Source organism: Neoarius graeffei, chromosome 19 (genome assembly GCF_027579695.1).
Source record: "Neoarius graeffei isolate fNeoGra1 chromosome 19, fNeoGra1.pri, whole genome shotgun sequence".
Classification (NCBI taxonomy): domain Eukaryota; kingdom Metazoa; phylum Chordata; class Actinopteri; order Siluriformes; family Ariidae; genus Neoarius; species Neoarius graeffei.
In genome coordinates, this window is record NC_083587.1 from 4761306 (window position 1) to 4833394 (window position 72089).

Sequence of the window (72089 nt, forward strand, 5' to 3'; positions counted from 1 at the left end):
GGTTTCCCTATCATATTTTTAACATCCACTCACCCTACACTGCAAACTTAAAAATAGCTTATTACTTCTGATCACCATTAGTGCCTTAGTTATCATCATATACATTACTGATTCTTATTTGCACATATTGTATCACAAGTTATATTGAACGATTCCTTGGCTGCTATCGTTGCTATATCCGATCAGTATTAGTTTGCTAATTCATGTCAGCTATTTCAACAAATGGTATCTTTGGAATAAACTCTCTCTCTCTCTCTTAATATATATATATATATATATATATATATATATATATATATATATATATATATATATATATATATTTGTCCTGGGTATGACGTTAAACTGCAACCGGTGATAGGGCCATGGTCCGGCTGTGGGGAGAGTGGAGTGACCCCTTAGCTGTCACTACTCCCAGGCTCGCTCTGGCCTGGAGTGACAGCACCTGTCAAGGGCCCCAACAATGTGTAAATAGTCTCACTGCCTTGTGAGTGCTAGGGATAGTGGAAGGCTCAGGAAGTAAACCCTGACAGAAAACTCGGAGCAGAGCCCCGTTAGGCGGTTTGACCTGGCTACCAGTCGACTCTTCCGGCAGCTCCTGCAGCCAAGTTTGTGGCAGATGTACTGCACTGCATTCCTCTGGAACACATCAGTGAGGCCGAGAGGGGGGTCCTGACGCTTGGGCAACTCAGGATCTCCATAACCCTCCCCAGGCGTTTTGCGTCATGGCGAGGTCACTCCATCTTTGTGGTTACAAGCAAGGGCACAACATGGGAGTCAGCAGTTATGGGTAATAAGTCCTATTTCAATTGGCATAGAAAAAAGACGCCACGGGCTGACTCTGATGGTGGGAGGAGCCGCCACGCTCCACTGATCAGCTAACGCCCACCTGAAGCTGGGCAGCCCCCAGTCAATAGGCAAGACAAGGCAAGGCAAGGCAAGTTTATTTATATAGCACATTTCATACACAATGGCAGTTCAATGTGCTTTACAGAAGTAAAAACAAAAACATTAAACAATAGAGAAATAAAATTACATAAAATAATTTTATCTTTATTCTAAAATAATTAATTAAAAGAATTAAAAGAATTAAAAGAAAATAATAAGAGTAGAAATAAAATATTAAAATGCCAAAAAGAAAAAGGAGAAAAAGAAAGAGAAAAAAAACTAGCAGAATAAAATAGAATAAAGTTAAAGTAAATTTAAAACATGCAGAGAAAGTAAAGATTATAAAAAATGTAAAAATATTAATTATTTAACAGAAAGCATCTGAAAACAGCTTGGTCTTTAACCTAGATTTGAAGCTGCCAAGAGCAGGAGCATTTTTAATGTCCTCTGGCAGTTGGTTCCATAGCTGTACTGCATAGTAGCTAAAAGCTGCTTCACCACACTTTGTTTTAACAACTGGTTTTAAGAGTAAATTTTTCTGTTGCGATCTGGTAGATCTGATTGGGTTAGGCCACTGCAACATATCAGAGAGGTAATTGGGCCCTGTACCATTTAGAGATTTGTACACCAGCAGCAATGCTTTAAAGTCAATTCTGTAGCTTACTGGAAGCCAGTGAATAGGGTGCTGATCCGTCACGGTCTGCTGCTCCTTTGGGTGTAAGGGGCTTAGGGCACTCGCGCTTGACAAGTAGGCCGATACTCAGCACACCTGCTCGAACAAAGCAAAGGAAGTCTCCAGCACTTCGTATTGCAAGCTGGAACATTAGGAAAATGTTAACAGGATTGTCAAATGACACAACTTATTGATGACAACCGAAAAACAGCTGTCATTGATGCTGAACTTGCCAGACTAAACGTGGACATTGCTGCACTTAAAGAAACTAGACTTGCAAATGATGGCTCATTACAAGAAAGCCAATATGCCTTCTTCTAGAAGGGGAAACAACAGGATGACAGACGTGAACACGGAGTTGGGTTCGCAGTAAGAACATCTCTCCTAACCATGATAGAAGCACCTTCTGGCGGTACCGAACGGCTACTGTGCCTTCGTCTAAATTCCACAAACGGTCCAGCAAACCTTGTGTCTGTCTATGCACCCATGCTTAAGTCCCCTACTGAGACAAAGGACAAGTTCTACAATGAGCTCGATGAGCTTATTAGTCAAATGTCTCCAACAGAGGACATCTACCTGCTTGGTGATTTCAATGCCAGAGTTGGCGCTGAGCACGATGTCTGGCCGGCATGCATCGGCCACTTTGGAGTGGGCGAAATAAATGAAAATTGACAGAGACTTTTGGAACTATGTTGCGCCAGGAACTTATCGATAACAAATACTTATTTCCCAAACAAGGAAAAGCACAGAGTCTCCTGGATGCACCCCAGATCACATCGATGGCACCAGCTTGACCTTGTCATTACCAGAAGGAAAACCCTCCAAACGGTGCACAGCACACAGAGCTATCGCAGCGCTGACTGTGATTCCGATCATTCCCTTGTTATCAGCAAAATAGCTCTACAAGGAAGAAAACTGCTGTACCATGCGAGGCCTAGGAGTCTCCCAAGGATAAACACTGCCCGTACTAAAGATATTGACAGCAAAAACAAATGCCATTCCCTTATCAATGGCCTGAGACTGGCCAGGGATGTTGTGTCAGCAGAAACACGATGGCAGCACCTCAGCGCTGCTATATACAAGTCTGCTATTGCCGCATTTGGGAGGAAAGAAAAGAGAAATATTGACTGGTACAAAGCCAACCTTATGCTTATGGAGCCAGCAACCCGGGCCAAAAAAGAAGCATTAGTTAAATGGAAGAGGGACCCCACTTTGCAGAACTTACTCTTGCTAAAGAACGCTAAGGCTAGTAGTCAAAAACTAGCAAGGAAATGCAAATGACTATTGGCTACAGCTTTGCTCCTCCATAGAACATGCATCCTTGACTGGCAATGTTAGGGCCATGTACGATGGCATTAAGCAGGCCACCGGTCCGACCATAAAGAAAACAGCCCCCTTAAAAGCACAAACTGGCGACACCATCACTGACCAACAGGGACAGATGGATCGGTGGGTTGAACATTACTCGGAGCTGTACTCCATGGAGAACACAGTATCCGAGGAGGCCATAAACAGCATTCCATCAATGACAGTCCTCAAAGAACTAGATACACAGCCTACTATGGCAGAGTTAGAGAAGGCAATTGATGCCCTCTCTAGTGGAAAAGCACCAGGGAAGAATGCAATCTCACCAGAGGTAGTTAAGGAAGGAAAACCAGCGCTTCTCCCACACCTTTATGAACTTCTTTGCTTATGCTGGAATGAAGGTGACATGCCACAGAGCATGCGGGATGTCAATATTGTGACTTTGTATAAAAACAAAGGGGATAGAACCGATTGCAACAACTATCATGGGATTTTGCTTCTCAACATAGTTGGGAAGGTCTTCGCTCATGTGGTTCTTGTCAGACTACAGGTACTAGCCGACCATGTGTACCTTGAGGCACAGTGTGGGTTCAGAGCGGGGTGCTCCACTATCCACATTGTATTCTCAGTGAGACAGTTACAGGAAAAGTGTCGGGAGTTGCGGAAACCCCTCTACCTTGCTTTTGTCGACCTCTCAAAGGCTTTCGATCTCGTAAGCCGTAGCGGACTGTTCAGGCTACTTGAGAAGATAGGTTGCCCACCAAAGCTGCTCAGCATAATCAAGTCCTTCCACAGCAACATGAAAAGCACTGCCAGCTTTGAGGGTAGTACCTCCAAGCCTTTCCCGATTCTCAGTGGAGTTAAACAGGGCTGTGTACTTGCCCCAACACTGTTCGGGATCTTTTTCTCACTGCTCTTGATGTATGCCTTCCAGTCCTCCGATGATGGGGTCTACATCCACACCCGCCATGATGGCAAACTTTACAACCTGGCCCACTAACGCGCCAAAACAAAGGTAACACGCGTGCTCCTTAGGGAGCTACTATTTGCCGATGACACAGCCCTTGCGAGTCATACACCTGATGGACTCCAACGCCTGATGGACAGGTTCTCAAATGCCTGTAAAGAGTTTGCCTTAAGAATCAGCATAAAGAAGACTGAGGTGATGGCCCAAGATGCTCCAAGCCCTCCGGTAATATCGATCAACGGCTCTTTGCTTGCTGTGACTGATCGATTCACATACCTGGGATCCACTGTCACAAACAACTCATCTCTGGATGCTGAAATAAACACAAGAATTGGCAAAGCAGCCTCTGTTATGAGCAAACTCAACAAAAGAGCTTGGGGAAACAAAAACCTGACAATAAATACCAAGCTAAAGGTGTACCAGGCCTGTGTGCGAAGTACTCTCCTCTATGGCAGTGAAACATGGACGACATATGCCAAACAAGAGGCAAAGCTCAATGCCTTTCACATACGGTGTCTTCGCAGGATCCTAGGAATTAAATGGCAGGACAAGGTAACAAAAACTAATGTTCTCGAGAGGTCCAGTTCCAGGACCTTATTTGCAACGATCAGTGAACGCTGCCAGAGATGGCTTGGACATGTTCGCCGTATGGGGAAAGGACATGTTCCGAAAGATCTCCTATATGGTCAGCTTGAATGCGGTTCACATCCAACTGGTCGCCTGCACCTGAGGTACAGAGATGTGTGCAAGAGAGATCTTAAGTCAGCTAACATCGACGTAAACTGATGGGAGGAAACAGCGATTGACTGGTCAGCATGGAGACAAATTGTCAAAGCAGGGGTTAAGGAAGCTGAAGCTACCAGATCCCAACTCAGAGATCAGCGGCAACAGAAGGCACCTTCTGCCAACACCACCACATTCAGTTGTGAAGGATGTGGCAGAGACTGCCACTCTAGAATTGGCTTGGTCAGCCACCAAAGAAGATGCCGTCCATGACCGAAACCCATCATCTCTTTAAGACGGATGGAGGACAATGATATAGATATCAAGCTATGTTAGTTCAGAGTGCCACAGGGTCATTTTCTCACACACCAATCTGCATATTCCTAAAGGAACGTGCTGTCTTGTACAGTGCCTTGCAAAAGTATTCATACCCCTTGAACTTTTTCACATTTTTCCACCTTACAACCACAAACTTAAAAGTTTTTTATTGAGATTTTAAGTGAGAGACCAACACAGAGTAGCACATAATTGTGAAGTGAAATGAAAATGATAAATGGTCTTCAAAATTTTAAACAAATAAAAATCTGAAAAATGTGATGTGCATTAGTATTCAGCCCCCCTGCATCAATACTTCGTAGAGCCACCTTTTGCTGCAATTACAGCTGCAAGTCTTTTGTGGTATGTCTCTACCAGCTTTGCAAATCTAGACACTGAAATTTTTGACCATTCTTCTTTGCAAAATAGCTCAAGCTCAGCCAGATTGGATGGAGAGTGTCTGTGAACAGCAATTTTCAAGTCTTGCCACAGATGCTCAATGGGATTTAGGTCTGGACTTTGACTGGGCCATTCTAACACATGAATATTCTTTGATCTATACCATTCCATTGTAGCTCTGGCTGTATGTTTAGGGTTATTGTCTTGCTGGAAGGTGAATTTCCTTCCCAGTCTCAAGTCTTTTGCAGCCTCCAACAGGTTTTCTTCCAGGATTGCCCTGTATTTAGCTCCATCCATCTTCCCATCAACTCTGACCAGCTTCCCTGTCCCTGCTGAAGAAAAGCATCCCTATAGCATGATGCTGCCACCATCATGTTTCACAATGGGGATGGTGGGTGCAGGGTGATGAGCAGTGTTAGTTTTCCACCACACACACAGCGCTTTGCATTTAGGCCAAAAAGTTCAACTTTGGTCTCATCTGACCAAAACACCTTCTTCCACATGTTTGCTGTGTCCCCTACATGGCTTCTTATGCCTGTCTTTCAACAATGGCTTTCTTCTTGCCACTCTTCCAAAAAGGCCAGATTTGTGGCATGTATGACTTATAGTTGTCCTGTGCACAGATTCTCCCACCTGAGCAGTGGATTTCTGCAGCTCCTCCAGAGTGATCATGGGCCTCTTGGCTGCTTCTCTGACCCTTGCTCACTCTGTCAGTTTAGGTGGATGGCCATGTCTTGGTAGGTTTGCAGTTGTGCCATACTTTTTTCATTTTTGAATGATGGATTGAACAGTGCTTCTTGAGATGTTCAGAGCTTGGGATATTTTTTTATAACCTAACCCTGCTTTAAACTTCTCCAGAACTTTATCCCTGACCTGTCTGGTGAGTTCTTTGGTCGTCATGATGCTGTTTGTTCTTCAGTGTTCTCTAACAAACCACTGAGGCCTTCACAGAACAAGTGTATTTATGCTGAGAGTAAATTACACACAAAGTCAAAAAGTCTCATATACATTTTTCATACATATGTTGGGGAGTGCTTGTTAGAGAGCACACTCTGTCTAGGCCATCAGCATGGTGGCCAGTTCCTTTCCTCATCGCCTTTAGCTTCCCCAGTGTTTCCACCAGGTCCCGATTCACTGCCAGGTGGGTAGGAGGCAAGCCCCAGATCACCGTCTGAGGCAAGGCTCAAACCAGGGACTCTTCGCTTGGTAGTCAAGCACTCTCACCACTTGGCCACCTCACCTCATAAATTACACACAGTAGGACTCTATTAACTAATTAGATGACTTCTGAAGGCAATTGATTGCACTGGATTGTATTTAGAGGTATCAGAGTATAGGGGGCTGAATACTAATGCACACCAGATTTTTTGGATTTTTATTTGTTTAAAATTTTGAAGACCATTTATCATTTTTGTTTCACTTCACAATTATGTGCTACTCTGTGTTCGTCTATCACATAAAATCTCAATAAAAAATTTTTAAGTTTGTGGTTGTAAGGTGGAAAAATGTGAAAAAGTTCAAGGGGTATGAATACTTTTGCAAGGCACTGTAAATGCTCAAATGTCAAACAAATGCTCAAAATGAGCAAAATGTTCAGCAAATCACATCGCAAATGAAAGACAGGACGCGTATGACAATTACCTTAACAGAATCTGAACGTGGTCATTGGTTGGACTCTTGAATTGTTGGTGTTGCATTTATGTCAATTCATCGCTCAAAGAACTATATCAATACAATCAAACAAAAGTGAATTTTTGAAAGAGTTGTTCACTTGTTGCCCAATCTGGGTTTTCCTTGTCGAATAAGGAAGCTGGTTCACCTTTAAGAAATTCGAACACTTTCATGAAGAAGCTAACCTGAATGCGAACAGAAATAAAATGAGATTCTTATGCAAACTCTTCCATACTGATTTACAACTTTCTATTTTTATTTTATTTTTTTTAATCCAAGTTCTTACCTGAAATAAAATGCTCGCTAAAAATGTGGGTATTCACAAACTTTTCTGGAGTTTTCAGGCTTAGATCCTCTTGTCGCATTCTTTCTAACCACTCATTTCTTCATTGTTCTTGAAGCATTTGCTTCTCTTTCATATTTTTCTTGATAGCAGGCATATGATAAACCTTTTTATCTATTTCTCGATTTGAATGATTTGAACAACCAAAAAAAAAAATGCAAAAATGAACCATATTGAAGACAGACCAGGCCTTGCTTGCACAAATGACTGTGTTTGTTTGTCACCCAGGTGAAATTATCACATGATGCATCAGGTTGTGCGCAAAGGGTCTATCGGAAATCACAATGAGACATGCTTTGTTTGGATAATAATAAAAAGGAGAGGGAAAAAAAATTCTGGTACAATGAAAGTAATGTCTTGCACAATTTGGTCAGATCATGAGAGTATTTGGCACAGGCCAGTATAGCTGTATATCCAATATAGCTGTAAACACTTACAGATTGAACACCTTTAATTTAATATTGACCAACGATAATTTATCATTAAAGATTAGCCATGATTAACAATGAATAAACAATGGTTAGGCTAATGACTAATTAAGGACAAAAAGGAGCCAATAAAAAAACAAGTCATTGATTTGGTAAGTTTAACCCAGCATTGCACTCAATATAACCAAAATATTGGGTTGAAATAAGAATCCAACCATTACGTAAATTTAAATTAATGGCCTTGTTAAAGTAACCCAACCTGCCAGGTGAAATGCATAACTCTTTTCACTGAGTTAAAATGACCCAGCGTTGTTAAAATGCCACTTACTTCTTTAAGTTACCAGCAGCAGCACAGAAAGGAATGCAATAACAAATATCAGACCTTACTTTATCAGCTCTCTCAAATGCAAAATTTAATACAGAATCTATAAAGTTCTAAATTAGCTGCATTTTCACCAACACTAACCTCATTCTTACACTCCAAGTTTCATTTACAGGGAAATCTTATTCATTTCACCAGTTGGGCAAAATAAACCAACATGCAAAACATCAAACCCATCTGTCAAAATAAAGCCAGCGCTCTAATGAACACACTCAGCACTGTCTACTCCCAGGCCTTTTCTCTTCTATAAACATAATGCTCACAATAAATGGTGTGTTAAAACCTATCGTTTTTCAAATCTGTGTTACAGTAAATGTATATACATGTACACTCTGTTTTGACCAAAATACCATAGGTAAACCAAAACTGTACCTCTACACTTACAGCTGAGCATTGCAAAAGATGTTTAGCATTTGCTTTTCTCACCAAACCTAGGAGAAATTAAATAGTGCTGATGTTCAGAATTATTGAGGTAATATGTACAAATGAAGGAGTAAGATTATGTATATGATAAAGTGCATGAGTATTGCACATAGAGGAATATTGTACTAGTATGTTATTGCACTAGTGTTGATATAATAATACACAGCACAGAATATACAGAGGGGCGGCACGGTGGTGTAGTGGTTAGCGCTGTCACCTCACAGCAAGAAGGTCCTGGGTTTGAGCCCTGGGGCCGGCGAGGGCCTTTCTGTGTGGAGTTTGCATGTTCTCCCCGTGTCCACGTGGGTTTCCTCCGGGTGCTCCGGTTTCCCCCACAGTCCAAAGACATGCAGGTTAGGTTAACTGGTGACGCTAAATTGACCGTAGGTGTGAATGTGAGTGTGAATGGTTGTCTGTGTCTATCAGCCCTGTGATGACCTGGCGACTTGTCCAGGGTGTACCCCGCCTTTCGCCCGTGGTCAGCTGGGATAGGCTCCAGCTTGCCTGCGACCCTGTAGAAGGATGGAGCGGCTAGAGATAATGAGATGAGATGAGAATATACAGAACTGGTCAAATGCCATGGGCTGTATTGCACAGTAGTATAGCAGCAGTGAGTGAGTGGAGGTGTGCTGTTCAGACCTGTGGATAAGTTGGCGGAGGCAGTGAGTGCTGTGAGTTCAGTAGTGTGATATCTATGGGGTAAAAAATATTCCTCAGCTGGGTTGTGCGGGTGTACAGAGTTCTGTAGCGCTTTCCAGGGGGTAAAGAGTCCGTGTCCAGGATGGGTTGGATCCTTGATAATGTTTTTGGCTCTGCGAGTGCACCGGTAGTGATGGATTTCTTCCAGTGATGGAAGTGGAGTGCCTGTGATCCGCTGAGCTGTTTTTATGATGCGCTGCAGGGTCTTCTTATCTTCCAAGGTGCAGCCCGAGTGATGCAGTGCGTGATCAGTGACTCTATTGTGCACCTGTAGAAGTTCATCAGCAGCTGTTGAGGCAGTTTTGCTTTCCTCAGAGTCCTCAGGAAATGGAGCCTCTGAAGACCTTTTTCAGCCAGGGCCGAAGTGTTTGGGGTCCATGATGGGAGTCAAGAGCCATGCAGAACAACACACTGCACTGTCTAAAAGACCAATTATTATTTAATTTAGTAATCAGTCTTCAGCATTTCTCTGAGCAGGACCAAACTGTCAATAAAGACACAATGTAAAATCTCCTGCACCGAACATCAGTTGACACCACCAGCTAACAACTTGAAGGCAGGGTTCAACTTGCACTGAAAAGAACCCCAGTGCATTTCAGGTCCAATGCATTAATCCCTGACTGATTGCCAAAATGGAGCAAAGTCAAGGCCGAAAGGGTCATTCCTTGTCTTGGGTTTTTTAGTTTTTAGTTTTTCAGAACTGTCCATGATCTATATAAGGTGGCAACCTTTGTCCTCATTAGTATAGTGGCCAGTATCTCTACCTGTCAGGTGGAAGACCAGGGTTTGATTCCCTAATGGGGAGGGTATATTAGCTGTGAGTGTAAGAAGGCAAAAGGGTTTTCTGCCTTCATGGATGGTTTCCAAGCAGCTTATGCTGCCCTCTATTATATTTTCTCTTCTCCCGACACACCTCATTCTATTCTTCTGCTAATTACCAGCAGTTCTGGGGGAAGTGCATGCGTTTGTTGAGGAAACAATATCAAATCTACTGCACCGAACATTTTCAGGGACCACATTTGTGAATCAGAGATTTCCACAAATCTGACAGCATTCTAATTTTCAAAGTTCTGTAACATAAATGAAATAGATGACACCATTGGTGAAATTAATTGGCAAACACTATAAAAGGGTCAGTTGACACCAACAGCTTACACCATGAAGGCAGGCTTCAACTTGCACTGAAAAGATCCCCAGTTCATTTCAGGTTCAATGCATTAATCCCTGAGCGGTTGCGAAAATGGAGCAAAGTCAAGGCTGAAAGTGTCATTCCTTGTCTTGGGGCTTTTTTATTACTATTATTTTTATTCGTGGTGAATAAGAGAAGAGAATATACAAAGAAGAAGACCATCTGTCTGTGATTTTGTCACAAATGATACCCTAAAATTGTCTAAGACTAGATGGGCTAGTGTGTCCTCCCTTGCTGTCTCCTGTAGTCCACTATCATCTGCTTAGTTTTACTGACGTTGAGAGAGAGGTTGTTGTCCTGGCACCAGCTGGCTAACGCCTTCACTTCCTCTCTGCATGCTGTCTCATCGTTGTCCGTAAGGAGGCCCAAGATGGTTGTGCCATCAGCAAACTTGTTGATGATGTTGGCGCTGTATTTAGCAGTACAGTCGTGGGCGAACAAGGAGTACATGAGGGGACTGAGCACACAGCCCAGTGGCTCACCTGTGTTCAGGATCAGTGAGGAGGAAGTGTGGCTACCGATTATCACCACCTGTCTGATTATCTGCCTGTCAGAAAGTCAAAGATCCATCTGCAAATGGTCATCTGCTGATGAAATCATGAAATATTTCGTCATGATTGCATTTTCTCTGCTCATACCAAGGCAGTTTGTACTTATTAAGTGCAACTTTGCACCTAAATCCTTTCAAGATCTTGCAACCTGATTTGATTTTGGTTGCTGGTCACAGCCCATGGTCAGACTGTGAGCAGAAGCTTTTTTTGAAGAAGCTCATTTGGGTGATAACAGATAGCGTGATTATAAAATTTTTAACATCGAGTCTGTTTTGTTGATGTTAAAAACTGTTCATTGATGGAAACTTGAGTGCAAAACCGTTCATGACAACTTCAGTCCGAAAGTTAGCCAGTCAACTGTAGTCCTCAGCCATAAATGCATCCCTGTACCGGCCATTTCCATCCTTTATTGGATGTGTTGTTTTCAGGACAGGAAGAAGCCTTTCCCTCAGTGATCTTCAAGGCTCCAGTCTTTTAAAACTGCCTAATTTCCTGACATGGGATCCTTGACCTGCTTCTCCTTCTTTTGATGCATGTTTCAGGAAGCAGATGTTGCTTTATTGTTCAGTGAGAGTAATTGGGTCAAGGTTGGTGAGAAGTGGTTCTTCAGAGCACATGGTGGCTTTTGGACCACCATGTTGAAGAAGGGAAGTAGGTGTAGGTTATATGTATGTGCAATTGGTCTTAAGTGATCAATGTCATTAAATCAGTCTCATTAAATCATTAAATCAGTCTCATTAATAATACCATTAATTTTGGTGCTTAATAATAAATTACCAAACAGCTAAATTATGGTATATTCCAAATTGTTATGATCACTATCGTATTACCTAAATACTGCAACCAATGGCGTTCATATACACCTTGGAATTCTTTGAGATTGGATGACTTCAAAAATATGGGAACAACACAGACACAGTTTAACAATTAATTGAATTTATTATAACAAAGATAAAAATGAATAATAGCAGTTGAAATCTTCAAATGGTCAGCAGCAAACAGTGAGGTATGTTTATGTGTGAGAGCATGTGTGTGTGTGTGAGAGGAGAGAGGGAGAGAAAAAGTGTGTGTGTGATAAAAAAATTGAGTATTAGCAGTTGAAATACATTCAAATGGTCATCAGTGATATGTGTGGGTTTAAATGTGGGCGCGATAAAGTTTGAATTGAATCAGGGCTTGGAATGTTATCTAAAGTTGAGACAAAGGACCTTGTGGTAAAGAACGAAGGAGGAGGGGTCACCACGTGTTTTAAGGAGAACAAAGGGTGTGTGTGTGTGGGGGGGTGACCACGTGGCTGAGACAAAGGTGACCACCTCGTGGTATTCTAACCCTCTACTTATAACGTTACCAAAATCACTGAAATCTTGATGAGGTCAAAATATGTGCAATAATGAAATTAAAGGTTAGAAAGGATAGCAAGAGCATGCAAAAGCCTATCTATTAACAATTGAGAGATCAACACAAATAGAACAATAATCAATTCAACACCCTAAGTAGCTCATACAGAGCTTCTCACACCTGGAACACCATTCCTAGCACAATTAGAGAACTACAAACATTCAACTCATTTAGTAAACAGGTAAAATTATGGCTATTGGATAATCAACACTGTCAACATAACTCTGCATAGTCTGTATTTGCATTTGTTTTATTCTTTTTGTTTGTTTTTAACTAATTTTACATTATTTACTTAATTAATGTGTGCAATATTTTTTATTTATTTATTTTAACAATCTGTGCAATACTTGTTTTTATTTTCTTAGGGACCATCAACCTGTCTAGGGACAAAAGATGGAAATTAGCCTTTTGGCTACAATCTTGTATATTTTGCATTTTTTAAATGTTATTAATATATGCTGTCCCTTTGTTAAATAAATAAACTTTCAAACTTTCAAGTGTCTACAGTGTACAAAATTAAACCATTCCTGAGTTTAAATTCACACTACTTCATAAAGCTAATTCCTAAGACTAGTCTTTGTGCTCAAAAATGCCAGTCTTACTTCCAGTATCTTGCTGATATGCAAGATTATAGAGATGTTCAAAAACTTCTGAATCCGCCGGAGCATGTGGGTCGTTTCCGTGGAAAGCAGAGAATTCTTGGTCCAAACTTCAGCGTCCATGAAGAAAAGTCTCTGATCAAACAATGCGCACAGCGCTTTTAGTCAGAAGGAATCTGGTCGCTTCTAACTTTAAATTAACTGCTTTGGGCTGCAGTCGTAACGTTACTTAATGAACAAATGTAAAAGAAACCAGTTGTACTCAATCTGAGTTAAATCGCGCAATTCTGGATTTTTTTACCGTGGCCAGTGGTAAACAAAAGAAAACGCGCTCAATTCTGTTTCTTGCAAGAAAGACGTCTTTATCTTGGGGTGCTCTGACGAGCAGATCTCTTTGTGTCCATGTGATGAGCTCATGTGGCGCCAAAAGAGAAAGAGAGTAGCATGCCTTAGTTACTTATGGAGTCATGGAGGAAGTGACGTAGCTGATCCCGCCCAGGCGTGACGTAGGTCAACGCGGAAGTTGGTTGATGGGATTTGTAGTTTCTAGATGGGACGCTGGCATTGTACTTACATAAGTGTGCATCCTTCTTTCACATTGTTAAAGCTATCCATGCTGACTTTGCTCAGTAGATAGAATATGTTTTTCAGACTGGATGTTGGGATTTTCATACCCCTGTGTAAATATGTGAGTGGGTCGAACTAAGGGCTTCAAAACAATAATCAAGAGAAAAGACATCTGTACAAGGGAAAGTCACCGCCTCGTCACTATTTAGTGAAGCACCTCAGTAGCCATGACATTTTTTTTTTCCTGGGCCAGTTAGCTCAGTTGGTTAGAGTGTGGTGCTAATAACACCAAGGTCACAGGTTTGATCCCTGTACTGGCCAGTTCCCTACTTTACAGGTCCTGTTGTTTTCAGGACAGGGGAAGCCTTTTTCTGTTGAGGGAAATGTTCTCCAAAACAAGAGATTCTCTGGTTGTTTCGCAAAATGTCAATCGAGTCCTTGTATCTGGATGTGCCATTGAAATACAGCAACTCAACTGATTGCAGGATGCAGTAAATTCAAATACACACATGAGATTGCCTCAAAGAGAAGCACCTATGAATCTCTTAAAAATCAGTGCTCCTTTTTCAATTAATCTAATTGTGCTTCATTTTGAAAGTAACTTTAATTTCATAAACTCTAAAAGGTATATTTAGTTGCTTGAATCACTCAAAACCACTCCAAAACATAGCAATTACCAAAGGATCCAGGAAGGTAGTAGCCATTGTTAGGGTATGATAGACAGATAGATGGTCTTTTTCTTTGTATTTTCTCTTTTCTTATTCACCACTAAATAATACAGCTTTTCCAGAAAGTCCATAGTGAGAATTCACCAGTTGACCACTATTTCATTCTGAGGGGAATGACTCAGGTGTTTTTCATTTAAAGTGCACAGGATCTGATCAGAACTTGATCTTGTTCGCAGCCCAGCCCACACAATCCAATGGGGCAACAGAGGGTACAATGGATGGTCCATCATACCATGTGAGCAGACCAAGTGAGTTAAACATTGATGGGCAGTTATCACTCTGAATTGGTTCTAGGGGCACAGCCAATTACGCTTTCCATCCATCCATCCATTATCTGTAACCACTTATCTTGTACAGGGTCGCAAGCAAGGTGGGGCCTATCCCAGCTGACTATGGGTGAGAGGCAGGGCACACCCTGGACAAGTCACCAGATCATCACAGGGCTAACACATAAAGACAAACAACCATTCACACCTACAGTCAATTTAGACCCACCAATTAACCTAACCTGCATGTCTTCAGGGGAAAACAGAGCACTCAGAGGAAACCCACACAGGCACAGGGAGAACATGCATACTCCACACAGAAAGGCCCCCATCAGCCACTGGGCTCAAACCCAGAACGTGCTGGCTGTGAGGTGACAGCGTTAACCACTACATGACTACGCCACCGCCAACTGTTCTAATGCTCCCCGAGCCACCATGTTGCACCCAAATCCAGACCTATAGTGCCCAATATCACTGAAGCTGTGATGGTACTGGAATAAACCTCAGATCCAAAATTGCAGAAGTGGACCATGCCTATCTTGAAGAGAACTTGTTCCATATTGATGGAAACAAAGGGTTTGGGATATGCAAGCTTGCTGAAAAGCAGCCTTCAGGTGAAATATATTATTTAAAGAGGTGCAAACAACAGCTTCACAGGTTCCACTGAGAGTTGAACTCAGACCACTGGATTCAGAGTGCTAACCATTACACCATGGAACCAAGACACAGCTGCAAGATTGTTTTTATGATCAAATTACTGCCATATAACTGACCTCCCTCTGGCAAAAAAATTAGCACCCACTTGGTCAAAGGCATACACAAACCACCAATCCCGATACATGGGAATGAATCAGGGACCTTCAGTCTAATGCTCTCCCAACTGAGCTATTTCAGTATGCCCTACAGGCTTTAACTCATGGCTTCTTCCATGCAGTCGGATACAGCCTTTGGCCCTTGTCAAATGTATGCAGCAAGCAGAAATTTGTTTTTGAGATCACATTCCATGATATTACATTACAGGCATTAAGCAGATGCACAACATCAACTCATCAGACTTGGAGATAGACCGTCGCATTCAAGCTGCCAACAAAGCCTTCAGTGCTTTACAAAAGCAACTATGGTCTCACCATGACATCAAGAGAACCAGCAAGTTGAAAGTATACAACACCGCAGTCTTATCACCTCTGCTTTACGCCAATGAATGTATAATGCTCTACGGTAAACACTTCAAGTATCTGACCAGGCTACAACTGCGACACCTGCATCAAATCCTCAAAATAAGATGGCAGGACAAAGTCCCCGATGTAGAAGTCCTCAGGCGAGCCAAAACAGTAAGTGTGTAAACCCTTATCACAGCCTCCCAACTTCTTTGGGCTGGACACGTCTGGAGCACGCTTGACAAGCAACTACCCGAAGCCGTTTTCTATGGGGAACTGAGCCTAGGAAAGAGGCTGACAGAAACAAGGAGGACAGAAACTGAGGTACAAAGACGTTTGGATGAGGAACATGAAGAATGCCATCATTATCGATCAGACGTGGGAAAGGGATGCCTCAGTTAGAGCAACATAGCGAAGCAAAGTTAAAAGCTCAGTGTTTGAAATTGAAGACAAGCATCAAAGGGACTAAAGGAGAGCTCATGAAACTAGACATTCCATAGCACCTCAACCGGGCCATTCATGCCACCGCTGCGGACAACTCTGTCGATCTGGTGCGGGCCTCGCGGCCCATCTGCGTTTCTGTGCATCCTAATGAAGTAGGCATCATCGGTAGCAATAGACAGCCAACAAAGGGTTGCGGACAACTGGCACCATTGGTGGGGCCCTTTGGCTATTCTGTCATAAGAGCAGGGCTGCCTGAGATTGATGACCCAGGACTAAGCGTGCAATGGTTGGTGTCTGATAAGGGCTGTCTCGCTGCTTGTGTTGCTTGACCTTCGTGCAGCATTTGATACCGCTGATCAATCTATTCTTCTGGATAGACTAGAAAATGTTGTGGGAGTTAAGGGAACGGCCCTCTCCTGGCTCAGCTCTAATTTAACTGATCGCTATCAGTATGTTGATGTGAATGGTGCTTTTTCTAGAAATACTGAGGTAAAGTTACAAGGTTCTGTCTTGGGTTCACTGCTTTTTTCTTTATATATGTTCCCTCTGGGTGATATTATTCGTAAACACTGTATTATTTTCCACTGTTGTGCTGATGACACACAGTTGTGTGGTTCTGCAAAACCTGATGAGAGACACCAGCTTAAAAGAACTGAGTAATGTGTGAAGGACATTAGACACTGGATGCTTATTAACTTCCTTCTGCTTAACTCTGACAAGACTGAAGCACTTGTACTCGGACCACATGCAGCTAGAAGTAAGCTTTCTGATTACACACTAACTCTGGATGGCCTTTCTGTTTCTTCACGTGCAGCAGTAAGAGACCTCGGAGTGATTATTGACCCCAGCCTTTCATTTGAAAATCACATTGATAACATTACCTGGATAGCTTTCTTTCATCTCAGAAATATTGCTAAGATAAGAAATTTAATGTCACTCCATAACGTGGAAAAAAACTAGTTCATGCTTTTGTTACCTCCAGGTTGGATTATTGTAACGTCTTACTGTCTGGATGTTCCAATAAGTGCATGAACAAGCTCCAGTTAGTTCAAAATGCAGCAGCAAGAGTCCTTACTAGAACTAGAAAATATGACCACATCTCCCCTGTCTTATCCACACTGCATTGGCTCCCAATCAAATTTCGTATCGATTATAAAATACGACTATTGACCTTTAAAGCACTGAATAGTCTCGCGCCACAGTACCTGAGTGAACTTCTGCTCCTCTATGATCCACCATGCCTACTTAGATCAAAGGGTGCAGGCTATCTGCTGGTTCCTTGTATAGTGAAGGTTGCATCAGGGGGCAGAGCCTTTTCTTACAAAGCCCCACATTTATGGAACAGCCTTCCAAGTATTGTTTGGGAATCAGACACAGTCTCAGCATTTAAGTCTCAGCTGAAAACATAATCTGTTTAGTCAAGCCTTTTGTTAATTGTGTTTATGAGGTAAAGGTGTAGATCTGGAGGGTCCTCAGACATAGAGTCTTTGGTAAACTGGGATGTATGGATGCTGTCAGTCCCCACTCGCTTGCTCACTCGAGTCTGTTGACGATGTAGTGGCTGGCTGTTTTATGTCTCGGGGCTCCCTCATGCCTGTGTTACCTTCTGGCTCTCCCCTTTTAGTTATGCTGTCATAGTTAGTTTTTGCCGGAGTCCCTGCTTGTACTGTGCAATATATATACGGGTACTGTTCCTACTTATTCAGGTGATATTGGGCATACCTAACAACCTGCGTTTTCTCTCGCTTCCCCCCCCTTTTTTTCCGTCTGAGTTACATGTTGGTCCTGGGATCAAGATGCCGAACTCTTCTGCTCCTTGGACCTGCCTGATCCATCCTGGTGCCCTGTGTCTGGTTGGAGTCTCATCGCATCGTTCCTGTGGAGGACGGCCCCATGTGGACAGTTGAAAGTCACACTTGGAGGATGTTTTGGACACTTACAGTCATGCTTTTATGGCTGAGGACTACAGTTGAATTGCTAACTTTAGGACTACAGTTGCCATGAACAGTTTTGCAGTCAAGTTTCCATCAATGAAGAGTTTATAACATCAACGAAACTGGCTTCATGTTAAAACTGTTAATGTTATAGTCATGTTGTCTGTTGTTGCCCAAATAAGGATGGGTTCCCTTTTGAGTCTGGTTCCTCTCAAGGTTTCTTCCTCATGTCATCTGAGGGAGTTTTTCCTTGCCACTGTCGCCACAGGCTTGCTCATTTGGGATAGATTAGGGATAAAATTAGCTCATGTTTTAAGTCGTTAAATTCTATGAAGCTGCTTTGCGACAATGTTTATTGTTAAAAGCGCTATACAAATAAACTTGACTTGACTTGAAAGTCCCTGCATTTGACTGTGCAAAACTCCCAACACCATTCTGTTAACATATATAGGTGCAAATTTCAAGAAATAAAAGCTGAAATTCTGACCTATCAAATATAGAAGGCAAGCCAAGAAGCATTTATTTGTAACATGTAATTATTAAGCACACAGTGGAATTTAAACTCTGCGTTTAATGCATCTGGAGCAGTGAACACACACCCACAAGTGAGCAATGAGCACACACACATAACCAGAGCAGTGGGCAGCTATACTACAGCACCCAGGGAGCAGTTGGGGGTTAGGTGCCCTTGCTCAAGGACACTTCAGCCTAACTTCAGGCCATGGTTACCCCATAATAACCTAACCGCATGTCTTTGAACTGTGAGGGAAACCAGAGCACCAAGAGGAAACCCGCACAGGCACAACATGCAAACTCCACACTGACAGGCCCCCCTCGGCTAATGGGTTCAAACCCAGAACCTTCTTGCTGCGACATGATAGTGCTAACCACTACACCACCGTGCCACCCACTTTTGACATCAAACGCAAATGTCGTCAGTGTATGGCAAAAAAAACAAACAGAATTGTCCTTGCTGTTCCAGTACTTTGGGGCTTGCAGCTGGAAATACTGTTAGAGCTGTTGCTATCAAAAAATGAATCACTACATTCTGAGCAGCTTTCAGAGTGGTGTGGAGGTGAAATGTGGAGAAAACATATCAAATGTTGAAACTGAGAAATTTTATTGTTGTTTGAAAAAGATATGCTAATTTTGAATTTGAGGCCGGGAACACATTTCAAAAAGTTGGAACAGGGGCATGTTTACCATGGTTCTGCATCACTTCTTGCTTTCACAAAACTCTGTAAATGTTTGAGAACTGAGGAGACCAAGTGCTGTAGTTTTGAAAGAGAAATGTTGTCCCATTCTTGCCTGATGATAGGATTTCAGTTGCTCAAGCGTTTGGAGTCTCTTTTATCGTATTTTGCATTTCATAATGCACCAACTGTTTCCAATGGTAACATTTTCCAAGTGACCTGATGGACAAAATTCTGGTAACATTTTCAAAGTGAGCTGATGCACAAAATTATTCACGTTCTAAAAGAAAATACATATCATATGGTTCAATATAGCTCAACTTAGAGCCTGCACAGCTCAGTAGATAGGACCAAGGTTCAACATTCTTTGAGTTACATTTAATGTTTTCTGAAGCTAAAGCATCCTTCAAAAAGGCCACCGAAACCTGTTTTCTGAAAGCTATCTCTGACAAAGCTCAGCTCACAGTCTGACCATGGGTTGTGACCAGCAACCAAAATCAAATCAGGTTGCAAGATCTTGAAAGTATTTAGCTGCAAATTTGCACTTAATAAGTAAAACTGCCTTGGGATGAGCAGAGAAAATGCAATCATGACAAAATATTTAACGATTTCATGAGCAGATGACCATTTGCAGATGTATCTTTGACTTTCTGACAGGCAGACCCCAGGTGGTGATAATCGGTAGCCACACCTCCTCCTCGCTTATCCTGAACACAGGTGCACCACTGGGCTGTGTGCTCAGTCCCCTCATGTACTCCTTGTTTGCCCACGACTGCACTGCTAAATACAGCACCAACATCATCAACAAGTTTGCTGATGGCACAACCATCTTGGGCCTCCTTACAGACAACGATGAGACAGCATGCAGAGAGGAAGTGAAGGCGTTAGCCAGCTGGTGCCAGGACAACAACCTCTCTCTCAACATCAGGAAAACTAAGGAGATGATAGTGGGCTACAGGAGACAGCAAGGGAGGACACACTAGCCCATCTAGTCGTAGACATTTTTAGAGTATCATTTATGACAAAATCACAGACAGATGGTCTTCTTCTTTGTATCTTCTCTTCTCGTATTCACCACGAATAAAAATAATAGTAATAAAAAAGCCCCAAGACAAGGAATGACATTTTCAGCCTTGACATTGCTCCATTTTGGCAACAGCTCAGGGATTAATGCATTGGACCAGAAATGCACTGGGGTTCTTTTCAGTGCAAGTTGAAGCCTGTTTATTCACAGTTTACATCAACATACTGATAGAGATCAGTTAAATTAGAGCTGAGCCAGGAGAAGCCTGTTCCCTTAACTCCCACAACATTTTCTAGTCTATCCAGGAGAATGGAATGATCAGCGGTATCAAATGCTGCACGAAGGTCAAGCAACACAAGCAGCGAGACACAGCCCTGATCAGACACCAACAGTAGTTCATTTACTACTTTAACCAGAGCTGTCTCTGTGCTATGATGAGGTCTAAATCCTAACTGATACATTTCATGGATGTTATTCCTATGTAAATATGAGCATAACTGCTGTGCCACAGCTTTTTCAAGGATCTTGGAGATAAAGGGGAGGTTTGATATTGGACAGCTGACAGGGATCAAGCTCAGGTTTTTTAATCAATAACTGCTAGTTTAAAGCATTTGGGTACATAGCCCATCCTAAGAGAAGAATTTATTATTTTTAGAAGTGGTTCAATTACTTTGGGTATTATCTTTTTGAATAGATGTGTAGGCAAGGGATCTAGTACACAAGTTGAGGCTTTTGATGCAGAGATTAATGAAAGTAATTCAATTTCTCTAAGGGGAGTAAAACATTCTAATTGCTGATCTGATACAGTTCTATCAGTTAACTACAGGGTCACTTACATTGTCTGACCTTAAATTAGTAGTTTGAGTCTTTTGTTGGGTATTCTCAATTTTGTCATTAAAGAAATTCATGAAGTCGTTGCTACTACATACTACAGGTATACACATGTCTATAGTGGACTGTAGCGGTTCAGTGTTCGTGGGTGGAGCACAGAGGATGGCAGGACAGAGATCAGGTTTGACAGCTCGTTTTATTATCACACTTTTCAGCCTAATAATTATGTGCACTTTTCAGACACACACACATCCAGCGTCTGGTTCAGCAAGAGCTCCTCTGCTCTCGCTCTCCCTCCTTAAGTAGGGCGCAGTCACTGGGAAGACACAAACACAGGTTAATTGCTCTCAGGTGTAGTGAATCTGCCACTCACTTTCCCTGACTCCGCCCTCCTGTCACAGACCGGCGCTTGACCATGCCCCCGCTGCCACATGGACTTATTCCTGGTTAATTTTGCTACAGTATTAAACAGGAATCTAGGATTATTTTTGTTATCTTCTATTAGGGAGGGGAGATAAGTTGATCTAGCAGCACTAAGAGCTTTTCTATACTTCAGGAAGCTCTCCTTCCATGCTAATTTGAAAGCTACCAATTTTGTTTGATGCCATTTACATTCAAATTTTCAAGTGGTCTGTTTTAAAGTGTGAGTGTCTTCATTACACCAGGGTGCTAATTTTTTATCTCTGAACATTTTCCTTTTAAGAGGAGCTACATTACCTTATGGCAGATAATGAGGTCAAGTATGGCGGAACGTTGACTCTAAGCATTCAGTTCCCTGATCAAGTTCTGCAGGGGCCGACAGTCACCCAATCAAAGTTGATAACTCTGGGAGATCATTTATAAAGCTCTGTGCAGTAGTTGACATGAATGTACATTTAATATAGTAGCGTGGTGATGTGCATTATTATTACTCAGACATATTTTGAATGAGATGAGATAATGATCTGAGATAACTTCAGACTGTGGAAGTATGACTATATTTTCTACATTTAACCTGAATGGTAGTATTAGATCGAGGGTGTGACGACCATTATGGGTCGGTCCTATGACATTCTGATTAATCCCTACTGAATCTAAAATGGACACAAATGCTGTTTTCAAAGGGTCTTCTGGGTTATCGAAGTGAATATTAAAATCTCCGACAACTAAAGTTTTGTCTAAGTAAATATCCAGATCTGAGATAAAATCTGCAAATTCAGAAAGAAACTCAGAATATGGCCCCGGGGCCTGTAAACAATAAGTCACCATGAACCTGTTTTTGTTTTTGTTTTTTGGATGCCTTCTTTCCAGTAGAATATAGTGAATGGAATCATTGTAATAGTCATAAATCATGGAGAAATAAACACAATATTTTCTTGCTAGTTATGATAATGGACACAGTGTAGTGTCTCTCCTGGAAATCACAGGTCCTACTCCCTAACTTGAATCACATACCAAGACAATGAAGTTACAGCCCTTGTTGAAAGCAGTAAAATCAGTAAAGCCATACCATTTTGTGAAGAATGCAAAGGTGACATGAACCTGCATTCACGCAGATATCTAATAGAACGGGGGTTAATAGGGGCTTCATGCCCTGAATAGAAAGATGGCCAAGATGGCTTTTGTTTCCCCTTCACATGAGTGTTAGTGCTATTGATGCTGGTCATTTGAGGTTAAGGCCTATGTCGCAGTGGCCTCATCGATGAGGCACTGGACTCTTAAGCCAGTGTTTGTGTGTCAAATTTGATGAGAGAAAGGCTTTGTCCAAAGGCTTTTGAAATTCGCGATTGCATGTGTTTAGCAGAGAGGGGCAAGCAGATTTCTTCTAACACCAAAATTTCCAAGATCCCATTAATTGAGAGTACACACAAGGATGCAGCAGAAGCATGGCTGGCTTGCTAAACAAGAGGAAGCAAATCAGTAGTAAAAATGTGTCAGCCCATTTCAGTCCAGACAAATCCAGGTGTTTTCAGTTTCTTTTCTTCTTCTGTCCCATGTCAATTTGCACCACGTATAGGGACCGTTACAGCAATAGAGACAGGTTCCTAGCACTTCATCCCCCCCTGTCGTTTGCCATCAGTCTTCTTATGTTGGACTTTTCAACATAAGTTTCACGAATGCCTCATCGGTGACAATCCATGTCCCGTTTGAAACCATTCACCCGTACAACTGGGTTTGGGAATGCCTCACCGGTGTTTGCATCATGAAACAGTTTTAGCTCATTGCACAAGTGTACAATGGACTTGTCAGGATTACTCGAAATCATTTCTGTCAACCATTGCACACTTAGTCCTGGGTCATCAATCTCAGGCAGCCCTGCTCTTATGACAGAATAGCCAAAGGGGTCCCACCAATGGTGCCAGTTGTCCGCAACCCTGTGTTGGCTGTCCATTGCTAGCGATGATGCCTGCTTCATTAGGATGCACAGAAACGCAGATGGGCCGCGAGGCCCACACCAGATCGACAGAGTCGTTCGCAGCGGTGGCATGAATGGCCCGGTTGAGGTGCTATGGAATGTCTAGTTTTGTGAGCTCTCCTATACTCCCTTTGATGCTTGTCTTCAATTTCAAACACTGAGCTTTTAACTTTGCTTCGCTATGTTGCACTAACCGAGGCATCCCTTTCTCACGTCTGATCGATAATGACGGCATTCTTCATGTTCCTCATCCAAACGTCTTTGTACCTCAGTTTCTGTCCTCCTTGTTTCTGTCAGCCTCTTTCCTAGGCTCAATTCTCCGTAGAAAACGGCTTCGGGTAGTCGCGTGTCAAGTGTGTGCCAGATGTGTCCAGCTCAACGAAGTTGGGAGGCTGTGATAAGGGTTTCCATGCTTACTGTTTTGGCTCGCCTGAGGACTTCTACATCGGGGACCTTGTCCTGCCATCTTATTTTGAGGATTTGATGCAGGTGTCGCAGTTGTAGCCTGGTCAGATACTTGAAGTGTTTACCGTAGAGCGTCATACATTCATTGGCATAAAGCAGAGGTGATAAGACTGCGGCGTTGTATACTTTCAACTTGCTTGTTCTCTTGATGTCATGGTGAGACCATAGTTGCTTTTGTAAAGCACCAAAGCCTTTGGTGGCAGCTTGAATCCGGCAGTCTACCTCCAAGTCTGATGAGTTGGTGTTGTGCATCTGCTTAATGCCTATAATGTAATATAATGGAATGTGATCTCAAAAACAAATTTCTGCTTGCTGCATACATTTCACATGGGCCAAAGGCTGTATCCAACTGCATGGAAGAAGCCATGAGTTAAAACCTGTAGGGCATGCTGAAATAGCTCAGTAGGGAGAGCATTAGACTGAAGGTCCCTGCTTTGGTATCGGGATTGGTGGTTTGTGTATGCCTTTGACCAAGTGGGTGCTAATTTTTTTGCCAGAGGGAGGTCAGTTATATGGCAGTAATTTGATCATAAAAACAATCTTGCAGCTGTGTCTTGGTTCCATGGTGTAATGGTTAGCACTCTGAATCCAGTGGTCTGAGTTCAACTCTCAGTGGAACCTGTGAAGCTGTTGTTTGCACCTCTTTAAATAATATATTTCACCTGAAGGCTGCTTTTGAGCAAGCTTGTGTATCCAAAACCGTTTGTTTCCATCAACATGGAACAAGTTCTCTTCAAGATAGGTATGGTCCACTTCTGCAATTTTGGATCTGAGGTTTATTCCAGTACCATCACAGCTTCAATGATATTGGGCACTATAGGTCTGGATTTGGGTGCAACATGGTGGCTCGGGGAGCATTAGAACAGTTGGCGGTGGCGTAGTCGTGTAGTGGTTAACGCTGTCACCTCACAGCCAGCACGTTCTGGGTTTGAGCCCAGTGGCTGATGGGGGCCTTTCTGTGTGGAGTATGCATGTTCTCCCTGTGCCTGTGTGGGTTTCCTCTGAGTGCTCTGTTTTCCCCTGAAGACATGCAGGTTAGGTTAATTGGTGGGTCTAAATTGACTGTAGGTGTGAATGGTTGTTTGTCTTTATGTGTAAGCCCTGTGATGATCTGGTGACTTGTCCAGGGTGTGCCCTGCCTCTCACCCATAGTCAGCTGGGATAGGCCCCACCTTGCTTGCGACCCTGTACAAGATAAGTGGTTACAGATAATGGATGGATGGATGGAAAGCGTAATTGGCTGTGCCCCTAGAACCAATTCAGAGTGATAACTGCCCATCAATGTTTAACTCACTTGGTCTGCTCATATGGCGTGATGGACCATTCATTGTACCCTCTGTTGCCACATTGGATTGTGTGGGCTGGGCTGTGAATAAGATCAAGTTCTGATCAGATCCTGTGCACTTTAAATGAAAAACACCTGAGTCAGTCCCCTCAGAATGAAATAGTGGTCAACTGGTGAATTCTCACTATGAACTTTCTGGAAAAGCAGTCAGCTAATGATTGTATTATTTAGTGGTGAATAAGAGAAGAGAAAATACAAAGAAAAAGACCGTCTATCTGTCTATCATACCCTAACAATGGCTACTACCTTCCTGGATCCTTTGGTAATTGCTATGTTTTGGAGTGGTTTTGAGTGATTCAAGCAACTAAAGATACCTTTTAGAGTTTATGAAATTAAAGTTACTTTCAAAATGAAGCACAATTAGATTAATTGAAAAAGGAGCACTGATTTTTAAGAGATTCATTAGTGCTTCTCTTTGAAGCAATCTCATGCATGTTTTTGAATTTCCTGTCCTGCAATCAGTTGAGTTATTGTATTTCAATGGCACATTCAGATACAAGGAATCGATTGACATTTTGCAAAACAACCAGAGAATCTCTTGTTTTGGAGAACATTTCCCTCAACAGAAAAAGGTTTCCCCTGTCCTGAAAACAACAGGACCTGTAAAGGAGGGAATTGGCCAGTACAGGGATTGAACCTGTGACCTTGGTGTTATTAGCACCACACTCTAACCAACTGAGCTAACTGGCCAAAGAAAAAACATGTCATGGCTGCTGAGGTGCTTCACTAACTAGTGATGAGGCGGTGACTTTCCCTTGAACAGATGTCTTTTCTCTTGATTATTGTTTTGAAGCCCTCAGTTTGACCCACTCACATATTTACACAGGGGGATGAAAATCCCAACATCCAGTCTTAAAAACATATTCTATCTACTGAGCAAAGTCAGCATGGATAGCTTTAACAATGTGAAAGAAGGATGCACACCTACTTCCCTTCTTCAACATGGTGGTCCAGAAGCCACCATGTGCTCTGAAGAACCACTTCTCGCCAAGCTCGACCCAATTACTCACACTGAACAATAAAACAACATCTGCTTCTTGAAACATGCGTCAAAAGAAGGAGAAGCAGGCCAAGGATCCCATGTCAGGAAATTAGGTAGTTTTAAAAGACTGGAGCCTTGAAGATCACCGAGGGAAAGGCTTCTTCCTGTCCTGAAAACAACACATCCAATAAAGGATGGAAATGGCCGGTACAGGGATGCTTTATGGCTGAGGACTACAGTTGACTGGCTAATTTTCAGACTGCAGTTGTCATGAACAGTTTTGCATTCAAGTTTCCATCAATGAACAGTTTATAACATCAACAAAACAGACTCGATGTTAAAAATTTTATAATCACACTATCTGTTATCACCCAAATGAGCTTCTTCAAAAAAAGCTTCTGCTCACAGTCTGACCGTGGGCTGTGACCAGCAACCAAAATCAAGTCAGGTTGCAAGATCTTGAAAGGATTTAGGCAAGGCAAGGCAAGTTTATTTACCGTTTATAGCACATTTCATACACAGTGGCAGTTCAATGTGCTTTACAGAGGTAAAAACAAAACAGTAAACAATAGAAAATAAAATTACATAAAATAAAGGGGGAAGAAGAGAGAAATTCAGTAAAAACAGCAGAATAAAATGGAATAAAAGTTAAATAAAGTTTAAGACATGCAAAGACTGTGAAAGTTAAGTAAAGTTTAAAACATGTAAAGATGATGATATTTATCAATTAGCAGAAAGCATCTGAAAACAGCTTGGTCTTTAATCTAGATTTGAAGCTGCCAACAGCAGGAGCATTTGTAATGTCCTCTGGGAGTTGGTTCCATAGCTGTACTGCATAGTTGCTAAAAGCTGCTTCACCACACTTTGTTTTAACAACAGGTTTTACCAGTAATTTTTGCTGCTGCGATCTGGTAGATCTGATTGGGTTAGGCCGCTGCAACATATCAGAGAGCTAATTTGGCCCTGTACTATTTAGAGATTTGTACACCAGCAGCAATGCTTTAAAGTCAATTCTGTAGCTTACTGGAAGCCAGTGAAGGGACCTTAGAATTGGAGTAATGTGCTCTGTTCTTTTTGTTCGTGTGAGAACCCTAGCCGCTGCATTTTGAACCAGCTGAAGTCGTTTGATGGTATTTTTTGGCAGGCCTGTGAAAAGGCCATTGCAGTAATCAACCCTACTAGAGATGAAGGCATGTATAAGTTTTCTCCAGATCATTTTTTTACATAAGATCTCTTAGTTTGGAAATCTTTTTTAAGTGATAAAATGATGATTTCGTGATTGCTTTCATGTGACTGTCAAAGTTTAGCTCGCTGTCAATGAAAACACCAAGATTTTTAACCATATCTTTTATTTTAATCCCCTTTGTGTCAAGAATAGTGGTAATCCTGAGTCTTTCATCTTTTTTCCCAAATAGAATTATTTCTGTTTTATCTGTGTTCAGCTGGAGAAAATTTTGTGACATCCAGTTTTTGATTTGGTCGATACACTGGTAGAGACATTCAAGGGGGGCATAATCATTAGGTGATAGAGAAAAATAAATTTAGGTGTCATCTGCATTGCAGTGATACAAAATTGAGTTGTTCTTGATAATTTGTCCAAGTGGGAGCATATAAAGGTTGAATAGTAATGGTCCAAGGATCGACCCCTGGGGGACACCACAGGTCAAGGACATTGATGTTGAGGTACAATTTCCCATGGTAACAAAGAAGCTTCTATCTTTTAAGTATGATTTTAACCAATTGATAACTTTACCAGTCAACCCAACCCAGTGTTCAAGTCTATATAGCGGTATGTTGTGATCAACAGTATCAAAAGCTGCAGTGAGGTCCAGTAACACCAGGACCAATGTTTTGCCTGCATCAGTATTAAGACGTATGACATTTGTAACTTTAATCAGCGCTGTTTCAGTGCTATGATTGGCATGAAATCCTGACTGAAAGTTATCAAAACAGCTGTTTGATATCAAGAAGGCAGTTAATTGATTGAAGACAATTTTTTCAAGGATTTTCCCGATGAATGGTAGATTTGATATTGGCCTGTAGTTGTTCAAAACTGAAGCATCTAGATTATTCTTTTTAAGTAGGGGCTTTACAACAGCTTTTTTCAGGGACGCAGGAAAAATGCCAGTCTCTAGGGATGTATTTATGATCTGAAGCACATCTGTAATTATAAGATGAAGAACAGACTTAAAAAAGTTGGTGGGCAGAATGTCCAATTCAGATGTTGAAGAACTGAAATTTTGTACAGTTTTTTCAAGAGTCTCAAAATCAATCAAACAAAATTCTGACATTGTGATGAAATTATCTGTCTGTGTCACTGGTGATTGCAGTTTTTCAGTTATTTGCAACTGAGATATATTATGAGCAATATTCTGCCATATTTTATCAATTTTACCCTTGAAGAAGGATACAAACAGGTGCAAAGTTGCACTTAATAAGTATAAACTGCCTTGGGATGAGCAGAGAAAATGTAATCATGACGAAATGTTTCATGATTTCATCAGCAGATGATCATTTGCAGATGGATCTTTGACTTTCTGACAGGCAGATAATCGGACAGGTGGTGATAATCGGTAGCCACACTTCCTCCTCACTGATCCTGAACACAGACGCGCCACTGGGCTGTGTGCTCAGTCCCCTCATGTACTCCTTGTTCGCCCACGACTGTACTGCTAAATACAGCACCAACATCATCAACAAGTTTACTGATGGCACAACCATCTTGGGCCTCCTTACGGACAACGATGAGACAGCATGCAGAGAGGAAGTGAAGGCGTTAGCCAGCTGGTGCCAGGACAACCACCTCTCTCTCAACATCAGGAAAACTAAGGAGATGATAGTGGACTACAGGAGACAGCAAGGGAGGACACACTAGCCCATCTAGTCTTAGACATTTTTAGGGTATCATTTGTGACAAAATCACAGACAGATGGTCTTCTTCTTTGTATCTTCTCTTCTCTTATTCACCACGAATAAAAATAATAGTAATAAAAAAGCCCCAAGACAAGGAATGACACTTTCAGCCTTGACTTTGCTCCATTTTGGAAACCGCTCAGGGATTAATGCATTGGACCTGAAATGCACTGGGGTTCTTTTCAGTGCAAGTTGAAGCCTGCCTTCATGGTGTAAGCTGGTGGTGTCAACTGACCCTTTTATAGTGTTTGCCAATTAATTTCACTAAGGGTGTCATCTATTTCATTTACGTTACAGAACTTTGAAAATGAGAATGCTGTCAGATTTGTGGAAATCCCTGATTCACAAATGTGGTCCCAGAATATGTTCGGTGCAGTAGATTTGATATTGTTTCCTCATCAAACGCATGCACTTCCCCCAGAACTGCTGGTAATTAGCAGAAGAATAGAATGAGGTGTGTCTGGAGAAGAGAAAATAAAATAGAGGGCAGCATAAGTTGCTCGGAAACCATCCATGAAGGCGGAAAACCCTTTTGCCTTCTTACACTCACAGCTAATATACCCTCCCCATGAGGGAATCAAACCCTGGTCTTCCGCCTGACAGGTAGAGATACTGGCCACTATACTAACGAGGACAAAGGTCGCCACCTTGTATAGATCATGGACAGTTCCGAAAAAATAAAAAATAAAAAATCCAAGACAAGGAATGACCCTTTCGGCCTTGACTTTGCTCCATTTTGGCAATCAGTCAGGGATTAATGCATTGGACCTGAAATGCACTGAGGTTCTTTTCAGTGCAAGTTGAAGCCTGCCTTCAAGTTGTTAGCTGGTGGTGTCAACTGATGTTCGGTGCAGGAGATTTTATATTGTGTCTTTATTGACAGTTTGTCCCTGCTCAGAGAAATGCTGAAGATTGATTACTAAATTAAATAATAATGGGTCTTTTAGACAGTGCAGCGTGTCGTTCTGCGTGGCTCTTGACTCCCATCATGGACCCCAAACACTTCGGCACTGGCTAAAAAAGGTCTTCAGAGGCTCCATTTCCTGAGGACTCTGAGGAAAGCAAAACTGCCTCAACAGCTGCTGATGAGCTTCTCCAGGTGCACAATAGAGTCACTGATCACGCACTGCATCACTCGGGCTGCACCTTGGAAGATAAGAAGACACTGCAGCGCATCATAAAAACAGCTCAGCGGATCACAGGCACTCCACTTCCATCACTGGTAGAAATCCATCACTCCCGGTGCACTCGCAGAGCCAAAAACATTATCAAGGACCCAACCCATCCTGGACACGGACTCTTTACCCCCTGGAAAGCCGCCCCTCTGTATATTCTGTGCTGTGTATTATTATATCAACACTAGTGCAATAACATACTAGTACAATATTCCTCTATGTGCAATACTCATGCACTTTATCATATACATAATCTTACTCCTTCATTTGTACATATTACCTCAATAATTCTGAACATCAGCACTATTTAATTTCTCCTAGGTTTGGTGAGAAAAGCAAATGCTAAACATCTTTTGCAATGCTCAGCTGTAAGTGTAGAGGTACAGTTTTGGTTTACCTATGGTATTTTGGTCAAAACAGAGTGTACATGTATATACATTTACTGTAACACAGATTTGAAAAACGATAGGCTTTAACACACCATTTATTGTTTATAGAAGATAAAAGACCTGGGAGTAGACAGTGCTGAGTGTGTTCATTGGAGCACTCGCTTTATTTTGACAGATGGGTTTGATGTTTCGCATGTTGGCTTATTTTGCCCAACTGGTGAAATGAATAAGATTTCCCTGTAAATGAAACTTGGAGTGTAAGAATGAGGTTAGTGTTGGTGAAAATGCAGCTAATTTAGAACTTTATAGATTCTGTATTAAATTTTGCATTTGAGAGAGCTGATAAAGTAAGGTCTGATATTTGTTATTGCATTCCTTTCTGTGCTGCTGCTGGTAACTTAAAGAAGTAAGTGGCATTTTAACAACGCTGGGTCATTTTACCTCAGTGAAAAGAGTTATGCATTTCACCTGGCAGCTTGAGTTACTTTAACAAGGCCATTAATTTAAATTTACGTAATGGTTGGATTCTTATTTCAACCCAATAGTTTTTATTATATTGAGTGCAATGCTGGGTTAAACTTACCAAATCAATTACTTGTTGTTTTTTTATTGGCTCCTTGTTGTCCTTAATTAGTCATTAGCCGAATCATTGTTTATTCATTGTTAATCATGGCTAATCTTTAATGATAAATTATTGTTGGTCACTATTAAATTAAACGTGTTCAATCTGTAAGTGTTTACAGCTATATTGGATATACAGCTATACTGGCCTGTGCCAAATACTCTCATGATCTGACCAAATTGTGCAAGACATTACTTTCATTGTACCAGAATTTTTTTTCCCTCTCCTTTATTATTATCCAAATAAAACACGTCTTATTGTGATTTCCTATAGACCCTTTGTGCACAACCTGATGCATCACGTGATAATTTCACCTGGGTGAAAAACAAACACAGTCTTTTGTGCAAGCAAGGCCTGGTCTGTCTTCAATATGGTTCACTTTTGCATTTTTTTTGGGTTGTTCAAATCGTTCAAATCAAGAAATAGATAAAAAGGTTTATCATATGCCTGCTATCAAGAAAAATGTGAAAGAGAAGCAAATGCTTCAAGAACAATGAAGAAATGAGTGGTTAAAAAGAATGTGACAAGAGGATCTAAGCCTAAAAAATCCAGAAAAGTTTGTGAATACCCACATTTGAAGCGAGCATTTTATTTCAGGTAAGAACTTGGATTAAAAATAAATAAATAAAAATAGAAAGTTGTAAATCAGTATGGAAGAGTTTGCATAAGAATCTCATTTTATTTCTGTTCACATTCAGGTTAGCTTCTTCATGAAAGTGTTCAAATTTCTTAAATGTGAACCAGTTTCCTTATTCGACAAGGAAAACACAGATTGGGCAACAAGTGAACAACTCTTTCAAAAATTCACTTTTGTTTGATTGTACTGATATAGTGCTTTGAGCGATGAATTGACATAAATGCAACACCAACAATTCAAGAGTTCCAGCAATGACCACATTCAGATTCTGTTAAGGTAATGGTCATACGCGTCCTGTCTTTCATTAGCGATGTGATTTGCTGAACATTTTGCTCATTTTGAGCATTTGTTTGACATTTGAGCATTTACAGTGCCTTGCAAAAGTATTCATACCCCTTGAACTTTTTCACATTTTTCCACCTTACAACCACGAACTTAAAAGTTTTTTTATTGAGATTTTATGTGATAGACCAACACAGAGTAGCACATAATTGTAAAATTCAACGAAAATGATAAATGGTCTTAAAAATTTTAAACAAATAAAAATCCAAAAAATGTGGTGTGCTTTAGTATTCAGCCCCCTTTACTCTGATACCTCTAAATACAATCCAGTGCAATCAATTGCCTTCAGAAGTCATCTAATTAGTTGATAGAGTCCTACTGTGTGTAATTTACTCTCAGCATAAATACACTTGTTCTGTGAAGGCCTCAGTGGTTTGTTGGAGAACATTGAAGAACAAACAGCATCATGAAGACCAAAGAACTCACCAGACAAGTCAGGGATAAAGTTCTGGAAAAGTTTAAAGCAGGGTTAGGTTATAAAAAAAAATATCCCAAGCTCTGAACATCTCAAGAAGCACTGTTCAATCGATCATTCAAAAATGAAAAAAGTATGGCACAACTGCAAACCTACCAAGACATGGCTGTCCACCTAAACTGACAGAGCAAGCAAGGGTCAGAGAAGCAGCCAAGAGGCCCATGATCACTCTGGAGGAGCTGCAGAAATCCACAGCTCAGGTGGGAGAATCTGTGCACAGGACAACTATAAGTCATACACTCCACAAATCTGGCCTTTGTGGAAGAGTGGCAAGAAGAAAGCTATTGTTGAAAGCCAGGCATAAGAAGCCATGTAGAGGACACAGCAAACATGTGGAAGAAGGTGCTTTGGTCAGGTGAGACCAAAGTTGAACTTTTTGGCCTAAATGCAAAGCGCTGTGTGTGTGGTGGAAAACTAACACTGCTCATCACCCTGAACCCACCGTCCCCACTGTGAAACATGGTGGTAGCAGCATCATGCTATGGGGATGCTTTTCTTCAGCAGGGACAGGGAAGCTGGTCAGAGTTGATGGGAAGATGGATGGAGCTAAATACAGGGCAATCTTGGAAGAAAACCTGTTGGAGGCTGCAAAAGTCTTGAGATTGGGAAGGAGATTCACCTTCCTGCAAGACAATGACCCTAAACATACAGCCAAAGCTACAATGGAATGGTTTAGATCAAAGAATATTCATGTGTTAGAATGGCCCAGTCAAAGTCCAGACCTAAATTCCATTGAGCATCTGTGGCAAGACTTGAAAATTGCTGTTCACAGACGCTCTCCATCCAATCTGGCTGAGCTTGAGCTATTTTGCAAAGAAGAATGGGCAAAAATTTCAGTGTCTAGATGTGCAAAGCTGGTAGAGACATACCACAAAAGACTTGCAGCTGTAATTGCAGCAAAAGGTGGCTCTACAAAGTATTGACACAGGGGGCCTGAATACTAATGCACATTACATTTTTAAGATTTTTATTTGTTTAAAATTTTGAAGACCATTTATCATTTTCGTTTCACTTCACAATTATGTGCTATTCTGTGTTGGTATCTCACATAAAGTCTCAATAAAAAACCTTTAAGTTCGTGGTTGTAAGGTGGAAAAATGTGAAAAAGTTCAAGGGGTATGAATATTTTTGCAAGACACTGTACAAGACAGTATGTTCCTTTAGGAATATGCAGATTGGTGTGTGAGAAAATGACCCTGTGGCACTCTGAACTAACATAGCTTGATATCTATATCATTGTCCTCCGTCCGTCTTAAAGAAACGATGGGTTTCGGTCATGGTCGGCATCTTCTTTGGTGGCTGAACAAGCCAATTCTAGAGTGGCAGTCTCTGCCACATCCTGCACAACTGATTGTGGTGGTGTTGGCAGAAGGTGCCTTCTGTTGCCATTGGTCCCTGAGTTGGGATCTGGTAGCTTCAGCTTCCTTCACCCCTGCTTTGACAATGTGTCTCCATGCTGACTGGTCAATCATTGTTTCCTCCCATGAGTTTACGTCGATGTTAGCCGACTTAAGATCTCTCTTGCACACATCTCTGTACCTCAGGTGCGGGTGACCAGTTGGACATGAACCGCATTCAAGCTGGCTGCATAGGAGATCTTTCAGAATACGTCCTTTCCCCATACAGCGAACATGTCCAAGCCATCTCAGGCAGCATTCACTGATCATTGCAAATAAGGTCCAGGAACTGGACCTCTCAAGAACATCAGTTTTTGTTACCTTGTCCTGCCATTTAATTCCTAGGATACTGCGAAGACACCGCATGTGAAAGGCATTGAGCTTTGCCTCTTGTTTGGCATATGTCGTCCATGTTTCACTGCCATAGAGGAGAGTACTTAGCACACAGGCCTGGTACACCTTTAGCTTGGTGTTTATTGTCAGGTTTTTTTTCCCCAAACTCTTTTGTTGAGTTTGCTCATAATGGAGGCTGCTTTGCCAATTCTTGTGTTTATTTCAGCATCCAGAGAAGAGTTGTTTGTGACAGTGGATCCCAGGTATGTGAATCGATCAGTCACAGCAAGCAAAGAGCCGTTGATCGATATTACCAGAGGGCTTGGAGCATCTTGGGCCATCACCTCAGTCTTCTTTATGCTGATTGTTAAGGCAAACTCTTTACAGGCATTTGAGAACCTGTCCATCAGGCGTTGGAGTCCATCAGGTGTATGACTCGCAAGGGCTGCGTCATCGGCAAATAGTAGCTCCTTAAGGATCACGCGTGTTACCTTTGTTTTGGCGCGTAAGCGGGCCAGGTTGTAAAGTTTGCCATCATGGCGGGTGTGGATGTAGACCCCATCGTCGGAGGACTGGAAGGCATACATCAAGAGCAGTGAGAAAAAGATCCCGAACAGCGTTGGGGCAAGTACACAGCCCTGTTTAACTCCACTGAGAATCGGGAAAGGCTTGGAGGTACTACCCTCAAAGCTGGCAATGCTTTTCATGTTGCTGTGGAAGGACTTGATTATGCTGAGCAGCTTTGGTGGGCAATCTGTCTTCTCAAGTAGCCTGAACCATCCGCTATGGCTTACGAGATCAAAAGCCTTTGTGAGGTCGACAAAAGCAAGGTAGAGGGGTTTCCGCTGCTCCCGACACTTTTCCTGTAACTGTCTCACTGAGAATACCATGTTGATAGTGGAGCGCCCTGCTCTGAACCCACACTCTGCCTCTGGTTACACACGATCGGCTAGTACCTGTAGTCTGACAAGAACCACATGAGCGAAGACCTTCCCAACTACGTTGAGAACCGAAATCCCACGATAGTTGTTGCAATCGGTTCTATCCCCTTTGTTTTTATACAAAGTCACAATATTGGCATCCCGCATGCTCTGTGGCACGTCACCTTTGTTCCAGCATAAGCAAAGAAGTTCATAAAGGTGTGGGAGAAGCGCTGGTTTTCCTTCCTTAACTAACTTTGGTGGGATGCATCGTTCCCTGGTGCTTTTCCACTAGAGAGGGCATCAATTGCCTTCTCTAACTCTGCCATAGTAGGCTCTGTATCTAGTACTTCGAGGACTGTCATTGATGGAATGCTGTTTATGGCCTCCTCGGCTACTGTGTTCTCCGTGTCGTACAGCTCCGAGTAATGTTCAACCCACCGATCCATCTGTCCCTGTCGGTCAGTGATGGTGTCGCCAGTTTTTGCTTTTAAGGGGGCTGTTTTCTTTATGGTCGGACCAGTGGCCTGCTTAATGCCGTCGTACATGGCCCTAACATTGCCAGTCAAGGATGCATGTTCTATGGAGGAGCAACGCTGTAGCCAATAGTCATTTGCGCATTTCCTTGCTAATTTTTGACTACTAGCCTTAGCGTTCTTTAGCAAGAGTAAGTTCTGCAAAGTGGGGTCCCTCTTCCATTTAACTAATGCTTCTTTTTTGGCCCGGGTTGCTGGCTCCATAACCATAAGGTTGGCTTCATACCAGTCAACATTTCTCTTTTCCTTCCTCCCAAATGTGGCAATAGCAGACTTGTATATAGCAGCACTGAAGTGCTGCCATCGTGTTTCTGCTGACACAACATCCCTGGCCAGTCTCAGGCTGTTGATAAGGGAATGGAATTTGTTTTTGCTGTCAATATCTTTAGTACGGGCAGTGTTTATCCTTGGGAGACTCCTAGGCCTTACATGATGCAGCAGATTTCTTCCTTGTAGCGCTATTTTGCTGATAACAAGAGAATGATTGGAGTCACAGTCAGCGCTGTGATAGCTCTGTGTGCTGTGCACCATTTGGAGGGTTTTCCTTCTGGTAATGATGAGGTCAAGCTGGTGCCATCGATGTGATCTGGGGTGCATCCAGGAGACTTTGTGCTTTTCCTTGTTTGGGAAATAAGTATTTGTTATACATAAGTTCCTGGCGCAACATAGTTCCAAAAGTCTCTGTCCGTTTTCATTTATTTTGCCCACTCCAAAGTGGCCGATGCATGCCGGCCAGACATCGTGCTCAGCGCCAACACTGGCATTGAAATCGCCAAGCAGGTAGATGTCCTCTGTTGGAGACATTTGACTAATAAGCTCATCGAGCTCATTGTAGAACTTGTCCTTTGTCTCAGTAGGGGACTTAAGCATGGGTGCATAGACAGACACAAGGTTTACTGGACCGTTTGTGGAGTTTAGACGAAGGCACAGTAGCCGTTCAGTACCACCAGAAGGTGCTTCTATCATGGTTAGGAGAGATGTTCTTACTGCGAACCCAACTCCGTGTTCACGTCTGTCATCCTGGTGTTTCCCCTTCCAGAAGAAGGTGTATTGGCTTTCTTGTAATGAGCCATCATTTGCAAGTCTAGTTTCTTGGAGTGCAGCAATGTCCACATTTAGTCTGGCAAGTTCAGCATCAATGACAGTTGTTTTTCGGTTGTCATCGATAAGTTGTAAGTCATTTGACAATCCTGTTAACATTGTCCTAACATTCCAGCTTGCTATACAAAGTGCTGGAGACTTCCTTTGCTTTGTGCGAGCAGGTGTGCTGAGTATCGGCCTGCTTGTCAAGCGCAAGTGCCCTAAGCCTCTTACACCCAAAGGAGCAGCAGACTGTGATGGATCAGCACCCTATTGACTGGGGGCTGCCCAGCTTCAGGCGGGCGGTAACTGATCAGTGGAGTGTGGCGGCTCCTCCCACCATCGGAGTCAGCCCGTGGCGTCCTTTTTCTACGCCAATTGAAATAGGACTTATTACCCATAACTGCTGACTCCCGTGTTGTGTCCTTGCTTGTAACCACAAAGATGGAGTGACCGCTCCATGACACAAAACGCCTGGGCAGGGTTATGGAGATCCTGAGTTGCCCAAGCATCAGGAACCCCCTCTCGGCCTCGCTGATGTGGTCCAGAGGAAAGCAGTGCAGTACATCTGGCACCAACTTGGCTGCAGGAGCTGCCGGAAGAGTTGACTGGTAGCCAGGTCAAACCGCCTAATGGGGATCCGCTCCGAGTTTTCTGTCAGGGTTTACTTCCTTAGCCTTCCACTATTCCTAGCACTCACAAGGCAGTGAGACTATTTACCCATAGTTGGGGCCCTTGACAGGTGCTGTCACTCCGGGCCAGAGCGAGCCTGGGAGTAGTGATAGCTAAGGGGTCACTCCACTCTTCCCACAGCCGGACCATGGCCCTTTCACCGGTTGCAGTTTAACATCATACCCAGGACAAATATATAAAGAGAGATAGAGTTATTCCAAAGATACCATTTATTGAAATAGCTGACATGAATTAGCGAACTAATACTGATCGGACATAGCAATGGTAGCAGACAAGGAATAGTTCAATATAACTGGTGATACAATATGTACAAATAAGAATGGGTAGTGTATATGATGATAACTAAGGCACTAATGGTGATCAGAAGTAATAAGCTATATCCAATTTTGGAGTGTAGGGGTGAGTGGATGTTAAAAATGTGATAGGGAAACCACGTGTTTGTGGGTGTGTGTGTGTGTGTGTGTGTGTGTGTGGAATGCGAATGGAATGCAGCCCTGCCCAAAAGGTGGATGGTCAGCACAGAAAGGGCGTGAGAAATTGAACAAAGGAATCTGTAGTTCAAACTAGTCTTGGCTTGGCCTTAAACCCAAATTCTACTCAAATCCCAATGTTGAGGAGTGAAGTACGATGGATGGAGTTACAAAGAGAGAGAGAGAATGCATGCACAAAATAACTAAATACAGATCGTAAATAAAGTAAATCAAACAACACATGGTCTAAGACCGACTTTCATGTGAATCAAAATGTGTACATTTAAATCATAAATTAATTCAAATAAAGAACACTATTAACTAACTGCAAGTAAAAATTAACATGTTTTGCCCAGATGCTAGCCTCACTTGGGTGATCGCTTTTGTTAGCGATTGAAGTATGCCTTCTCCGAAGATAGCGCGGACTGCAGATCCAGGATGAAGACGGTTTTGTTCCTTGCAGCTCGTCAGCTGAAGATCCTTGGTGTCCCATTGGCTGTCCGATCATCTAGAAGGAATCTTGTTTATATTCATCGACGTTGAAAAAGGGAAAAGGAATCCGGTCGCCTTTTCTCTTTGAAACACTGCGTGGGCTGCAGTAACTAACCAGTTCAATAGTTATTACAACTCTGCAAAGGTCAAATACATTGAAATTTGGCTAAAGTCCGGTATCAATAGCTGGTTCTTTGTTCTCTGTCCTTCTGTAGCGCCAATGCATGGCTTCCCTTTCACGTGTGGAATCCACCGCCAGAGAGGAAATCCACCACCAGAGAGACAGAATTTCGGTACCGCCACTGGTTTAAAGCAGTCATGACATCACTGTATTTGGTATGTGGTATCGTCTCTGTCCAGTACTGTTACAGGGATTCTGAAGAATGGGCAGAGATAGAACATGGCGTCAAGTACAGAGATTGGTGTGTTCAAACTGTACTGTGAAAGGGTTACTATGGTTATGGGCATGGTAGCCGCCCCTACATCAGATGTTGGAAGAACAGCTGGATGCACTGGCACCCATTTGGCCTGGTGTAGTGAAAACCCGGACCTTTACCCTCTCCCTCTGTACAGGTTTGAGCCCACAGTGTTAAAAAATAGCTGTAACACTGAACACCGGCTGCTGTGGTCAGATTCAGAGTACAGCCTTTGTTGGAGTTAACAAAAAGCCAGGCCCAGGATCTTAGATGGGGTAAGAGAGAGCTAAGCTGAGTAAGCCAAGGGTGAATCCTGGAATCTTCTGCACTGTCATGAGACTTCTTGTCCCATCATGACACCAAAAGGACTCATGAAAGCAAGAGCTTATAGAATGAAGATTTCACTCAAGGTCATGTGACTTGCAACTCAAGTGCCACAACAAAGACATATTCCGATCCCAGGAGTCAACCCAGGCCACCTGGGTGAAAACCAGGAATTCTGACCACAAGACCATATGGCACAGTCTTGATGTGTAAAGGCCACCTTTGAAGTGCTTAGACCATTGGTGAGAACTCAGGCATTTTCCAGAAAAGTAGCTGTTATTTTTTATTTTATTTAGTCAGGCTGGAAAAGATTACAAAACCATCTCTAAATAGTTTGGACTCCATCAATCCACACTCAGACAGACTGTGTACAAATGGAGGAAATTCAAGACCATTGTTACTCTCCCCAGGAGTGGTCAAACAACAATGATCATTCCAAGAGAAAGGTGTGTAATAGTCGGCGAGGTCACAAAGGACCCCAGGGTAACTCCTAAGCAACTGAAGGCCTCTCTCACATTGGCTAATGTTCATGAGTCCACCATGAGAACACTGAACAAAAATGGTGTGCATAGCAGGGTTGCAAGGAGAAAGCCACTGATCTCCAAAAAGAACATTGCTGCTCATCTGCAGTTTGCTAAAGATCACATGGACAAGCCAGAAGGCTATTGGAAAAATGTTTTGTGGACGGATGAGACCAAAATAAAACTTTTTGGTTTAAATGAGAAGCGTTATGTTTTGAGAAAGGAATACACTGCATTCCAGCCTAATGATCTTATCCCATCTGTGAAACATGGTGGTGGTAGTATCATGGTTTGGGCCTGTTTTGCTGCATCTGGGCCAGCACAGCTTGCCATCATTGAGGGAACAATGAATTCTGAATTATGCCAGCAATTTCTAAAGGAAAATGTCAGGACATCTGTCCATGGACTGAATCTCAAAAGAAGGTGGGTCATGCAGCACCACAATAAACCTAAGCAGACAAGTCGTTCTACCAAAGAATGGTTAAAGAATAAAGTTAATGTTTTGGAATGGCCAAGTCAAAGTCCTGACCTTAATCCAATGGAAATGTTGTGGAAGGACCTGAAGCGAGCAGTTCATATGAGGAAACCCACCAACTTCCCAGAGTTGAAGCTGTTCTGTATGGAGGAATGGGCTAAATTTCCTCCAAGCCGGTGTGCAGGACTGATCAACAGTTAACGGAAATGTTTAGTTGCAGTTATTGCTGCACAAGGGAGTCACACCAGATACTGAAAGCAAAGGTTGACATACTTTTGCCACTGACAGATATCTAATATTGGATCATTTTCCTCAATAAATAAATGACCAAGTATAATATTTTTGTCTCATTTGTTTAACTGGGTTCTCTTTATCTACTTTTAGGACTTGTGTGAAAATCTGATGATGTTTTCAATCATATTTATGCAGAAATATAGAAAATTCTAAAGGGTTCACAAAGTTCCAAGCACCACTGTAAGAGTGATGCAGAACTGAGTGGAGATGTTATCTGTCAGAAAATTTTCCGTCTCTCAAAGGGTTGCTGGTCACAGCCCATGGTCAGAAGCTTCGAGCTTTGTCAGTGTGAACAACGAGTCTTGTACAAAGTGCTGTATGGGGTAAGAGAGAACCAAGCAGCAATGCGAGAAGCATCTGATCTGAGGTCACATGCACCAACCATCGTGCCCCAAGCCGACATAAGGTTTCAAGCAGTGGTGATCCTTTCTCATTTTGCTATCCCTCACAAGCCATGCTAACAGTTGCAATCCATGGACAAACTCAGAGATGAAGAGTGACTCAGTGAAACTGAAAATTCAATGATATAACCCAGATTCCGACCAGGGTTACGGAGATGCCAGAACAGAATTCAATCGCTTCTCTGATTACGGCTCTCCAGACTCTGAGTTACCTGTGTTCCCCTACCAGAAAATCAGCTGCTGGTTGAAGCATTTTGTGGTCAGCCAAGCATCAAACAGAGAATCTTCTAATTTGTCGTCAGCCCTGTTATCCATTGCACCACTGACCCAAGCAGAGCCATGATAAGTGAGATCCAAACTACGTACGAATTTCCATTTAGTCACTGCTCAATAGTAAGATGGAAAACACAATGCTGTAACCCAGCTTTGAATGAGGGTTGCTGCAGTCATAACGCAGAGCACTAATCACTATACTATCACAGCATGCCACCTCCCAAGGGCAGAGTGTCTGATCATGTTGCCACACACTCAGTGGCTAGACATGGATTGGGCCATCCCGGCCCACTTTTGGCCTGGTGTTGTGAGAACAGTCAGCTTTTTAGTTCAGTTCAGTTCAATTTCATTGCTCATTTTATGTTAACACATGGCCAACTTGCAATGAAATGCAGTGGACCAGATAAGAACCAGAAACAAGTCTCTCAGCACTGGAGCCCGACAGGAGTTTAACAGATTATCAGTTAAAAAAAAGATTTAAAGTCCTAAAGATAAAAAAAACAATGGAAGTTAAATTCAAGTGAAAATAGAAATAACTGAGATGTATGCATGCATTGTCTCAGGGGGGTAGTGTGGGGAGGGGGTGAAGCAAAAGCACCTGTATTGCACATCGTAAAAACTGACACGTGCGGCTACCAGTAATTGCACTTTGTTGAAGACCAATGAAGTACTGACCATGTAAACAGAGTTTTGATATGTGTTGGTAAATGTGGAAACAGTAAATATGTAAATGTTTTGGCGATATGTAAACAGAGTCTTGAGATATGTTGGTGATATGTAAATGGAGTCTTGTGATATAAACAGAGTCTTGTGATATGTTGTGATATAAACAGAGTCTTGTGGTATGTCGATTCTGGACCTGTAGTAGTTTGAAATGATGTTTGCCTTCATGCCAAACTTCTTCAGCCTCCTCAGGAAGCACAGCTGCTGGTGAGCTTTCCTGAACACAGTGTGGAACTTGAAGCTGCTGACCCTTTCGACCTCATCCTCGTTGATGCAGATGGCCTAGTGTGTCCTCCCTTGCTGTCTCCTGTAGTCCACTATCATCTCCTTAGTTTTCCTGACGTTGAGAGAGAAGTTGTTGTTCTGGCACCAGCTGGCTAACGCCTTCACTTCCTCTCTGCATGCCATCTCATCGTTGTCCGTAAGGAGGCCCGAGATGGTTGTGTCGTCAGCAATCTTGATGACGATGTTGGCGCTGTATTTAGCAGTGCAGTCGTGGGTGAACAAGGAGTACATGAGGGGACTGAGCACACAGCCCAGTGGCGCACCTGTGTTCAGGATAAGCGAGGAGGAAGTGTGGCTACCGATTATCACCACCTAGGGTCTGCCTGTCAGAAAGTCAAAGATCCATCTGCAAATGGTCATCTGCTCATGAAATCGTTAAATATTTCATCATGATTGCATTTTCTCTGCTCATCCCAAGGCAGTTTTACTTATTAAGTGCAAATTTGCAGCTAAATGCTTTCAAGATCTTGCAACCTGATTTGATTTTGGTTGCTGGTCACAGCCCATGGTCAGACTGTGAGCTGAGCTTTGTCAGAGATAGCTTTCAGAAAACAGGTTTCAGTGGCCTTTTTGAAGGACGCTTTAGCTTCAGAAAATGCTAAATGTAACTCAAAGAATGTTGAACCTTGGTCCTATCTACTGAGCTGTGCAGGCTCTAAGATGAGCTATATTGAACCATAGGATATGTATTTTCTTTTAGAACGTGAAGAATTTTGTCCATCAGCTCACTTTGAAAATGTTACCAGAATTTTGTCCATCAGGTCACTTGGAAAATGTTACCATTGGAAACAGTTGGTGCATTATGAAATGCAAAATATGATAAAGGAGACTCCAAACGCTTGAGCAACTGAAATCCTATAATCAGGCAAGAATGGGACAACATTTCTCTTTCAAAACTACAGCACTTGGTCTCCTCAGTTCCCAAACATTTACAGAGTTTTGTTAAAACAAGAGGTGATGCAGCACAGTGGTAAACATGCCCCTGTCCCAACTTTTTGAAATGGTGTTCCTGGCATCAAATTCAAAATTAGCATATCTTTTTCAAACAACAATAAAATTTCTCAGTTTCAACATTTGATATGTTTTCTCCACATATCACCTCCACACCACTCTGAAAGCTGCTCAGAATGTAGTGATTCATTTTTTTGATAGAAACAGCTCTGACAGTATTTCCAGCTGCAAGCCCCAAAGTACTGGAATAGTAAGGACAATACTGTTTGTTTGTTTTTTTGCCATACACTGAAGACATTTGCGTTTGATGCAAAAGTGGGTGCCACGGTGGTGTAGTGGTTAGCACTATCACGTCGCAGCAAGAAGGTTCTGGGTTTGAACCCATTGGCCAAGGGGGGCCTTTCAGTGTGGAGTTTGCATGTTCTCCCCGTGCCTGTGCGGGTTTCCTCTGGGTGCTCTGGTTTCCCCCACAGTTCAAAGACATGCGGTTAGGTTATTATGGGGTAGCCATGGCCTGAGGTTAGGCTGAAGTGTCCTTGAGCAAGGGCACCTAACCCACAACTGCTCCCTGGGTGCTGTAGCATGGCTGCCCACCGCTCTGGTTATGTGTGTGTGCTCATCGCTCACTTGCGGGTGTGTGTTCACTGCTCCAGATGCATTAAATGCAGAGTTTAAATTCCACTTTGTGCTTAAGAATTACATGTGATAAATAAAGGCTTCTTGGCTTGCCTTCTATATGTGATAGGTCAGAATTTCAGCTTTTATTTCTTGATATTTGCACCTATATATGTTAACAGAATGGTGTTGGGAGTTTTGCACAGTCAAATGCAGGGACTTTCAGGTCAAGTCAAGTCAAGTTTATTTGTATTGCACTTTTAACAATAAACATTGTCGCAAAGCAGCTTCATAGAATTTAACGACTTAAAACATGAGCTAATTTCATCCCGAATCCATCCCCAATGAGCACGCCTGTGGAGACAGTGGCAAGGAAAAACTCCCTCAGATGACATGAGGAAGAAACCTCGAGAGGAACCAGACTCAAAAGGGAACCCATCCTTATTTGGGCAACAACAGACAACATGACTATAACATTAACAGTTTTAACATGAAGTCAGTTTCGTTGATGTTATAAACTCTTCATTGATGGAAACTTGAGTGGAAAAACTGTTCATGACAACTGCAGTCCTAAATTTAGCAAGTCAACTGTAGTCCTCAGCCATAAAAGCATTACTTGTAAGTGTCCAGAGCATCCTCCAAGTGTGACTTTCAACTGTCCACATGGGGCCGTCCTCCACAGGAACGATGCGATGAGACTCCAACCAGACACAGGGCACCAGGATGGATCAGGCAGGTCCAAGGAGCAGAAGAGTTCAGCATCTTGATCCCAGGACTGACATGTAACTCAGACTGAAAGATCGGGGGGGGGGAGCGAGAGAAAACGCAGGTTGTTAGGTATGCCCAATATCACCTGAATAAGTAGGAACAGTATACATATTGCACCGAGTACAAGCAGGGACTCCAGCAAAAACTAACTATGACAGCATAACTAAAAGGGGAGAGCCAGAAGGTAACACAGGCATGAGGGAGCCCCGGGACATAAAACAGCCAGCCACTACATCAACAGACTCGAGTGAGCAAGTGAGTGGGGGACTGACAGCATCCATACATCCCAGTTTACTGAAGACTCTATGTCTGAGGACCCTCCAGATCTACACCTTTACCTCATAAACACAATTAACAAAAGGCTTGACTAAATGTTTTCAGCCTAGACTTAAATGCTGAGACTGTGTCTGATTCCCGAACACTACTTGGAAGGCTGTTCCATAAGGGTGGGGCTTTGTAAGAAAATGCTCTGCCCCCTGATGCAACCTTCACTATATGAGGAACCAGCAGATAGCCTGCACCCTTTGATCTAAGTAGGCGTGGCGGGTCATAGAGGAGCAGAAGTTCACTCAGGTACTGTGGCGCGAGACTATTCAGTGCTTTAAAGGTCAATAGTAGTATTTTATAATCGATACGTGTCATGGAGTGACATTAAATTTCTTATCTTAGCTATATTTCTGAGATGAAAGAAAGCTATCCAGGTAATGTTATCAATGTGATTTTCAAATGAAAGACTGGGGTCAATAATCACTCCAAGGTCTTTTACTGCTGCACGTGAAGAAATGGAAAGGCCATCCAGATTTACTGTGTATTCAGAAAGCTTACTTCTAGCTGCATGTGGTCCGAGTACAAGTGCTTCAGTCTTGTCAGAGTTAAGCAGAAGGAAGTTAATAAGCATCCAGTGTCTAATGTCCTTCACACATTACTCAATTCTATGAAGCTGGTGTCTCTCGTCAGGTTTTGCAGAACCACACAACTGTGTATCATCAGCATAACAATGGAAAATAATACAGTGTTTACAAATAATATCACCCAGAGGGAACATATATAAAGAAAAAAGCAGTGGACCCAAGACAGAACCTTGTGGAACACCAAACTTTACCTCAGTATGTCTAGAAAAAGCACCATTTACATCAACATACTGATAGCGATCAGTTAAATTAGAGCTGAGCCAGGAGAGGGCTGTTCCCTTAACTCCCACAACATTTTCTAGTCTATCCAGAAGAATGGAATGATCAATGGTATCAAATGCTGCACTAAGGTCAAGCAACACAAGCAGCGAGACACAGCCCTGATCAGACACCAACAGTAGGTCATTTACTACTTTAACCAGAGCTGTCTCTGTGCTATGATGAGGTCTAAATCCTGACTGAAACATTTCATGGATGTTATTCCTATGTAAATATGAGCATAACTGCTGTGCAACAGCTTTTTCAAGGATCTTGGAGATAAAGGGGAGGTTTGATATTGGACAGCTGACAGGGATCAAGGTCAGGTTTTTTAATCAATAACTGCTATTTTAAAGGATTTGGGTACATAGCCAATCCTAAGAAAATAATTTATTATTTTTAGAAGTGGTTCAATTACTTCGGGTATTATCTGTTTGAATAGACTTGTAGGCAAGGGATCTAGTACACAAGTTGAGGCTTTTAGATAGATAGATAGATAGATAGATAGATAGATAGATAGATAGATAGATAGATAGATAATGCCCTTTATTGGCACTAGTCACATGTACCAGCGAAATTAGCCGTCAACCTGTCCATACATATACAACATACAATTGACATAGGGTAGACAGGACAGGAAGACAGGGATAAAGATAAAAAGGAAACACAACATAAGGAGAGATAAGGAAAAAAAAGAACACACACCCCCCCCCCCCCCACTATGCTCCTGTCAGGAGTACAGTGTGGAAACATTTAAAAAAATCTTTGCATAAGCACAACTACAACACAGGTACACTTTAAACATGGGACTTGAGGGGGGGAATCAGGGGTAAGGGGAGGAGGGGGTGGGGGGAGGGGAGGAGGTAATCCAGCGCAAGCAAGCAGCTGTCCGCTCCTGCAGCCATGAAGGCACTGGTCACGCACCCACTTGTCACACTGGGGGTAAAAATGGCGACCGCGGAGAGTTAGAGAGGAATGCGAGGAATGAGAGTGTCTCCCAGCATTGACCTTCAGGGGGAAATGTTTTCTCAGCAATGGCCTAAAACAAGGCCGGTTCTGTCTCAGGGCACCGAATGTCAATAAGATATGAATTGTTTGGTCTTTCCAGATGCAGTCTTTGCACGTCCTCACCGCTCATCCATATCTGTCCATTCTGTCCATTCTATTCAAATTGATCTCCGAAAAACGTATTCCTTGCAAAGCTGAAAGCTGCTCCGAGATAACAACCATTTTGTGGTTAAAGTTTTGAATGTGGGCGGCACGGTGGTGTAGTGGTTAGCGCTGTCGCCTCACAGCAAGAAGGTCTGGGTTCGAGCCCTGTGGCCGGCGAGGGCCTTTCTGTGTGGAGTTTGCATGTTCTCCCCGTGTCTGTGTGGGTTTCCTCCGGGTGCTCCAGTTTCCCCCACAGTCCAAAGACATGCAGGTTAGGTTAACTGGTGGCTCTAAATTGACCGTAGGTGTGAATGAGAGTGTGAATGGTTGTCTGTGTCTATGTGTCAGCCCTGTGATGACCTGGTGACTTGTCGAGGGTGTACCCTGCCTTTCGCCCATAGTCAGCTCGGATAGGCTCCAGCTTGCCTGCGACCCTGTAGAACAGGATAAAGCGGCTACAGATAATGAGATGAGAGATGAGATGAGTTTTGAATGTCCACAGTCCAAGTGCGAACAGCTTTGCCCACCACTCCAATCATATCGGGGGGCTTTGAACAGCTGTCACCGTTGTCTGATTTCCTCGATATACCAGGGCAATGCCTAATCCAATCAGCAAAAGTCCTGTAATCATGGTTCCGAATAGGTAGATATCTTCAATGTCCTCCACAGAAAGAATCACCAGGCACACGTCCCGCCACCGCTCCCACGTGTCCATCGTGTAACCAGACACAAACGTTCCGGCAGGACAAACAGGTTCCCCTGAACCTAAACTTCTCGTCGAGAAAACTGTGTCAATTTCGTTAGGAGATCAGTTTATCAATTCCATGCTTTTTAGTTTAGAAAGTAATGCAGGAAGAGTCTCTTCAAAAAGTACAGCAGACAAGACAAGACACAGAGCACAAGCAGGGAAAAAAAGGAGGGAGAGGGAGAGCAGAATGCAACCGCCTTCCGTGGAAGCACGGAGAAAAAAAATGATGCGGAGATTAATGAAAGTATGATGCAGAGATTAATGAAAGTAATTCAGTTTCTCTAAGGGGAGTAAAACATTCTAATTGCTGATCTGACACAGTTCTATCAGTTAACTACAGGGTCACTTACATTGTCTGACCTTAAATTAGTAGTTTGAGTCTTTTGTTGGGTATTCTCTATTTTGTCATTAAAGAAATTCATGAAGTCGTTGCTACTACATACTACAGGTATGCACGTGTCTACCGGTATTTAGTTTTCAGGCTCGTCAGAGATGAGAACCCCCTCTCACATAAATACGTAGTTGTGAAGGGTATTAATTTTTTGACAGCACGTGTTGCCAGTTCAGGGTACTCTGTGTGCAATCCTATCCAGAAATCTGTAAGAGGCTTGTGGTTGAAATCAATTTTCATGGATCCTGTTGATGCTAAGTCAATGAGGTTCTCTTTTTCACATACCAGCAGGGTGGCAGGGACAGTAGAAAAGGGATGTCGAATCCAACTGTCCGACTCGTCACTGTCGGGGAAGTACCTGCACAGCTCAGCAGCCAGCTCGCTGAGATGTGTTGTGATGTCACGCTTGATGCCATCTGTCAGACTGAGGTGATTTCTGTGTGAACACAGAAAATCATGCAAGAACGGAAAGGCCTCTGTCTTGTTTTTGCCCACACAGTCTATCCAGAGCTTCAATTTCTGGATCATTGCCTTGATTTTATCTCGCAGATTAAAGATGGTTGCGGAGAGCCCCTGTAATCCAAGACTAAGTTCATTCAGCCGAGAAAAAATGTCACTGAGATAAGCTAGTCGTGAAAGAAACTCTCCATCATGCAAATTGCCAGACAGGTGAAATGTCTGGTCAACAAAAACATTTTAAGTTCATCTCTTAATTCAAAGACGCGTGTCAATACTTTCCCCCTTGATAACCAGCGCACTTCCGTGTGCAGTAGAAGAGATGTATGGTCGCTGCCCATTTCACTGCAGAGTGCAGTAAATATGCGAGAGTTCAGAGGCTTTAACAAAGTTCACAATTTTTACAGTTGTGTCCAAAACGTTCATCAAATTTACAGGCATGCCCTTGGCAGCCAGAGCCTCTCTGTGAATGCTGCAGTGCACCCAAGTGGCGTCGAGAGCAACCACTTGGACGTGCGTGACCACTCCACTGTGCCTCCCTGTCATGGCCCTTGTGCCATCTGTGCAGATGCCCACACATTTAGTCCAAAAAAGTCCATTCGATGTCACAAAGGTGTCCAGCATACGGAAGATGTCTTCCCCTGTTGTTCTTGTTTTGAGTGGTTTACAGAACAGCATGTCCTCCTTAACTGACCCTTCATGGATATAACGGACATATACCAGGAGCTGTGCCAGGCCGGCCACGTCCGTTGACTCATCCATCTGTAGTGAATAAAATTCACTGGCTCGTATGCAAAGCAGTAACTGTTGTAAAACATCCCCAGCCATGGTACTGATATGCCGAGAAACAGTGTTGTTTGATGAAGGCATGGACTGTGTGACACTTTTTGCCTTTTCCCCCAACATTACCCCAACCGTGTCTGTGGCAGAAGGTAGAAAAAACTCCTCCACAATATTGTGGGGCTTGCCAGTCCGGGCTACTCGGTAGCTCACCATATAAGACGCCTCTAACCCTTTCTTGTTTATTGTGTCTGGTTTTCTTATGCTGCTCTTACTGGTAGAAAGCCCACGTAATTCCCTTTCAAAAAACTCCCGTGGTTTATTTTTCAAGTGAGGGTGATTCGTCTCCAGATGTCTGCGCAAGAGTGACGGTTTCATTGAGTTGTGAGATAACACTTTTGCGCATACAATGCACTGTGGCTGAATAGACGAGCCAGTACCGATACAAGTGAACCCCAACAAAATGTAGTTCTCATAATATTTGTGTCTTTTTTCTGATGTCATCCTTTCTGCATCCATATGCTTGCTCATGTCAGGGGGGTCATCATACTCACAGTTACTGTCAGCGGCATAAGCCATGCTAGTAGCTTGATGAGCAACAGTATCTCTACTGCTGCTAGCACCCTGATCCACGGTAAAGAAATTTGGGTTGCTGTCACTGACAGGGGCATCGCCGAAAGTAGGCCTAGGAGCCGATGGCGTCTCTGTGGAGGGGGGGTTTACTCTTTTCAGCCATTTGTCCATGTTTGTTCATTCTTTATTAGCAGCGACGTTTCATTGCCATACCAGCGAAGTGACATGTAACTAAACCGACTGAAGTTTAGTTTCAGTTGAAGGTAGAATCCTCGAGCCTAACTTTGTGTGCATGCGTAGTAAAGTGCTGGGACTGATTGGCAGGTTGCTTATTTGTTGTATTACGTTGCCTGCATTCGTTGCTCATCTCATCTCATCTCATTATCTCTAGCTACTTTATCCTGTTCTACAGGGTCGCAGGCAAGCTGGAGCCTATCCCAGCTGACTACGGGCGAAAGGTGGGGTACACCCTGGACAAGTCGCCAGGTCATCACAGGGCTGACACGTAGACACAGACAACCATTCACACTCACATTCACACCTACGGTCAATTTAGAGTCACCAGTTAACCTAACCTGCATGTCTTTGGACTGTGGGGGAAACCGGAGCACCCAGAGGAAACCCACGCGGACACAGAACATGCAAACTCTGCACAGAAAGGCCCTCGCCGGCCATGGGGCTCGAACCCAGACCTTCTTGCTGTGAGGCGACAGCGCTAACCACTACACCACCGTGCCACCCCACATTCGTTGCTATTTGCATAATTTTTTTTTCTTCCCACGTACCCCCTACAATCACATCGCGTACGTACCACAGTTTGGGAACCGATAAACTAGTGCATAGCACAAAGTGGGTGGAATTTAAAAAAAAAACTCCTTTAAGGTACATGAAGCCAAGCTGACTGCATCTGTTTGAACTGCTGCTCATGTAGCATAACACACCTGCTGTCTACCTACTTCCATATGTATGAGCTCACAGACATTTGACAAGTGTTACTTGTGATTGACATCCCTCCCTTCCTGATTTGTGTTTTGACATCAATCCCCAGATGACAGGGTGAATGCTTTTCTATTGCACCAATTAGGAGCCCCTGCCCAAGCAGATTTGTCAAAATCTTCTTGATGTCTACAAAGTGTCTGTCCCAGGTGATATTTCATCAACTAGTAGGTATGCTGTATGTATATTTATTACCATGTAGGTGTAAGTTTAGGGTGTGGTGGTTAATACTGTTGCCTCACAGCACAATGGTTCTGGGTTCAAGCCCAGTAGCTGGTGGGAGGGGTCTTTCTGGGTGGAGTTTGCATGTTCTCTCTGTGTGGGTCTTCTGTGGGTTTTCTAGTTTCCTCCAAAGACATGCAATTAGGTTAACTGGCTACTCTAAATTGTGCATGAGTGTGTAGAAAGGAACTGGCCACCCAACTGCTGCAATTCTGGCCAAGTCAACAAAACATGGCTTGGCTGATGCCTGGATCAGGTTCAGCAGTTGACTTCAGAAAACCCAAAATAAACTCAAACCTGTGCACCAAATTATGGGTTTGTTTGTTTGTTTGTTTTTTTCTGTTAAAGATGTTAGATCATCATTGTATCACAGAAGAAATCCTTGAAAGGCCAATATTGCCATCACATTTATGTCCATGAGGAGTGTATAACACCTGGCAAAAATTATGAAATCACCAGAATTTGAGGATGCTCATCCAGCTTTTTTATTATTTTTTTAGCAAATAAATAATTGATACGGCAAAACCAATTTTTAACAGCTGAACTTTCTGGCTTCATAGGACATAACTCAATTATTAAATTATTTTAATTAATGGCATTTTTCTCCAGATAAAGTAGAGGGAAAATTATGGAATTATTCAATGTTGAGGGGAGAAAAAAATCTGCACCAGAATTGACCACAGACTCCATTTTCCATGAATATCTACAGCGTACTACAGTGGCAGATAAAGTTTCCAACTACTACTACTTGGTTTTACAGCAGCTGGCATCCACAATGTTGCAGTACTGCCAGCTACATATTTTTTTTCTATATCCTTATCACCTCATTTTCAAGCAGTCTTTTGAGGCCAGTTGTTCTTATAAAAATGTAAATAACTATTCCCTCCCCTTAGCTGTGTCTCCATATTTGAATATACTTTTAATACTGTCCTCTACCTGGCCTATTTTCTGTAGCTCTGTCATCATTTCTTGCCTCTCATGTGCATGATGTAAGGATATACTCCACTGTCTCAGCTTCATAGCACTGATCACAGAAACCCATGGGATGTTTTCTCATGATGTTAAGTGTACTGTTTAAGCAGGCTGAGAACTGGACACAGCAGTCTTTTTTTTTTTTTTTGCTGCCCTTTCTGGTTTGAGCCCCTACTTCTCAACATACCTACTTTGTTTTGGATTGAGTGCAAATGTCTCCCTTTTGTTTAATTATCCCATAACTGTTGACACTGTTGGTTTACCTTTCTCCACACTGTGCTTTTCTGCTCTGATTTTGATAATTTAATGCTAACTCCAACAGTTTCTTTTATGACTGCTTCTTTTGCTAGTTTGTCCACTCTCTCATTCCCCTGGATGCCTGAATGTGCTGGGACCCAAATGAATGTGATATTTTCCCCTTAATTAACCATTCTTGAATGGTAAACAAGATGTCATAAAGCAAATCTTGACGATTTCTGGTTGAACCTGTCTTAATGTCTAAAAGTGCTGACATGGAATCACTACATATTAATATGTTTCTGCATTCTACCTGATCAGTCCATTCTAATGCCAACAGTATGGCAAACCATTCCACTGTAAATACACTCCATCAGAAGTTCTCTTACTCATTTCTACCTGGTAACTGGGCAAAGCACCTGCAGAACCTGTTGCATCTGTTTGCAAATTCTTTGATCCCTCTGTAAAAATCTGAATACTGTCTCCTATCTATCTATATCCATTACCGCTTATCCTGTTCAGGGTCATGGGCAAGCTGGAGCCTATCCCAGCTGACTATGGGTGAGAGACAGGGTTACACCCTGGACAAGTTACCAGATCATTGCAGGGTTGACACATAGAGACAAAACAACCATTCACACCTACGGTCAATTTAGAGCCACCAATTAGCCTAAGCTGCATGTCTCTGGACTGTGGGAGAAACCAGAGCACCCAGAGGAAACTCGTGCAGGCACGGGGAGAACATGCAAACTCCACACAGAAAGGCCCTCGTCTGCTGCTAGACTCAAACCCAGAACCCTCTTGCTGTGAGGCAACAGTGCTAACCACTACACCACTATGCCCCTCTCTCTCGATTAGATTGGCACTTATTAGTGAGCTTAGTCCTCAATAATTCCAGATCCACACATGGGTTTTCCCACAACCAGACAGGTCTAACAGGCCACACCACAGTTGAGCAAAACTCAGTGTCTATTACATCTAATCTTGCCTACTAAATCTTTAGCTATTTGCTCTCCTGTCCAGCCAAAGCTCTCTTTTGAGACAACGGGACAAGTTGTTAGGTATACCCAATGTCACCTAATGATTAAAGAACAGTATACATTTTGCACAGAGTGCAAGCAGGGACTCCAGCAAGACTAACTATGACAGCATAACTAAAAGGGAGAGCCAGAAGTTAACACAGTCACGAGGGAGCCCGGGGACATAGGAGCAGGCCGGGGACATACATAGGAGCAGCCAGCCACTACACCATCAACAAACCCAAGTGAATGAGTAAAAGTGGAGAGGGGTAACAGCATCCATACATCCCAGTTTACCAAAACACTATGCGTAAGGATCCTCCAGATCTATTCCTTTAGCTAATAAAAGCTATTTGCAAAAGTCTTGACTAAAAAGATACATTTTCAGCCTAAACTTAAACACTGAGACTGTGTCTGAGTCCTGAACACTACTTGGAAGGCTGTTCCATAACTGTGGGGCTTTGTAAGAAAAGGCTCTGCAAGAAAAGGCCCTTGATGTAGTCATTTGATTTTAGTCCCTTGATGTAGCCTTCACTATATGAGGTACCAGCAGTTAAACTGATATGACATCTTTCTTTGTGATTTTTTGCACTGCTCTTTTTAAATTTATGTAGTTCACTTCAGTTTCTGTCTCCTTTATAAACACCCATGGGCGTCACCACCATTGAATTTCACGTTTCATAATTCTTCGTTTGGACCCCCCACACATTTAACATAAAATATTAGTTCACCCAGTGCTGTTTCTATTGCTTCATGAAAGAATCCATTACACTTGATCGATAAGAGAATACACATACCACTGAAAATCCACTCCGGGTTTTCCGGGCGTTACCTACAACAACTCCCCGCACGCAAGTGAAGTGAATCTCAGTGCAAGCAAAGGCAGTTTGGTGCAGCTGCTCAAAAGTGGAGGAGGTAACATCAGCACCATTGCCACCTCACAATGTCTAGCTTTTGCTAAAACCTTGTTCTTTTGTTATATGCCCTCAAAATTAACTCTAGGCCATGTTAAATTAATGTTCAACTAAACAATGAAATAAGCTTAGCCTAATGGGGTATTCTTGGTTGATGATGAATTGTTTGCAATATTTGCTCCCTCCCCAGACACAATGGATATAAGGAAATTCTTTACAAAGAAGCTGTCACCAGTTAACCTAACCTGCATGTCTTTGGACTGTGGGGGAAACCGGAGCACCCGGAGGAAACCCACGCGGACACGGGGAGAACATGCAAACTCCACACAGAAAGGCCCTCGCCGGCCCCGGGGCTCGAACCCAGGACCTTCTTGCTGTGAGGCGACAGCGCTAACCACTACACCACCGTGCCGCCCTCTGCTCTGATGATATTTATTGATTCCCTGTCGTGATCTGAAGAACTTGTTTTGTCTGGTCTTTGCCAGTTTTCTGGAAAGTAACATGGGAAATCAGTGTATGAGGAAGGAATAGTAGAAAGGAAAGCAATGGAGAGAGATGGATGTTATTCCAGGTGGATTGTGAAGGAAAGGGGGATAAAAGTTATGAAATGGTAGAAATTGTGGTGGCACCAATGTAAGAAGGAGTTCTATCTATAAATTTATTTGTTATACTAATCTGTAAATGTTTAGTACCACCATTGCATGTAGGTTGACAAAACTGCACTTGTTCATTGTGTGAAGTTATCTTTTATGTGTCATTGCTTGACACAGTGTAATTTTGTGTTATGAAGTTTGCATGATGCCATGTCATGCCTGTTCATTGTGTGAAAAAATGACTATTCTTATTTTTAAAACATACAGTTGAGTGTCACTATTGCTTGGCACAGTGGCATGTTGTGTTATGTCTAAAACTAAATAAAAAGGAAAAACAAAATAAAAAGTAAAATGTGCCCATAAAGTCATTGTTGGTGATAAATTGTGTCACATTCATCTCATTATCTTAGGCAGAGCAGTGGGTTTAAAAACAGGCTGATGAATATATGGACTAGTTGAATGAGGACTTATTGCTGAGTCTCTAAAATAGTCATTGAATTAAGTGACTTGTGGGTAAAATTAGGTGTTTAACAACCTGTTAAAAATACACCAGAATGCAGGAAATGGCATCTAATTAATTAAAAATTTTCTGGGGGAGGACCCCCAGATGGGGTGGCACGGTGGTGTAGTGGTTAGCGCTGTCGCCTCACAGCAAGAAGGTCCGGGTTCGAGCCCCGTGGCCAGCGAGGGCCTTTCTATGTGGAGTTTGCATGTTCTCCCTGTGTCCGCGTGGGTTTCCTCCGGGTGCTCCGGTTTCCCCCACAGTCCAAAGACATGCAGGTTAGCTTAACTGGTGACTCTAAATTGACTGTAGGTGTAAATGTGAGTGTGAATGGTTGTCTGTGTCTATGTGTCAGCCCTGTGATGACCTGGCGACTTGTCCAGGGTGTACCCCGCCTTTCGCCCGTAGTCAGCTGGGATAGGCTCCAGCTTGCCTGCGACCCTGTAGAACAGGATAAAGCGGCTCGAGATGATGAGATGAGGACCCCCCAGATGGGCGGCATGGTGGTGTAGTGGTTAGCGCTGTCGCCTCACAGCAAGAAGGTCTAGGTTCGAGCCCCGTGGCCGGCGAGGGCCTTTCTGTGCAGCGTTTGCATGTTCTTCTTGTGTCCGCGTGGGTTCCCTCCGGGTGCTCCAGTTTCCCCCACAGTCCAAAGACATGCAGGTTAGGTTAACTGGTGACTCTAAATTGACCGTGAGTGTGAATGGTTGTCTGTGTCTATGTGTCAGCCCTGTGATGACCTGGTGACTTGTCCAGGGTGTACCCCGCCTTTCACCCGTAGTCAGCTGGGATAGGCTCCAGCTTGCCTGCAACCCAGTAGAACAGGATAAAGCGGCTAGAGATAATGAGATGAGATGAGGACCCCCAGACCCCCCGCCAGTGTGTCCCCCCCCCATTAAAAATGCTTCTGACGCCCCTGTAAACACCCATAATGTCTCAGGAAACTGAGGCATGTGCCAATTGACTATTAAATAATCACTAGTAAAATTGATCAGTTTCATAAAAATATATCATTTTTCACTCGCACATCTCTCCTTTAGGACAAGAAAAACAATTCTAAGCGACATATTTCAGCATTCAAAATCCCAGGACATCCCATCTATGATCATATAAATGTTTCTTCCAAGTTTCTCACTCTCCCTCCCACACAGGCAACAGGGTGTCACAGCTCTCTCTCTCTCATATATTCCTGGTTGTCTGAAAGACACAGGTTAATACAGCGTCTTGCAAAAAGTATTCATCCCCCTTGGTGTTTGTCCCATTTTGTTACATTACAAGATGGAATTGAAATGGACTTTTGGGGGCTAAACACCATTTGATTTACACATGTGTACAACTTGAAAGGTGAAAATTGTTTTATTGTGACACAAACAATAATTAAAGATGAAAAAACAGAAATCTGGGAGTGTGCTAGGTATTCATCCCCAAACTCAATACTTTTGTAGAACCACCTTTTGTTGCAATTACAGCTGCAACTCTCTTGGGGTAGGTCTCTCTATTAGCTTAGCACATCTAGCCACTGGGATTTTTGCCCATTCCTCAAGGCAAAACTGCTCCAACTCCTTCAAGTTCGATGGATTGTGTTGGTGTACAGCAATCTTCAAGTTATGCCACAGATTCTCAATTGGATTGAGGTCTGGGCTTTGATTAGGTCATTCCAAGACATTTAAATGTTCCCCTTTAAACCACTCCAGTGTAGCTTTTGCAGTATGTTTGCAGTACGCAGTAGGTTGAGGATCATTGTCCTGCTGGAATGTGAACCTTCATCCCAGTCTCAAACCTCTGGCTGACTCAAACTGGTTTTCCTCCAGAATTACCCTGTATTTAGTGCTATCCATCTTTCCTTCAGTCCTCACCAGCTTTATTGTCCCTGCAGATGAAAAATATCCCCATAGCATGATGCTGCCACATCCATGATTCACTGTAGGAATAGTGTTCTCAGGGTGTTGGGTTTAGCACTACACATGGCATTTCCCCATGATGGCCAAAAAGCTCAATTTTAGTCTCCTTTGACTTCACGTGGAATCTTCTTCCATGTGTTTGGGGAGTCTACCACATGTTGTTGGGCAAACTTGAAATGTGTTTTCTTGAGCAATTACTTTTCTGGCCACTCTTCCATAAAGCCCCACTCTGTGGAGTGTATGGCTTAAATGTGGTCCTATGGCCAGGTACTCCCATCTCCGCTGTGGATCTTTGCAGCTCCTTGTGTTATCTTTGGTGTTTTTTTTCCCCATCTCTGATTAATGCTCTCCTTGCTTGGCCTGTGAGTTTTGGTGGGTGGCCTTCTCTTGTCAGGTTTGTCGTAGTGACCCATTCTTTCCATTTTGCTATAATGGATTTAATGCTGCTCGCTAGGATATTCAAAGTTTGGGATTTTTTTTTTAAATAACCCAATTCTGATCCACAACTTCACAACTTTGTCTCGGACCTGTTTGGAGTGCTCCTTCTCCCCCATATTGCTGCTTTCAAGAGTCAGGGTCTTTTCAGAACAGGTTGATTTATACAGACATTGGCGCGAGGAGTCGCAGCGGCCCGAGGCTCTACCGTTCACAGCTGTTTTTTTAAGTATACTCACTCAGAACTTAGAAATACAAAAACACTGTTCGGACTTTGTTCCAAAGGACACAAAATCCTTCCCAAAATGGATTATTCATCCACAGAAATGCCTGGAATTAATCTGAGCTACAGTGGGACCCAGACCACGGAGACACAGATGGAGAAAGTGAGGCAACAGGGCAGGCTGCTGAGCGAGGCTGCACCGTGCTCCACACCGACCGGCTGTTCCAAGCTTACTCCTCATCAACGCTCGCTTTCTTGTCAACAAAATGGATGACTTGAGACTCCGATTTGTGAATAACTGATGGGACAGCTGTACAGGTAGTCATTGACTTACGACTGCGTTTGGTTACGACTGACCGGTCGTAAACTGATCTGGTCGTAAGTCGGCCTATGTTAAATGAACGCAAGTATATTGTGATGTGTAATGATATTGTAATCATCTTAAAGTCTTATTTTATCAACATTTTCTTATTTCACTACCTTGGCTCATTATTTGGTTTAAGTCAAACACTGCATACTACACTGCATACAGTACAATTCGTTTAATACATGCAAAACAAAAAATAGGAAATACAGGTGTGAAAAATAGAAAACATTTTAGTTTGAAACATACCAAAATACAAATGTAAAACATAGCAAAATACAAAATTTAGTGACCGCTGGCATCACTGGTGCTTGGCTGTGGGTCGTCTACGTCATCATGCTGTTGCAGCGCTCGGGCTGGCGGGAGCATTTGCTCGTTTCATAAACCAGGAGCTGGGGTGGAAACTGTATGATGGAGTGCATGAGGGAGCGCGAGAGAGACTGCGCATGTGCCTAGAGCTGGGGCGGAAACTGTTGTACACGGCAAGAGGTGCTGCCGGGAGCTGGGGCAGAAACTGTCGTACGCTCAGCTAGCTCAGCTAGCTCACTTGCCAGTCATAACCAGACGGTCGTAAAGTCGATCGGTCGTAAGTCGCATAGGTTGTAAGTCGACAACTACCTGTATAACAATTTCCGAGACATGGCTGCATGGAAACATCCTAGATGCAGCTGTGGAACTACAGGGGCACAGCATCTACAGAGCAAACCATACATCAGAGGCCGGGAAGAAAAAAGGAGGTGTGTGTTTTTATGTGAGAGACGATTTTTGCACTGATGTCACTGTTATGGAAAGATGTTGTTTGGACTTGGAGTTTCTGGCGCTAAAATTCAGGCCATTCCACCTCAGCCATGAGCACAGTGCATTGTTTTTGCTGTATACATTCACCCATGAGCTAATGCAAAGTTAGCCATGAGCAGGCTGCAAGAGGTGATCAGTAAACAACAAAACAGACTACCAGACAGTTTCATCATCGTGGCGAAAGATTTTAATCACACAAACCTGAAGTCTGTGTTACACAAATTCTACAAAAACATCCACATGGGGACACGGAATGGAAAAGCACTGGATCAGGTTTACACCAACTTCAAAGGTGCCTACAAAGTCCACCCAGCCCCCCACCTTGGACAATCAGACCACTTGGCTTTGTTTTTAACACCACCTTATCAACCTCTCATCAGCAAAACAAAGAGCCAGGTCAGGACAGTTCAGATCTGGTCTGAGGAGACTGAGGCTACATCCACACGACAACAGCAACGAGATGTTATTTAAAAATATATCGCGTCCAAATGGGCAACTATCAGTAAAATATCAGGTCCATATGGCAACGCAACGCTTGCTGAAAACGATGCAATACACATGCCACACCTCTAGGGGCGCTGTAAGATGGTCCCTTCGGAGACACCAGAACAATAGAAGAAGTAAGGACGCATGCGCATAAACTATTATGCGCGAGACTTCATATTAGCCACAAAGTCAGGAAAATCTGTTCATAAAATTACATTATAATGACCAAATACAACCCCGATTCCAAAAAAGTTGGGACAAAGTACAAATTGTAAATAAAAACGGAATGCAATAATTTACAAATCTCAAAAACTGATATTGTATTCACAATAGAATATAGACAACATATCAAATGTCGAAAGTGAGACATTTTGAAATTTCATGCAAAATATTGGCTCATTTGAAATTTCATGACAGCAACACATCTCAAAAAAGTTGGGACAGGGGCAATAAGAGGCTGGAAAAGTTAAAGGTACAAAAAAGGAACAGCTGGAGGACCAAATTGCAACTCATTAGGTCAATTGGCAATAGGTCATTAACATGACTGGGTATAAAAAAGCATCTTGGAGTGGCAGCGGTTCTCAGAAGTAAAGATGGGAAGAGGATCACCAATCCCCCTAATTCTGCGCCGACAAATAGTGGAGCAATATCAGAAAGGAGTTCGACAGTGTAAAATTGCAAAGAGTTTGAACACATCATCATCTACAGTGCATAATATCATCAAAAGATTCAGAGAATCTGGAAGAATCTCTGTGCGTAAGGGTCAAGGCCGGAAAACCATACCGGGTGCCCGTGATCTTTGGGCCCTTAGACGGCACTGCATCACATACAGGCATGCTTCTGTATTGGAAATCACAAAATGGGCTCAGGAATATTTCCAGAGAACATTATCTGTGAACACAATTCACCGTGCCATCCGCCGTTGCCAGCTAAAACTCTATAGTTCAAAGAAGAAGCCGTATCTAAACATGATCCAGAAGCGCAGACGTCTTCTCTGGGCCAAGGCTCATTTAAAATGGACTGTGGCAAAGTGGAAAACTGTTCTGTGGTCAGACGAATCAAAATTTGAAGTTCTTTATGGAAATCAGGGACGCCGTGTCATTCGGACTAAAGAGGAGAAGGACGACCCGAGTTGTTATCAGCGCTCAGTTCAGAAGCCTGCATCTCTGATGGTATGGGGTTGCATTAGTGCGTGTGGCATGGGCAACTTACACATCTGAAAAGACCCCATCAATGCTGAAAGGTATATCCAGGTTCTAGAGCAACATATGCTCCCATCCAGACGACATCTCTTTCAGGGAAGACCTTGCATTTTCCAACATGACAATGCCAAACCACATACTGCATCAATTACAGCATCATGGCTGCGTAGAAGAAGGGTCCGGGTACTGAACTGGCCAGCCTGCAGTCCAGATCTTTCACCCATAGAAAACATTTGGTGCATCATAAAACGGAAGATACGACAAAAAAGATCTAAGGCAGTTGAGCAACTAGAATCCTGCATTAGACAAGAATGGGTTAACATTCCTATCCCTAAACTTGAGCAACTTGTCTCCTCAGTCCCCAGACGTTTACAGACTGTTGTAAAGAGAAAAGGGGATGTCTCACAGTGGTAAACATGGCCTTGTCCCAACTTTTTTGAGATGTGTTGTTGTCATGAAATTTAAAATCACCTAATTTTTCTTTTTAAATGATACATTTTCTCAGTTTAAACAATTGATATGTCATCTATGTTCTATTCTGAATAAAATATGGAATTTTGAAACTTCCACATCATTGCATTCCGTTTTTATTTACAATTTGTACTTTTTCCCAACTTTTTTGGAATCAGGGTTGTACAATGAAAAGTATTTTTCCAGTCTCACCTGTGAAAGGTAATCCCATGTGATCTCGTTTGGACGGCAAACCTGTTGGTACAGTTAAACGCAGCTAATCTTTATTCTCCGCTTTGACCTCTCCAAAATGGCAGCGAGGATGACATGATTCTACGCGGAAGGCGGCGTCTTTAATGGTCTGGAATAAATTGGATTAATTTGCTCCTCTACGCCCTTTTTGAGGAATGTATTGTCGGACTTAAATCAACATCTGAAGAGGTGAGATCGCTCCTTTTTTCCCCTATTTTTGCTGGCGGGATTGCACCATTACACAATAAATATTCACAGTGAAAATATTTTGTAAGCGCGTTTCATGAACCAAGTTATAGGATTTGTTGACAACTCGCATCGCAATGAGAAGATCATTGGCACTACTGGTGTTAAGAATCAGACCATTTCATAAATGAATATTTTGCTGTAGAGTTGCAGTGTTTGTACAATTGCATGTTTTTGCTTCACTATTACTGTCACTATTCTGCTTCTTGCATTACTACTGTGAACTAACACTGAAAATAATAATAATAATAATAATAATAATAATAATATCCAAGCTCGTGTTTCACTCTCACTAGTGCTCTGTAAGGCTTTTTCCTGGTGATATTCGTTACACTTCTACCCGGCGTGAAGCACTCACAGTCATGTGGTTGTGACGTCATCGTAAACAAATCCGTTCTACTCATCCAGACAACTTCACAACGGCAACGTTGCCAGATCTTTCCACTCTGGAACCCGTTTTCAAAAAGATTGCGTTTTGGGCACCCAAAACGCCGGTGCCGTGTGGACACCAGGCCTAAACGATAAGCAATTGTATCGGAGTCACCTGAATCCATTGCCGTGTGGACAGGGCCTGAGGCAGCACTGTAAGACTGTTTTGAGGACACAAGGTGGGAGATCTTTGATCAGGAAGACACAGAACAATATGCTTCCATAGTAATTGACTATATCAGGTTCTGTGTTTAGACTTCCACCAAAACCAAAAACATCAGAGTGCCCCAAAACCAAAAGCCCTGGTTCAACAGCACTGTTTACAGTCTTCTGAAAGCTAGGAGTGCAGCGCTGTGATCAAGTGACCAGGAGACCTACAGGAGATCCAGAGCAGATCTGAGAAGGGGGATCACTGCTGCCAAAGACAAATATAAAATGCAAATTGAACAGCATTTCAAAAAGACAACATGCCCGCAGCATGTGGCAGGGGATCAGAACAATTACCAACTACAAACAGAACCCCTGCCCACCCTCTGCAGTTGACCCCTCCCTCCCTGATCAGCTGAACACTACCTTCTCCCATTTTGACAGCAACACTACCAGCATGAATGAGCCATCCCCAGCATCCCTCACCCACAGTCAACGTCCTTCACACACCTCCAGCCCCCCTCAGAAAGAGAGATATCCAATGGTATTGCAACAGTACCAGGTTAAGCGGGCCCTGCTCAACATCAATGGCAGAAAGGCGACTGGTCCAGATGGGGTCCCAGGACGTGCTCTAAAAGCATGTGCACACCAACTGGTGGCTGTTTTCACTGACATATTCAACAAGTCAATGAAGGAGGTCATAGTCCCCTCCTGCTTTAAAGCTACAACCATCATCCCTGTCCCAAAGCGCTCAGCAGTCACTTGCTTGAACAATTATCGGCCTGTTGCACTAACACTGATGATCATGAAATGCTTTAAAACAGTGGTTCTCAACCGGTGGGGCCTGCCCCCCTGGGGGGGCGTGGACACACTCCTGGGGGGGCGCGAGTAGGCTAGGATGAGGGGGAAAAAATCAGGAAAAATAATCATTTTAAAAAAATCACGAAAATTCCCATGTCGAAAATGCAAGTGGTTGGACGACTATAACATAGAAACAAATCAACCACACAGTTTCATTTCAAATTTACCAATACAGGGGGTAGTATTTTGAGCCTGTGATGCGATGTCACGTAACTGCTAGGCTAGCCTACTATATAAGCGTCTGCACACGCGTTGAGCTTCATTCACTCTAGTCTCTTGCCAAGTTCGCTTGTGCCAGCTCTCACTATCTTATCAGTGTTGATATCGATCTACTTTCGGCCTTTACTTCAAACCCAAGCAGTCTTTTTAAAGACTAATATCACAAAAAGTCTTTTTAAAGACTATCCCAATCTCAGCCCTAGCTATTTTTTAACTGCTAAGCGTGCACTTAGCTAATAGGGTAAGCCTCTGCCTTTTTCACCATGTTGCAACACATACGACACACACGACTAAGACAATCACTCACTCACTCACTCACTCACTCACTCACTCACTCAGGACTACAATCTTAAGTCTTCAAATAAAATTGGTATTGCCTGCAAAATTGTTAAACACTTGGATTAAAGAACGTGCATAAGTCCCGTCTGATTAGTCCCCGATACTTGTCTCTTAACATAGCCACACATCCAAATTATAATTAACAAAAATGGAGAGATTTCTAGTGAGGACCAACAAGGCAACCGACGCACCACCAGCTGCAAAAAAAGCTTCGAAGGTACGATGAAGCATACCTGCAGTTTGGATTTACAGTCACGGCTGATCTGAGACCTCAGTGTGTCGTGTGTGCTGAAGTGCTAGCAAACGACAGCATGAAGCCCTGCAAACTTAAAAGGCACCTCGAAACAAAACATGCTGCTATTAAAGATAAACCGGCAGAATATTTTAAAAGAAAGCTTGATGGCCTCCATCAGCAACAGGCAGCCATTTCAGTGCACAGCACTGTGTCTAAACAATGTTTGGAGGCATCGTATGTAGTGGCCAAAAGAATAGCTAAACTGGGTAAACCGCATACAATTGCCGAGACTAATTTTGCTGGCCGCACAAGACATGTGCAGAATAATGATAGATGTGCAGCAGCCAAACTTGGTGCAGTACCACTGTCCAATGACACAGTCGCTAGGAGGATTTCAGACATGTCTAATGACATCAGATAGCAACTCATATAGGGTGTTCACACGGCACATATTTGCATCGATGCTGCACCAATGTATTTTGTTGCGATATATCTTACACTGGTGTAAATTTTGCGCAGCGTTCACACGTCACAACCCTGCTTACTAGAGAGAAGCGTGTTAGCACCGGTGCAGCCCCACTTGCGGTCACACGGCAGTTTCTGCGACCGTGCAATAGTAGCAAAAACTTTATTACTATCATTTCCTTTGATAGTAATAAAGTTTTGATATCATTTCCTTTTATTACTATCATTTCCTATCATTATTACTATCATTTGCGATAGTAATAATGCAGAAATTAAATATGCGCATGCGTGAAAATGTACTTCCTTTTCCCGGTTGTCATGGCATCACCAAGCGCTGGGAAAACAACGTAGATGAAGACACCAGTGTTGCCAGATATTGCTGATGTTTTCCATCCCAAAATATGTTCAAATCTGCCAAAATGCACTTAAAACTGCCCAATCTGGCAACACTGGAAGACACGTAGTTCTGTTGTTGATATTCGCCATTTTGGAAGCGCAAAATACCAGTATGCAAATTATGCAATGCTCGTATGTAATCAACTCTCCTCACGCGTAGCGAGTCTACCCCCGTAGCATTCAGACGTCCCATTTTATATCGGTGCTGCCCCGCAAACTAGCATTTACTCCGGAGTAAATTTCTTAAACCACCTCCCGAGCAGGGTTAGATTTGCACCGGTTTAAGCAGCTTTCGGGGGCTACACCGGTATAACTTTGTACCGTGTGAACGCTCTATGGGGGCAGCCCCCGTGCTACACCGGAGTAAAAGTTGCCGTGTGAACACCCCTATAGAGTTCATAAAACGGAGTCCTTACTACGTGCTGCAGCTGGACGAATCCACTGATATTGCTGGGCAGGCACAGCTCCTCGTCTATGTCAGGTATCTGCGTGACAAGGCAATTGAGGAGGATGTCCTATTTTGCCAGCCTCTTCAGTCGCACACTACAGGAGAAGCCATCTTCAATGTCCTTGATATTTTTATCCGTGAAAATGGTTTGGCTTGGGACCGATGCGTTGCACTATGCACGGATGGTGCATGGGCAATGACGGGTCGCGAGCGTGGCCTAGTTGCTCGTGTTCAGCAAGTAGCTCCACTTGTGAAATGGACACATTGTATGGTCCATCACGAAGCATTAGCTGCTAAAAAAAAATGCCGGTTCTCTTTGACTCCGTGCTGAACCAATCTGTGAAAATGACAAATCTAATCAAATCACGGCCACTAAACTCTCGCTTGTTTGGGGTCCTCTGCCAGGAGATGGGGTCAGGGCATGAACAGCTGCTTCTGCACACTGAAGTTCGCTGGCTCTCCAGGGGGCGGGTGTTGCAGCGGTTGTATGAGCTGCGAGAGGAGATGAAGTGTTTTTTGACAGAAATCAAATCAGATCTGGTGAAGCATCTGGATGACACTATGTGGCTTGTGTCTCTGTCCTATTTGGTCGATATATTTGACCGTTTGAATGGCCTCAACCTGTCTCTGCAAGGCCGCAAAACTCATATTTTGCACCTCGCAGACAGAGTGGACGCCATCACACAAAAAAATTTACCTTTGGCATGGCCGCATCAGTCGAGGGAACTGCGACATGTTCCCCAGCCTTGCAGACTTTATCACTGATGCAGGCACGTCACACGATTTCTCCTCTCTATTTCAATCAGCGTCTGAGCACCTGTCTGCAATGAGAAAAGAATTTGCTACGTACTTAAAAGAGGATTATCGCTCTTTTGCGTGGGTTCGAGATCCATTTGTGTGCACAGCAAACGAGCTGTCAATTGATATGCAGGAACAGCTTATTGAGCTGAAGAGTGACAGTAGGCTGAAGGAACTTTTTACCTCCTGCCCTCTTTCATCATTCTGGGCAGCATTGATACAGGAATACCCTCAACTCTGTGATGTCGCCTTGAAGATTTTCCTCCCTTTCACGTCCACATATTTGTGTGAGGCAGGAGTCTCAAAAATGACTGCACTCAAAACGAAATACCGCAATCATGCACAAATCGAGGATGATTTGAGGCTATGTTTATCAGACATTGCACCAAGAATTGAGGATCTTTGCAAGGCAAAGCAGGCTCAGGTCTCACATTAACATCGCCTACCTGCAAGCTTCTGTAAAACATGCAGATGATATGCCTATTATTAGGCCTAGTAATAATAACAATAATAAAGCGTAAATTCATATCAGAGGTCTAGTGCCAATTCCCAGTTATAGCAATAGCCTAGTAATGATAATAGGCCTACTGATAATATTAATAATAATAACAGCAAAACATGTAACCTCAATTATATAGCTATAGCCTAGTAATGATAAGAGGCCTACCACTACTCAATAATAATAATAGTAATAATAATAATGCCTGCAAGCTCATATTAGAAGTCTGATGCTACTTCCAGTTATAACAATAGCCTAGTAATGATGATAGGCCTACCTACCACTACTGATAATAATAATAATAATAATAATAATAATAAGTGTGGGCCTAAAAATAATAGTCCATCTATCTATCTATCTATCTATCTATCTATCTATGCAAGGTGGTGTAGTGGGGGTGGGGCCGGTAAGGGGGGTGGCGCTGGGAGGAGGGGGGACCCCAACTGCAATGAACCAGCTTTGGGGGAGGCCCATCTTGAAAAAGGTTGAGAACCCCGCTTTAAAAGATTGCTGATGAACTACATTAAAGCCTCTGTCCCTGCCGACCTGGACCAGTACCAGTTTGCCTACAAAACCAACAGGTGCACTGAGGACACCATCACCCTCATGCTCCACACTGTACTGACTCACCTGGAGAGCCCTGACACCTACATGAGGATACTCTTCATTGACTTCAGCTCGGCCTTCAACATTGTCAATCCATGCAAGCTGGTCAACAAGCTGTTCTCTCTGGGCCTGGACCACCACCTCTGTAGCTGGATTAAGGACTTCCTCTCCAACAGACCACAGCATGTGAGACTTGGAGACCTCATCTCATCCACCACCATCTTAAACACTGGCACCCCCCAAGGCTGTGTTCGTAGTCCACTCCTTTACTCACCCTTCACACAGGACTGTTCTCCCATTCATAACTCAAACCAAGAAGGCCCAGCAGAGACTCTTCTTCCTGCGATCCCTGAGGAAAACTGGGCTCTCACCAACTGGGCTCCTCACCAACTTCTACCAGTGCACCATACAAAGTGTTCTGAGCTGTGGATGCATAGTGTGGTTCTCCAGCTGCACCTCAGAGGAGAGAAAAGATCTGCAGTGGATCATCAGGACTGCATCTAAAATCATTGGTACCCCTCTCCAATACCTGGAACAGATCTACTCTGCCAGGCTGAGAAACAGAGCCACAAAGATTAGGACTGGCTGCACTCACCCCGGCCAATGTCCTTTTGACACCCTTCCCTCTGGAAGGCTTAGGGTCATAAAGTCACAAACAGCAAGACAACAAAATAGCTTCTTCCCCAGAACTGTAAAAGCTCTGCTGGAGGCCTGATCTGGACTTGGACTCACACTCTGCACCTTACTGTGTTTGGCTGCATTAAATAATGACATACTACAATTTATACTATTGCTTACAGGCCATTATGCTGCTTTAAAAGGTTGTGTATATACAGTGGTGCTTGAAGGTTTCTGAACCCTTTATAATTTTCTATATTTCTGCATAAATATGACCTAAAACTTCATCAGATTTTCACACAAGTCCTAAAAGTAAATAGAGAACCCAGTTAAACAAATGAGACAAAAATATTATACTTGGTCATTTATTTATTGAGGAAAATCTCATCTCATTATCTCTAGCCGCTTTATCCTGTTCTACAGGGTCGCAGGCAAGCTGGAGCCTATCCCAGCTGACTACGGGTGAAAGGCAGGGTACACCCTGGACAAGTCGGCAGGTCATCACAGGGCTGACACATAGACACAGACAACCATTCACACTCACATCTACGGTCAATTCAGAGTCACCAGTTAACCTAACCTGCATGTCTTTGGACTGTGGGGGAAACCGGAGCAAACCCATGCGGACAACATGCAAACTCCGCACAGAAAGGCCCTCGCTGGCCATGGGGCTCGAACCCGGACCTTCTTGCTGTGAGGCGACAGCGCTAACCACTACACCACCATGCCGCTATTGAGAAAAATGATCTTTTAAAAAAAAAGATGGCGCCTCAAGAGTGGCAGTTAGTTGCAGTAGCTCCGAGCGCGTTTATGTGTTTTGGTATGTTTTTGTACTTTTTCGTGTTTCTTTCTGCACTAGTCTCAGTCAGAAGTGTGCACCTAGGGATTTACTACTCGTGAGACTGTGCATTTGTATTTTTCTCTTTTTCTTTCTGGGGCTACTTAAATAGGCATCAGCGGACCCTTTCAGCCATGGCTCTATTGTTTACACTCGGGAGCAGCTGTTAGCACTATGCAACACCAAGGTACTCCCCGTGGAAAGACCGGTGATCCCTGCAGAATTAAGGAGAAGGGGATGCAGATCTGGAATGAAGTGCCGGGAGAAGAAAAGATGGTATAAACCATGCATACCGTCTGTCATCATGGGAAACGTAAGATCTCTCCCTAATAAGATGGATGAGCTAACGGCGCTAACCAGGCTGCAGAGGGAGTATCGGGAGTGTAGCCTTATGTGCTTCACAGAGACTTGGCTGAATGAACTCTCACCGGACTCACACGTCACTCTGGATGGATTTCAACTTGTGAGAGCGGACAGGAAAGCCAAGGAGAGTGGTAAGAGGAAAGGAGGGGGTATAGCAATGTTTGTGAAGGACAGATAGTGTAACCCGGGGCACATCAGGGTAAAGGAGCATATCTGCAGTAAAAACATTGAACTGCTAGCGGTTAGCATTCAGCCATATTACCTCCCGAGGGAATTCTCGCATGTTATCGTGATAACTGTGTACAACCCCGATTCCAAAAAAGTTGGGACAAAGTACAAATTGTAAATAAAAATGGAATGCAATGATGTGGAAGTTTCAAAAGTCCATATTTTATTCAGAATAGAACATACAGTTAGGTCCATATAAATTTGGACACTGACAATTTTTTTTTACCTGTTTACTGAAACATATTCAAGTTATAATTATATAATGGACATGGACAAAGTCCAGACTTTCAGCTTTCATATGAGGGGATCCACATTAAAATTGGATGAAGGGTTTAGGAGTTTCAGCTCCTCAACATGTGCCACCCTGTTTTTAAAGGGACCAAAAGTAATTGGACAATTGACTCAAAGGCTATTTCATGGGCAGGTGTGGGAAATTCCTTCGTTATGTCATTCTCAATTAAGCAGATAAAAGGCCTGGAGTTGATTTGAGGTGTGGTGCTTGCATTTGGAAGAGTTTGCTGTGAAGAAAACATGCAGTCAAAGGAGCTCTCCATGCAGGTGAAACAAGCCATCCTTAAGCTGCGAAAACAGAAAAAAAAAACCATCCGAGAAATTGCTACAATATTAGGAATGGCAAAATCTACAGTTTGGTATATCCTGAGAAAGAAAGAAAGCACTGGTGAACTCATCAATGCAAAAAGACCTGGACACCAACAGAAGTCAACAGTGGTGGATGATCACAGAATAATTTCCATGGTGAAGAGAAACCCCTTTACAACAGCCAACCAAGTGAACAACACTCTCCAGGAGGAAGGCATATCAATATCCAAATCTACCATAAAGAGAAGACTGCATGAAAGTAAATACAAAGAGTTCACTGCACGGTGCAAGCCACTCATAAGCCTCAAGAATAAAAAGGCTAGATTGGACTTGGCTAAAAAACATCTAAACAAGCCAGCACAGTTCTGGAAGAACATTCTTTGGACAGATTAAACCAAGATCAACCTTTACCAGAATGATGGAAAGAAAAAAGTATGGCGAAGGCATGGTACAGCTCATGATCCAAAGCATACCACATCATCTGTAAACATGGCGGAGGCAGTGTGATGGCTTGGGCATGCATGGCTGCCAGTGGCACTGGGTCACTAGTGTTTATTGATGATATGACACAGGACAGAAGCAGCCGGATGAATTCTGAGGTATTCAGAGACTTACTGTGTGCTCAAATCCAGTCAAATGCAGCCAAACTGATTGGCCAGCGTTTCATAATACAGATGAACAATGACCCAAAACATAAAGCCAAAGCAACCCAGGAGTTTATTAAAGCAAAGAAGTGGAATATTCTTGAATGGCCAAGTCAGTCACCTGATCTCAACCCAATTGAGCATGCATTTCACTTGTTAAAGACTAAACTTCAGAGAGAAAGGCCCACAAACAAACAGCAACTGAAAACTGCTGCAGTAAGAGCCTGGCAGAGCATTAAAAAGGAGGAAACACAGCGTCTGGTGATGTCCATGAGTTCAAGACTTCAGGCAGTCATTGCCAACAAAGGGTTTTCAACCAAGTATTAGAAATGAACATTTTATTTACAATTATTTAATTTGTCCAGTTACTTTTGAACCCCTGAAATGAAGGGATTGTGTTTAAAAAATGCTTTAGTTCCTCACATTTTTATGCAATCATTTTGTTCAACCCACTGAATTAAAGCTGAAAGTCTGAACTTCAACTGCATCCGAATTGTTTTGTTCAAAATTCATTGTGGTAATGTACAGAACCAAAATTCGAAAAATGTTGTCTCTGTCCAAATATTTATGGACCTAACTGTATATGACATATCAAATGTTTAAACTGAGAAAATGTATCATTTAAAGTGAAAAATTAGGTGATTTTAAATTTCATGACAACACCACATCTCAAAAAAGTTGGGACAAGGCCATGTTTACCACTGTGAGACTTCCCCTTTTCTCGTTACAACAGTGTGTAAACGTCTGGGGACTGAGGAGACAAGTTTGCTCAAGTTTAGGGATAGGAATGTTAACCCATTCTTGTCTAATGCAGGATTCTAGTTGCTCAGCTGTCTTAGGTCTTTTTTGTCGTATCTTCCGTTTTATGATGCGCCAAATGTTTTCTATGGGTGAAAGATCTGGACTGCAGGCTGGCCAGTTCAGTACCCAGACCCTTCTTCTACGCAGCCATGATGCTGTAATTGATGCAGTATGTGGTTTGGTATTGTCATGCTGGAAAATGCAAGGTCTTCCGTGAAAGAGACGTCGTCTGGATGGGAGCATATGTTGCTCTAGAACCTGGATATACCTTTCAGCATTGATGGTGTCTTTCCAGATGTGTAAGCTGCCCATGCCACATGCACTAATGCAACCCCATACCATCAGAGATGCAGGCTTCTGAACTGAGCGCTGATAACAACTTGGGTCGTCCTTCTCCACTTTAGTCCGAATGACTTGGCATCCCTGATTTCCATAAAGAACTTCAAATTTTGATTCGTCTGACCACAGAACAGTTTTCCACTTTGCCATAGCCCATTTTAAATGAGCCTTGGCCCAGAGAAGATGTCTGCACTTCAAATCAAATCAAATCAAGTTTATTTGTACAGCGCTTTTAACAATAAACATTGTCGCAAAGCAGCTTTACAGAATTTGAACGACTTAAAACATGAGCTAATTTTATCCCTAATCTATCCCCAATGAGCAAGCCTGT

General features: G+C 42.9%; 2 non-coding genes across 2 annotated transcripts; one reads left to right on the plus strand and one right to left on the minus strand.

Annotated features, from left to right (window-relative positions):
• Positions 1-13767: 13767 nt before the first annotated feature.
• Positions 13768-13841, plus strand: trnai-aau (transfer RNA isoleucine (anticodon AAU)). The gene has a single exon. It is a non-coding gene; the product is annotated as a tRNA-Ile (tRNA).
• Positions 13842-25918: 12077 nt separating this feature from the next.
• Positions 25919-25992, minus strand: trnai-aau (transfer RNA isoleucine (anticodon AAU)). The gene has a single exon. It is a non-coding gene; the product is annotated as a tRNA-Ile (tRNA).
• Between the last annotated feature and the right edge of the window lie 46097 nt (positions 25993-72089).